The sequence below is a fragment of the Peromyscus eremicus genome, chromosome 23 (genome assembly GCF_949786415.1).
Source record: "Peromyscus eremicus chromosome 23, PerEre_H2_v1, whole genome shotgun sequence".
Lineage (NCBI taxonomy): Eukaryota > Metazoa > Chordata > Mammalia > Rodentia > Cricetidae > Peromyscus > Peromyscus eremicus.
Window position 1 is genome coordinate 3,959,561 of NC_081438.1, and position 60,948 is coordinate 4,020,508.

A 60,948-nucleotide genomic window follows, 5' to 3' on the forward strand; every position below is an offset into this window, starting at 1 on the left:
CACATTCACATACATTAAAAAAATAACACATTTTTTTATTATTATTATTATTTTTAAAAGAGTTCAAGTTCAGGCACATGCTGCCACACCACTGCAGGTGTTTCTGTAAGGGAGCTTGCTTTATTTCCTGAACAAAGTGAGGTCCAGGAACCCAAGCCAAAGCGGAAGAGGATAAGAAATGCCAGAAGCATTCATTGGAGCTCCACTGCCCAGTGTCTGCTTATCTTATCTCCTCTGCTCCTACGTCAGGTCAGCCATGCAGAGGAAGCAGGCTCCCAACTTCACGGATGAGCACCTTGCCTCCGGAAGATGAGGTCAAAGGCCAAAAACCACCCCAGTGGTAAGGGTCAGAGGCAGAATTTGAACCCAGCACTGCCTGACTCCAATGCCCCATTTTATCTCAGTTACTGAGGCCAGCAGACATGAGAGAAGGGTTCACTGAGGTGTCAGGTGCATACGCTATCACAAAGACAGGAAATGTCAGAGAGGAGAGATGATGGACAGAGCACACGGAGGCTGGAGACCTAACTCCGCAGCATCCTTTAGGGCCTTGAACGTCCTGGCCCTGTGGTCTTTTGCAGTTGTCTCCGAAGATGCTCATTTATCACGCTCTACTGGATAAGTTTGAGCCACATCGTGCTTATCCCACTCTGGGCTCTTCCTCACAAAGTCCCCCTCTTTCTGGAACATTCTGCACGGGCGTTGTGTTTCTGGATGGCTCCTACCTATGTCTGGAAGCTCTCCTTGATCTCATCGTCATCTAGAATCAGAATCCCTCCACAGTCCGAGAACACTGAAAACAGTTCTCATAGCTATGAGTGTGACACACTCAAATTCTGCCTCTTCTCCCAGGACAGGGCTGCACAATAGAACAGTGCAACCAGTGCAGCTCCAGAAATGGGCTAGACATACACGCACACAGTGGTATTCTCTAGCCACAGGTAGCTGTTGAAATGTGGTGAGCCTTTGAAGACGGGGCAGATTTTTGTTTATTTATTTATACTATGTATTTGTCCTGGTCAGCTTTAACTATCAACTGGACGCAGCCTGAGAGGAAGGCCAGGTCGGCCTGTGTGCCTCTCCATGGGCAACTGTTTTGGTTGTTATTTGACATAGGAAGGTCCAGCCCACTGTGGGTGGCACCAGTCCCTGGGCAGGTGGTTCTGAACTGTGTAAGAAAGCTAGCTGGGTATAAGCTGGTCAGTGAGTCAGCAAGCAGCGTCCTCTATGGTTCCTGCTGTACCTTGGTTGTGAAGTGACTTTCCCAATGGGAGGTAATGCTGCATGGAACAGCAAGCGTGCCTCTTCACGCTCCTGCCCTGGCTTCCCTCAGTGATGGACCATGATGAGGAACAGAGGCCAGATAAGCCCTCCCCTCCTCTATGATGCAGGGTGTCTTAGCCCAGCCGCAGAAATATAAGTAGAACAATATTATATTGCATAAATTATTTCACATGCAAATTATATAATTTATATTAACCACATGTGGCCAGTGGCTACTGTACTGTGGCTGTGGACTACAGCTCCTTCAACGTATGGACCATTTTATCTGAATCATCCATCCACTGCTTTGTACCAAGGATGGTTTCAAAGTTAAACTATTGAGTGGCCAGATGTGGTGGCGTACACCTTTAATCCCACTGCACTCAGGAAGCAGAGGCAGGCAGATCTTTGTGGGCTCTAGGACAGCCTGGTCTACACAGTGAATTCCAGGAAAAGACAGAGTCATCTGAGGGCTGGGGGTGTAGATCGGTGATGGAGTTCTTTCTTAGCATGAATGAGGCCCTGGGCTCCATCCCCATCACCAAAAAGAAAAATTATCCTGGAAAACAGAAATCTCACAAAGCCTGCCTTGCACAGGTACATGATAAGGAAGAGCAGGACACAAACTTTTGGCTGCCCCATACCCCCCCCACACATACACATGTCCCCTGCGGACAGCAGATAAACAATGTTTGTGGTCTTAACTGGGGCATCCAGAGCTGTGCAGCCTCCAGGTGCATCAGAGGACTGCTTTCTTAGACACCCTTGCCCTGCTCCCCTCCCCGTCCCTGCAATCTGCTTAGAGGCTTAGGGCCCAAGAACACCCAACCTCCCGCAGGGCCCAGTCTGTTCCAGAGTCCAGCACTGCCAGCACTCTGAATTTTTTTTTTTTAAACCATATTGCTCTCAGGAAATCTGCTGCCTGCAATCTGCGCATAATATATGCAGGGCACGGTCTGAGAAACATCTAAGTCGTGATGTGTAGCCCACTCAGATTCACATGGCTGCCAGTTTCTTTCTCTTTTAGCTTCCTCGTTCTTATCACGGAGGTCAGCACATTTACAGGCTAATGACTTCATTCAAGTTTATTTTGGAGCTTTCTTTTAAAAAAAGATTTTTGTTGCTGTTGTTTTTGTTTACCCGTATGGGTGCCTGTATGCCACACGTGAGGACAGAAGAGAGCATCAGATGTCCCGGAGCTGGAGTTACAGGTGTTTGTGAGAACTTGGGTGCTGGGAACCAAACTTGGTCCCCCGGAAGAGCAGCAAGTGTTCCTAACAGCCGAACGGTCTCTCCAGCCTCTGGGGTTTTCCGAGCAGCCATTTTGGGGAGTCCAGCAACACTAACCTACATAATTACCTTTTATAAATGTTTCAGCCGTAATGACCAGTAGATAGCTCCTGTCTAATGCTTTGTGTTGTCAAGCACTTAGCACCCATCGCATAGAACCTTCATAATAAACATATGAATCAAGTGTTATGACAACCATCTTTTCAGGGATTGAACCTGGGTGCTCACGTATGCGATCCACGCACTGTGCCCCTGTCCACTTATCCCCATCTGTCCCTGGCTCTTTATAGCTAGTGAAACTGAGTCTTAGAAAAGCTAATTGACCTGAGGTCAAGATTTGAACCCAAATTTGCCTGGCCGAGAGCCAGTATTCTCTGACAGTACACCATTTAACCTCTCCAATAGATAGTTCGTGTTCTTCTCTCTATAAAATATCAAGATGGGGAATTTAAAACCACCCTGAGGAACAGGATGGAGGCTTCTTATGCGATCTGCAAACTGTAATCACTGCATCTTGTTTGTGTGTATTGGACCGTTGTAATATATTTAAATTTGAAATAAAACTAATGACTATTATTAGTTGTAGTACTATCATTATTATATTTTTGAGACAGGATTGGGACTCAGGCTGGTCCAGAGTGTGTATTTCCTGAACTTAAGTCCCTCCCTCAATTGCTGGGATTCCAGGCCTGCATCTCTAGCCCCAGCTTCAGTTAATTACAGATATGAGTTTCCCTGCTCTCACTGGCTCTTTCTGTATAGTTAGTGCTGGGGGTGAAATCCATGGCCTTGTGCATGGTACACAAGTGCTCTGAATGAGCCGTGCCACGGTTCCTTGTCTTCACTCTTTTACAGTTATGGAAAGAATCAGTGTGTAATGTCATATCTCCATATTAGTAAGCTACAGGCACATATGTCTTTTGCCAAATTCACATGCTCTGACAGTGCTTGAAAATTCCTTCCACTAAAGCTGACATTCCAATACACATTCTTATTCTGAACACCCAGAATAAGGTGAAATTTTTGTTTCAGTTTGCGGATTATTTTTTTTTATTTGGGGTCATCGCTTGGCTCTGTGAACACGATTCTTGAGCTCAGTGAAAGTAGCATGGGTTCCTCGAGGGATCTGTACACTGACATTTATGTTTTTGTGTCTGGTACACGGACTTTGGTATATTAGAAGTGAGTGCCGTCATTAGTTGGGGGTGGGCATTTATGGACCTATTAACAAAAGCTGAAAAGTACAATTTCAATGAATGAATACTGTATAATCAAAATTAATTTTCCATGAACTGAGGAGTAAATATGACAACCCCCATGATCACTCAGAGCCACGTCAGACACTCCAAAAGTCACTTGGGAGAATTCTTCAGTAGCTTGAGGAGGGGAGGGGGGACCCCTACACCATTTTTAAAGTCAGTTGGGTCACACATGCTAACAATAATCAGTCCTCCCTCCCCAAGAGACCCAAATGGAATTGACTTCCAGCTGCCAGATGACTAGTGACTAAAGATAAAACAGGGACCCCTGGAAATATCCTTCTTAATGCCCCCGTTCAGACTCTTGGAATTTGCTTAACAAATCACTATTGCTTGTGGCAGGAAAAATACCTGAGAACCCCTCTGAAGGCCTCTGTCCTTTCCACTGCCTCTCCATGTTCCCCCAAGAGTCTTAGAGTGAACTGGTATCCCCCCCCCCCCCCCGCAATTCCCGACCTCAAAGGAATGCATTCCTAGTGTTTCCAACGCTGAGGCTTACTCCGGCTTGCTCGTCCCCAAACCCTTCATTCAGAAGGCAAGAGTCTCCAGCCAAGGCTCACAGCCCTCTCATTCACATGCTTCACAAACAACCGATTGCCCCAGCCTCTCCGCTAGGAAGGCATCCTTGCTATTTAGAAAGCAGTTTGCAACATCACGTAGTTCCTTTCCAAAAGACCTTGCAGGGGGAAAAAAAATCAGGAATTGCACAGTATGAGAGACAGGCTGGTAAGGACAGATATCAGCCCTCCTTAATTCAGCCCACATTTCCAAACGGCATCCACCACGTTCTCACAGCATAGACCTCAAAAACCCTTCAGGGTTGAGAGCGATTTTCAAGGGAAAACACAGAAACTAAGGATTCCCACAAGGTCCTGACAGATCCAGAAAAAAAAAAAAATCAGAAACAGAAGCTGGGCTAGGAAAATGGCTTTTCTCCTCCAGGCCCGGTTCATCCGTCTGTAACAGCATTTTCCAATTCAAGAGGCCGTGCGGGGATGCACCCCTGCAGGCTTTGCTCTTCGAAAGGACACCCCGCCTGCCTCCCTTCGCCCCCGCGGTACTCACGGCAACTGCCTGAGCTGGAACAGGTCCTCCTCCATGTCCGCGCTGCGCCAGGGCGAGCCTGGGCATGGCCCTTACATGGTGGAGCAGGGCCGGCGCGCCGGCTTTCAGCACCGGGATGCTGGACAGCTCCACCGCTTCCACCCTGGGCAGCAGCTGGGGGAGGGAGCCCTGCCCGGGAGACAAAGCCGCCGCCGCCGGGAGACCGACGGGAGTGGGCGGAGGACGAGGGGAGGGCTGCGCGGTAGAGGGGGCGGGGCGAGCCCTGCTGCTCCCAGGAGCCCACGGTCCGCTGATTGGGGGTGTCTGCGGGGCACCCCCGCCTGCCAGATGATGCCTCCCTCGTTGAATGTTTGTAGAGATGTTAGCGTTGTCAGTATGATGTTCTGGAAGCTTACGCTCTAGAATAGAGTATAGGTTTTGAAATGTGCTCCATGTATTACACTACTGTGTGCTGGGCACCTACTGGGTGCCAGGCACAGTAACAGGCTGTCGGCAGAACACTTTGAAAAGACTGTTATCACAGAGCTGAGGGCCTGATGAAAGGACCTAGGAAAGGAACACGTTGGGTGCTGAAGGCCAGAAGGAGGAAAGGTGGTAACTCGGTTATTCTTTACAGCCTGACTGACCAGAACTTCAACTGTTTGAATTTTCTTGGATGTATCCCAGGTGCCCAGAAGAGTGTGCCTGGCACACAGAGCATCCTCGGTAAACATCCGCCATGGTTGGGTGTGGTGGCCCAAGGGAGCGTGAAGCAGGAAGACCGTGAGTTCAAAGCCAGCCTGCATTACTAACAAGCTCAAGGGTAGATGGGTGCCTATCAAAAACATGTCTCAAAAGTTAAGCCGGGTATGGTGGCGCACAGCTTTGATCCCAGCACTTGGAGGCAGAGACAGGTGAATCTCTGTGAGTTCTTTTGCCTACAGAGTGAGATGCCATAAAGGGAGGGAGGCAGGGAGAGAGAGAGAGAGAGAGAGAGAGAGAGAGAGAGAGAGAGAGAGAGAGAGAGAGAGAGGAGAGAGAATATCACCAGTGAGTGATCCTCAATTCAAGTTGTCCATAATCACTTGACTCCATCCAAGGCTATTGAGCCTCCTGGGGGTGGGCCTGGTGCCTAGACATTTAAAGACGTCCTCAGAAGCCTAGAGTGGAAGCTCTGGTCCTAGTGTGAAGAAATGGAGAAAAGAGAAAAATATTCAGCTACTAAGATGGCAGCTCCCATGCTTCCTATGTACAAGAGCCATGATTGGATGGAAGATCCTAGAGACAGAAAAAAAGCAAGAAACAGTGTTTCTAATTTTTTATAAAGTATGTGTGTGCACATGTGCATGCGTGTGTGTGTGTGTGTGTGTGTGTGTGTGTGTGTGTGCCCCTAGAAGCCAGAAGAGGGTATTTGATTCCCTGGAACTTGAGTCTCAGGCCCCCAACACGGGCCCTCTGGAATCGATGAAGTGTTCTTCGTTGCTGAGCCAACTCTCCAGCCCCCACCACCTTTAAACATACAGTTTTTATTTTATGTGTATGGGTGCTTGCCTGCATGTGTGTATGTACACCACATGTATGCAGTGCTCACAGGCCATAAGAGGGCGTCAGTTCCCCCTGGAACTGGATTTACAAATGGTTATCAGCTACCATGTGGGTGCTGGGAACCAAACTCAGGTCCTCTGGAAGTGTTGTCAGTTCTCCCAACCATCTCTGTAGTCCTCTCCCCCAACCACTTTATTATTTTTCTTAATTTTTTAAAAATTTTATTGTTAACAAACTGGAAGAGGAATTGCTACAGGATGTGAGGACACCAGTCCACCAGTCTCAGAAGTGGAAGCCATCATCATCTAACACATCTTCAAGTCCCCGACAGACAGACAGGCAGACAGGCAGACAAGCAGACAACACATACTCAAGAAGAACCATGAGCCAGGTGTGGTAGTTCAGGCCTGTGGTCCTCATTCACCCTTGGCAGACTGAGGCAGGAAGTTAGCTATGAGTTGGAGGTCAGCAGAGTGAGACCTTGTTTCAAAAACATAAAAGCCAAGGGTTGGAGAGATGGCTCTGTGGTTAGAGCACTTGCTTCTCTTTCAGAAGACCTGAGTCCGGTTCCCAGCACCTACCTTGCATGGCTCACAACTGACTATAATAATTATAGTTCCAAGGGATCTGGTGCTCTACACAGTCACCTGCACACACACACACACACACACACACACACACACACACTACAAAATTAAACTAAATGGAAACAACAAAAACTAAAAATTAAACAATCAAACAAAAACCTTGAAAATCTAGAGCAGAGTGTTCCAAACACCCAGGGTGTTCTTTTTTTTTTTTTCAAGATGGTTTTTCTCTGTGTAGTATTGGCTGTCCTGGAACTCACTGTGTAGATCAGGCTGGCCTACAGAGATCTGCCTGCTTTCTGCACCTGCAGTGTTCTTAACATCCATTGTTTCCAAGATTCTTCACAAACATTCCCGTGAAACAGGTTATGCTCTATCCCCATGTGACATGAGGAAACAGGTCTCAGAACCGTAAATAATTTACACACAGCCAGGTAGGGGTTGAACTGATACTAAAGCTCAGTCTGCTTCTGAGGACTGCACCCTCAGGTTCCAGGCTTTCTTTGAGATTCTCAAACAAAACCATCCTTTGTGAGTGTAGTAGGAGATTCTCAGTTACTAAAACACTGGATCACTCAAATATATTCGAAACTGAGAAACCAAGTATAGTGTGGTAGCTTGCATTGCTGTGACAAAATACCTGTGATGAACACTTAAAAAGTGTGTCTATGTGTAGTGTGTGTATGTGTAGTGTATGTATAGTGTGTATATATGTGGTGTGTGTGTGTGTGTGTGTGTGTGTATAGAATGTATATATGTGGTGTATGTGTGTTTCTCAAATGTTCAGGGATGTCAATCCGTGCCCATTCAGCCTGGGAAGGGAAGACAACATCGTTGCAGAAAACGATGACAAAGAACAGCAGCTTGCTTTAAGGCAGCCAGGAGGCAGAGAGGAACCATCTGGAGTCCAAATGCAACCTTCAAAAGCATGATACAGGGGCTAGAGAAAGCAGAACCCCAGTTCCGTTCCCAGCACTTTGGGAACTGAAATAAAGCAAAACAAAACAAAACACCGTGAAAGCCATGGGCTAGAGCAATGGCTCCATGGTTAAGAGCGCTTGCTGCTCTTCGAGAGGACCGGAGTTTGATTCCCGGCACCGACAATGGGTGGCTCACAACTGCCTGTTAAGCCAGCTCCATGGGATCTGATGCCCTCTTCTGGCCTCCTCAAGTACTGCACACACACACCTACACACAATTTCAAACAATAAACACAAAAATGTAAAAAGCACACTCCTAGAAGCTAGTCCCCCCCACAAGGCCCCAACTCCTAACATTTTCCCTGCCTTCCAACATCAGGAGCCTCTGGGGGCCCATGCTTTGAGCACATGGGCCTTTGGGGGACATCACACTTCAACTAGCAAAATGACTTCTGAAACTCCAAACTATTACTCGTCAGCGTTTATTGACTGAGCGATATTTGTGCCTAACAGCCTGCAACCATCTCTATGAACTCACTCATAACCACGTTTCCTTCCGTGTGTGTGTGTGTTTGTGGTGTGTGTGTATGCTTGTGTTCACATCTGTGGGGTTGCACGTGTGTGTGCAGGTGCATGCACTTGTGTGTGTGCGCACAGGTGTGGAGGCACACAGTTGACATCCAGTGTCTCCCTTGATTCCAGAGCTAGTCACTTCAGTCAGTCTGTCTAGTCTGTTCTTGGGATACCCTGCATCCACCTCCTGTATGCCAGGACTTACTTCCGGCACACCTCCACTCCCACCTGGCACTTTATATGGGTTCTGGGGGATCCAAACTGTGGTCTTTATGGTTGCACAACAAGTACTTAACCCACTGAGCCAACTCCTACCCTCTCTTGGCTACTTTTTACCTCATCAGTTACCTGTTAGTTGCAGTTTGTCCCACCCATACTCATTTGTGACGTCGACCCCACTTCTGCGCTATACCGCATTGGGTAGCATGAGTCCTAGCCTCAGCTGAGTGGTCCACGAGGTAGACACTATCCTAAAGGTATCCCGTGCAGGGCTGGAGGTGCGGCTCTGCTGGTAGAGGCTTGCCTGGAATGCATGAAGTTCTGGGTTCCAACCCCAGCACTGAATAAAACTGGGTACGGTGGTGCAAGCCTGTAATCCCAGCACTTATGAAGAGCAGGAATCCAAGGTTGTCTTTGTCTACACATTGAGCTTAAGGCCCTCCTCCAAAAATTATATATATGACTGTGTGTGTGTGACATCATATAATGACATGCAATGCAAATGCTTGTCAGTAGTATCTTCTCAATGATAGATTCAAATGCTCTTGAGTCGATATGTGACCCCATGATAATTAGCTTTATCACCTGGACACAACCTAGAGTCACCTGGGAAGTGAGTCTCAACAGCAGCTGTCTACATTAGTGTGCCCTATGTGTCTTTATTTTAATTTTATTTTTATTATTATTCTTTTGGTTTTGAGAGACAGAGTTTCTCTGTGCAGTCCTGGCTCATCTAGGACTCGCTCTGTAGACTAGGCTGGACTCAAACTCAGATATCTGCCTGCCTCTGCCTCCTGAGGGCTGGGATTAAAGGCATGCACCACCACTGCCTGGCTACCGTTCTGCTCTTGGCTGTTGATGTGAAGAGACTCACTACCTCAAGTTCCCACCACGGTGGCTTCCCTACAACAGTAGACTGTAGCCTGGAACTGGGAGCTAGAAGAAACCCTTCATTTCCTAGGTTGCTTTTTGTCGGGATAGTTTATCACTGCGAAAGAAGTGAAACTAGAACAGACCCCTACTGGACTACCATCTCTATCTTCAATGTAAGCAAAAGCAAGAACTCCAGCAGATACTTGTGCATCCATGTTTAAAAGCAACACTATTCACTGAAGCCGAGAAGGGGAACCTGGGGTGTAGCTCAGTTGGGAGAGTGTTCAACTAGCATGCATGAAGCCCCGTGTTCAGTTCCTGACAGTGCACAAAAGTGGCCATGGTCGCCCTGCAAGACCAGCATTCAGGAGGTGGAGGCAGGACGATCAGCGTTTCCAGATCACCAAATGTGTGCTCACTGACAAAGAATGAAGTCTGATAGAAACTACACTTCGGATGCACCTTGAAAACATTATGCTAATTGAAAAAAAACAGGCATAAAAGGCCAGATAATTGAATTCACACAGCATGTAGAAATGACACACCCATACGGACAAAATATAAAGTAGATGCTGTGGAGAGAAAGGAATGGGAAATCACTGTTTAGTAGGTTCCTGACTGGGGAAATATAAAAGTTATATAGAAAATGTCAGTATATTCCTCCTATCACCGAACTAGCACACTTAGAAACTTGGAAGGAGAGAACAAAGTCCCTCAAGTTGTTTTCTGACAACAATGTATATGTGCATTTGCGTGTGTACGTGTACGTGTGTATGTGTGTGCGTGTGTATGTGTGCGTGTTGTGTGTGCACCACAGCACACGTACGGAATTCAGGACAACTTTGGTTCCCTTTTACCGTGTGGTCCCGGGGACTGAACTCAGGTTATGAGATTTGGTGGCAGGTGCCTTTAGCCATCTCGCCAGCCCACTTTTTTTTTTTTTCCCTAAATCAAAGATGGAACCTTTTTTTTTTTAAATTCTCAGTTTAATAACAGCTTTTCCACACGAAACACGACCCGAGCTCTGTCCCGAAGGCGGAGCGTCTGCGTTTCTGAATGAAGCCTGAGCTTCAGGAGTCCAGGGCCCCGGGAAGCCTCCCTTAGCAACGAATCAGGCCGCGGTTGCTAAGAGAAAAGGAAGCGGGGAGAGCTCGTCCGTCCACTATTGCTGTCCGGCGGCAGCAACTTCCGGTTCGTCGTTCTTCCTTTTCCCCCCGCCGAGGCGGGGTCGCTACGGCGGGTTCCGCCGCCTCGGGAACCTCGCGCACTGGGATCCTCATTCCGCTGCTGCGGGCGGGGGGCGGCGGCTGGCGGCGGCGACGGCGACGGCGGCCGTGATGCTGAGCTCCCGGGCACAGGCGGCGAGGACGGCGGCCGACAAGGCCCTCCAGCGCTTCCTGCGCACCGGGGCGGCCGTCAGGTGAGCGGGCGGAGAGTGGCGGGCCCGGGGCCTCCAGGCCTGCGTCAACCCGGCCGAGACAGAGGCCGCGGCCCAGCGCCGCCTTGTCGTCCCTGCAGTGGCCGCGGCCTGCGAGGCCCCGCAGCCCTTGGCGGTGGCCCCAGACCCGGACCCCCAGGCCCACAGTCTTCCCAGGCCTGCACGTCCTCTGCTGTTTGTTATATGCCAGTCTCCCCTCTGCTGGCAATTCTCCCTTCTGCGTCTCAGACCGCGCCGGTCTCCAAGCTGTCGGAGCCCCTCGGCTATGCGAGGCTGTCCAGTCTGTGCCAACTTAAGGCTCCTCGTTCCTGCTAGGACCCCTGCCTGCACCCCAGCCTGTCCGCGTCTATGTTCCCAAGACCTGGGGCCACACCCCCATTGCTCACCCTGACTGCTGGGACCTGTTGCTTGGAGTTGGCTTCCTGGGATACTGGGGCAGGTTAACAGCGCCTTGTCCTGCTTGGACGCCCCCAGTGTCCAACCTGTCCGGTGTTGGCATGCTAGCGGTGGGAGCTAAGCCTTGTGTAGGTCTTGCCTGTCGTCTAACAAGCTGACCTGAGAGCAGGGCCGGGCTCAGCTCCCAGGGTCTCCTAATCGCCTTATGATACCATTCTGTAGAGGAACCAGTCAGTGAACATTGTGTCCTTCAGTTTCTCCCGTTGAGTGTATGCCAGGCAGGTGTGCTGTGACCTCCTTCTCCAGCAGACTGGTTTTTTTTTAGCCAGGTTCTGTGCCATTCTATGTACTCATCCTGGAAGGACAAAAATTTATTTGAAATTCATGATTAGCTAGGTTCAGTCCCTGGTACTGAGGGGAAAATCCACTTCATACAGTCCAAACATTAGGGTAAGAATGTATTACATATGTGTGGGTACATGTTACACGTATGTGTGGTTTGCCTTAAAATTGTGTTTTGGATACTCCTGCAGTTTCCTTATCTGTAGTAAAGGAATGGTGTCCAGGTTCAAGTCAAGCCTGAAATAAAGGAATCTTTAATTTTGTGAATTTACAGAAGATCGCTGTTGCATTGTTTAGTATTCTCAAAGAGAAATCCATTTCTAAAGCCAGGTGTGGTGCACAGCTCCCTCATTCCAATTGCTCAGGAGGCTGAGGCGGAAGGACTCTGAGTTCAAAGCCAGCCTGGGCTGCAGAGTGAGTTAAAGGCTAGTTTGGGTGACTGAGGGAGACTCTGTCTGAAAAGATATGTAAATAAAGAGATAAATAGGGAGCGCCTGGGGAGGTGGTTCGGGCGTTCAAGAGCTTCCTGCACCAGCAGCAAGCGTGAGGACTGGAGTTCAGACACCCAGAAGCCATGTGAGCACCAGGTAGCCTGGCATGGTCCCTGCACTTGGCAGGAAGAGGCAAGGGAGCCTGGTTAGCTATGTCAGGGAGCTCTGGGTTCAAATGAGGCCCCGCCTGAATAAATAAGGTAGATAGTGTGATGATGAGGCCTCCCAGTGGCATCCCCACTCCCAACCCGCAATTTTGGATCTTAGTGCTTAAGCATCCTGATTTTCAAGACACAATCTCTTTTTTTGGTGTTTTCTCTGGCTGCCTTGGAACTCACTCTGTAGTCTAGGCTGGCCTCGAACTCACAGAGATCCACCTGCCTCTGCCTCCTGAGTGCTGGTATTAAAGGCTGGTGCCACCACTGCCCCGCTTCAAAACACAATCTGACTGGTGTATATTTAAAGCTTGTGGGTTGGGGGGTTATTTTGACACAATGTCCCTCTCCCTGTGTCTGTGTACCCACCTGCTGCTGTGAGACCAAATGACAGCACCGTCTTTTCCTTTTTAGATATAAAGTCATGAAGAACTGGGGAGTGATAGGCGGAATCGCCGCTGCTCTTGCAGCAGGAATATATGTTATCTGGGGTCCCATTACAGAAAGGAAGAAGCGGAGAAAAGGTAGGGCTGGGGCCCTGCATCGTGGTCTTTGACTTGACCCTTTTTTGTTTGAAAGCAGTAGAGGAGGCCAGGGGATTGGGTAGTTGGTCCTCTCATCTTGAAAGTGAGGGCTGTGGTCTATGAAGAGCATTGCAGAGCCCCGCTTTGGGAAGGCTCTGTTTTAGCACCTTCTTGCACTTGATTTTTTTTTTTTTTTTTTTTTGAGACAGGGTTTCTCTGTGTAGTTTTGGAGCCTGTCCTGGATCTCGCTCTGTAGACCAGGCTGGCCTCGAACCCACAGAGATCCACCTGCCTCTGCCTCCCGAGTGCTAGGATTAAAGGCATGTGCCACCACCGCCTGGCCTGCACTTGTTTTTAAGACATGCTTTGTGCTGGCCCGGTGGCTCATGCTTGTAATTCCAGTACTCAGGATGCTGGAGCAAGAGGATGCCTTGCCTTGAGTTCAAATCCAGCCTGTGCTCTAAAGCAAGTACCAGGCCAGGCAGAGTTACCTGGGGGAGGGGTCAGGTGGGGGGGGGGGAGAAACATGCTTTGTAATTATGTTTCAAATGGCTCAATTGTCTGAAGTTCTCATTAATGTGTAATTGTATTTTCAGTCCTGCAGCTGACCATTACATCACAGGAGTGGTTTTTCTGAGAGAGGAGGGCAGGAGAGAAGGGGGAGGAGGAAGCAAAGTCTGTTACAAAATCCGACCCTTGTTAAACAAGGGGTCGTTATGTGTTCTCACGGGTGTCTGAGAAGTTTCATATCCAGCAAGGCTTGATAGCGCACACAGTCAGCACCCAGGAGACGGAGGCACGAGGCTCCGAGGCTAAGGCCAGCCTGGGCTCTGTGTGCTGAGGTCTTGAGTTTTGGCAGAAGAGGGAAAGAGGGCATCCCGTCAGCTGGGGCTGCTGTCTTTGCAGACAGACTGACCAGAGTCAGTGTCTTCCTGGTCCCCGGCGAGAACAAAGCATTGTCCTGGGAGGCAGTTCAGTTGTAGCTGCTGTGAGGACACTGTTCTCTCACTACAGGGGAGCGTGAGGGTGAGGAGGAGGGGGTGAGGGTGAGGAGGAGGGCGTGGCTGCTGCTTTTGTCCATTCACTGTCTGTGCCAGGCACCTGGAAGGCTTTCAGAGGGGACACAGCACAGAGGGCTCTTCTGTGGTTCAGCGTTTACAGCAGAGAATGCCCGGTGCCCAGGCTTGCTCAGGTCGGATCTCAGTTGAGGGCTCCCCTGCAGACGCAGGGTCCCAGGTGTCGGCCCAGCGTGATGCACTGTTCTCCTCTTACCCTCCCGCTCCCTTAGGGCTCGTGCCTGGGCTCGTCAACTTAGGGAACACCTGCTTCATGAACTCGCTGCTGCAGGGCTTGTCTGCCTGCCCCGCCTTCGTCAGGTGGCTGGAAGAGTTCACCACCCAGTACTCCAGGGACCAGCAGGGGCCCCACACACACCAGTGCCTGTCCTTGACGCTGCTGAACCTCCTGAAAGGTAGAGTGGGCACTTGAGGGGTGTGCATCCTCAGTGACTAGATGACAGAGAAGGGCTTAGGAGCCACTTTGTAGAGAAAGACATGGCGGAGGGGGTGGGGGAGGGGGTGGGGTGGGGGAGGGGGGGGTGGCACTCAGAACCTAAGAGGTTTAGATGAAATCAGATTAAAATTTACTTTCTAACTGATTTTTATTAAGATCAATTCGATCCAAATTAAATCAGTCAGAAATGTTAAGAAGTTGTATTTTGTGTGTGTGTGTGTGTGTGTGTGTGTGTGTGTGACACAGCTTACATTGGACGGTGTGTGTGTGTGTGTGTGTGTGTGTGTGTGTGTGTGTGTGACACAGCTTACATTGGACGGTCTCTGTGTGTGTGTGTGTGTGTGTGTGTGTGTGTGTGACACAGCTCACACAGGACGGTCAGGACAGCTCTGGTTCTTTGCTGCTGTGTGGTCCTGGGGGCTGACCTCAGGTTGTGAGTTTGGTGGCAGGTGTCTTGACTTACAAAGCCTTCTCACCAATAAAATAAAATGGAACCATCTATTTAAAAAATAGTCAGTTTAGCTGGGGGTGGTGGCGCACACCATAATCCCAGCACTCGGAGGCAGAGGCAGGCGGATCTCTGTGAGTTCGAGGCCAGCCTGATCTACAGAGGTAGTTCCAGGACAACCAGGGCTACACAGGGAAACCCTGTCTCGGAAAACCAAAAATAAGTAAATAAATCCATACCACACAAGCAGTTCAACTATAAGAAGTTTTTTAAAAAGTGAGTGTTTTGGCCCAAGAAATAAGATCATTCACGAAAGAAATACAAATAAAGGCTCTTAGGATTTGTTTCTTTTTGCCTGTCAGAAAAGATTAAAAAGCAGATTGCGAATTCCAGAGCCTGGCAGCTGTTAGCCGGGGTGTGCACACACTGCGATGGGGTGGCGTTTGGTTTGACCTTTCTCGAATGTGCTGTAGAACGCCGTGGGAGCCCTGCACCATGGCCGGTGCCATCTGGCCTGAGCATCTCATGGCCAGAAGTCTTCTTGGTGGCTGCTGTGAGTGTCTGGGGAAAGATGTGAAGTGCTTTTTATTTGTGTGTCTGTGTGGGTGCCTGTGCTGGCCAGGAGAGAGCGTCGGGTCCCCTGGAGCTGGAGTTACTGGCAGTTCTGGGAACCGAACTTGAGTCCTCTGTAAGTGCAGCCAAGCTCTTGACTGTCCAGTCATCCCTTCAGCCCCTAGGGATTTGAAGTCTCCTGTCCAGCCTCATTATTTCTAAATCCACATGCAAAAAGGTTTACATTTGTTGATTTACCTGTGTGTGTGTGTTTGGGTACATACGCATGGCATGGCGTGTGTGGAGGTCAGAGGACAACACGTGGGAGTCTGTTCTCCTTCTGCCCCTTGGTTCCTGATCCAGTTCAGGGCATCAGACTTTGTGGCAAGCACCCTTGTCTGCCAAGCCATCTTACCAATCCCAAATTCAGTTTTGAGCAAAAGTTTTTTTCTTTTAAACTGTTGAACTGTCCTTGATGGCACTTGTTAAAATCTGGATATCACACTGTGCATGTGCAAGGGTCTCCGGCATGTTCGTAAGCACCCAGGGTTGTGGGTGCCCAACAGAAGGCTGAGGGGCCAGTGGCTTTTACCGCAGTTTGCTCTCTTTTAACTTGGGAGAGGGAATAATGTTAAGTTAAAGGAGCGGGAAGAAAATACAGTGTGGTTTCATTTCGGCGATGTAAGAGCTGATGGCTGCTTTCTAGGAAGAAGTCTCACACGGAGGTGATCTCGGTGCGGTGCTGCAGTTAGGGACAGTTTTAACGAACCACGCTGCTGTCCAGCTGCCGAAGCACTTGATGCTCTCACAGTCGGAGCAAGGGGCTGGGAAGGGTCCCCCGCAGAGCGCTCCCTGCTCGGGCGTGTGGACCCCCACCAAAGGCTGTGGTGGCGCGTGCTGCAATTGTAGGAATGTGAGGTAGACGGGCGAGGCCCCGAGGCCCACTGGCCAGCCAGTCTAGCCAATCAATGAGTTCCGGGATATCACTCAGTACATGCACACTGTCCTTGATGCTACTTGTTAAAATCTGGATATCACACAGATGAGTGAGTGTGTCAGTCTCAAAAAATACGGTGGAGAGTGGTAGAGGAAGAAGCTGGACATCTAGCTCTGTCCTCCATAGACACACACAGCTACATATATGTGTATGAGGTGCTGTGACGGCCAACTCTGGCCCCCATAGACACACACATCTACATACATGCACATGGGGTGGTGATTTTTTCTAGCATTGGCGTTTCTCTGGTGATAAGTGACCACAGCAGCTCTTCATCTGCCTGTCGGCCATTGTTTTAGGAGAAATGACTGCTCAAGGTTCTGCCTGTGTGTGAGTTGGGTTGTTTAGGGTTTTTGTTGTTAGTTTTTAGGAGTACTTTTCCATTAGAATTTTTTTCTTTTAAAAATTGATGTGTATGGGGGGGGCGGCACATGTATGTGGGTGTCCTGGAGGCCAGAAGAGGGCATTGGGTCCCCTGGAGCTGGACCTACAGATGGTGGTAGCGGCCTGGCGTGGGTGCTGGGAACTGAACTTGAGTCCTCTGGAGGAGCAGCAAGCACTCTGCCGCGCGGCCTCTGCGGCCCTGGTGCCTTGTGCATCCTCCTCCTTAACCTTTGCCCCTCCCTCATTCGCGGCTCAAGGTGTCTGTGACCCCTGCCGTTGAGCCTTGTTCCAGGCTGCAGCAAGCGTCTCTGCACACGGCCATTGGTGCACAGAAGTGTTTCTTCAGGTAGACTGAGGAGCTGTGCTGGAGGTGGCAGGTTATGAAACTGCCAGTGACCTTGCCAGATTGCCTCACGGTGTTCCAGGCAGTCGTTGACATTTTCCCAGGAGTGTGATTCCTTCTCGGCTCTGCGGCCTTTGTCCTGGAGGGTGAGGGCTGGGCCAAGGTGCTCACCTCATAGGTAGCTGCCTCCCGTGCCCTGGCCCTCAGGTTCTGGCCATGCCAGACAGCTCGGATGGGGCTGTGCTGGGGGCAGGAGGTCAGCAGTGTTCTCACCCCTGGAGTCAGAGCTCTGACTGCACACCAAGGGGTGGAAACGGTCTGCCCTATGTTATGTGTGGATCACAGGACCTGAGACCGCAGATCCTTCCCTTATCTCCCACTTGAGCAACATGGCCCCGCGCACTGTGCCTGGAAGCCTCTGGTCAGAATGAGAGTCAGCACTCTGTGGCCTGTGACCAGTCCAGGGCTCTCTGTCTTCTGTCATTGTTGATTGTGTGTGTGTTTGTGTGTGTGTGTGTGTGAGAGAGAGAGAGAGAGAGACAGACAGACAGACAGACAGACACTGTGTAGCCCTGGCTGTCCTGGAGTTCCCTATGTATCCCAGCTGGCCTCGAACTCACAGAGATCCACCTGCCTCTGCCTCCCGAGTGCTGGGATTAAAGGCGTGCGCCACTACACCCAGCTTCGATTTATTTTTTGTTGTTTATGTGTCTGTGTGCATCTGTGTGGGTATCCTTGGAGACCAGGAGAGGGCGCCAGATCCCTTAGCTGGAGAGCCACCGATGTTAGTGAGAGGCTCTGAACTCCAGGCCTCGTGATAGAGCTACAAGTGCCTTTAACCACTGCAGACCCCTCCAGCCCTGGGCTGTCTGTCTGTCAGTGCCCAGTCTCTGTGTGTCGTTTTCCTGCGGCTGCCTCTGTGCTTCACCCACGGAGCCGAGTAGTTGGACAGCCTTCTACCCGAGGGAGAAGAAGCCGACCCTAGGTGTAGATAGAGCCGTGAATCCCTACCCGACCCAACTCTATCTTTTCATAATTTACATTCTTCATTGCTATTATTTGGGATGGGTCCTTGTTCTGTTGCCAAGATTGGTCCCGAATTCCTGGGGTCAAGAAATCTTCCTACCTTACCAGTCCTCAGTAGCTGGGACTGTGGCCCATGCACTATGCTAGACAAACTTTTGGGTTTTTTTGAGGGTTTTATTGTACTTTTGGTTATGAAGTAATGCATTCGTCTGCCTTATGCATCCTAACACACTTGGTGCCTGGTGGTCAGAAGCACATGAACATGAGTGAAGGCGGAGAAGCCATGGCAGAGCCCTGGGGAGAAGTGACCCAGGGCTTGGCCTAGTAGTGAGGGTCCTTGAGAATTATGAGTTCAGATCACACTCAACTGACTTACAACACCTCTCCTTATCAGTGATGGTAATTTGTATCTTCCTGAAATCTTAAGGTTCATTCAACAGTGGCTGGAGGGATGGCTCAGCAGTTTGGAGCACTGACTGCTCTTCCAGAGGTCCTGAGTTCAACTCCCAGCAACCACATGGTGGCTCACAACCATCTCTAGTGGGATCTGATGCCCTCTTCTGGCATTAAGTTATACATGCAGATAAAGCACTCATATACATAAATAAATAATAAAATCTTTAAAAAAAAAAGATTCATTCAACAAACATGTTATGCCTCCTTGCTGACTCAGCAGCATGTAAGGCTTCAAAGAGGTGAGGGAAGAGGGGGCTGTGGTGTCACCTGGCGGGGTCGTCACTTTGCATGTGGTGTGCAGCATTCCTGGTTGGTTCTGCTCTGACCCAGTTGTCTTTCTTTCTTGTACCCAGCTTTGTCCTGCCAAGAAGTCACCGAGGATGAGGTCTTGGATGCAAGCTGCCTGCTGGATGTCCTGAGGATGTACAGGTGGCAGATTTCTTCCTTTGAAGAACAGGTGAGCACTCCAGACAACAGGCTGAGCTTGGAGAATCCCTTTCCCTAGGGACTGGGTGCGTGTGCGTGCCACTGGGGATCAGGCCCAAGGCCTTGAATATGCTTGAATATGCTAGGCAGGTGCTCTCCCACTGAGTTATATCCCTTGCTTTTCTGTGACATTTTAGTGGTGTGTGAGCAGAGCTCCAGTGTCTCATTGCTGCCCTGATTAGAGAGGACACGAAACTCTATGTCACTTTGGCACGGAAACCGTGGTCACAAGGGAGAGCTTCTGGCTTTCTCTGACTCTGCACTCTAGGTGGTGAGAGACCTTCTGGCCCATACCCTTGTTCTAAAAGATCCGTCTTCAGAGGGGGCTTAAAGTGTCCCCAGGCCCTGAGCAGGTGTCCCTCACGGCCACAGGACTGGGTTCAGGACGCTCTCCCTTCCTTTTGCCCCTTCACTGTGGTCTTTGGAATCTGGCATGCCTCCTCCTGACCACTGTTACCTAGAGCGACCCCGAGGCTGCGGCCAGCAGGACTGGCCCTAGGGTGACACCCTGTGCTTCCCCGGCACCCAGGCACAGCTTCAACAGCTGCATCTCCAAGTGGCCTAGTCCCACTTTGTGTATGGGAGGGGGGCAGCCCCTCAGAGACTCTTCCACCCTGGGGCTGGATGAGGGGCTGTGGAAACATGGGAAAGGGGTGAGTGGCCCCCACCCTTGATCTCACAGATTTATCTTGTTCCTCCCCGATCGGAAGCCATGTTTGTGCCGTGTTTCAAACACAGTGGGTGATGAGTGTGTGACAGTTTCTCTTGCTGGCTGCTTTGTATGCTAGAATGTGTTTCCATCTCCATTTGGAAATGACCTCAGCTGCTGGACTGACTCAGCGGTCCTTCCCTGTGTCCTAGCTGAGAGAGAGACTCAGGTCGGTCCCCAAGGACATTTTAAGTCCCACCCTTCTGTCAAGGACCTGCTCAAGCCAAGTCACCCTTGGGGCTGTTTCCCAAAGTCAGTGCACAGCAGTTGATGGGCCAGTACTGATGTAGCCACAGGGAGGAGAGAGCATCTTCAAAGCAGACAGAGCATCGGTCCTGCTGTTGGTCTTGCCCACATCTGCACCATCTTGCCATCTGGTTAGTCCAGAACCAGATCACACTGTTGGGCAGCCCATTTTGTGTCTAAACCAGGAGCTGTAGGAGATGCATGAGGCTCAGTCCTTCATGTGTGTTACCTAACTGCGTCCCTGTGCCGGCCCTGTAAGGAGTCAGGGTACAGTTGGGAACACAGGCTCAGAGGAGCAAAGTGACTTGCCCAGTCACCTGCTGTGTCAGTGGCAGAGCCGGGATTGGAAGGGTCTGGCACTGAGGTGCACACGCATCCCCTACCCTCTTCTGTAGTATTACCGCTTTCCTCACAGCCCGAGTAGCCTGCAGACCGGCTGGCACAGGCTGCTTGAGTACAGGAGGAGCCAGCTGTCGGCTGCTGCTCCTCCCTGACAGGGCTGGGCTCTGCTTGTGCTGTTGGCTAATGGCGGCCTCCACACCTGCCCCTGGGTGAGCTCTTGCAGCCTGGCAGGGTGAAAAGGGGAGCAGTGGGGATACTGTCTCCACATGAAAAGTTCAGAAAGGACTGGGATGGAGCTCAGTCAGATCCCATCCCCAGTACTGCAGATTACATTAAATAAAATAATAAAGTTTGGTTTTTCGAGACAGGGTTTCTTTGTGTAGCTTTGGAGCCTGTCCTGGATCTCTCTCTCTCTGTAGACCAGGATGGCCTTGAACTCACAGAGATCTGCCTGGCTCTGCCTCCCAGTGCTGGGACTAAAGGTGTGTGCCACCACTGCCTGGCTAAATTAGAAATTTAAAATTATGAACTAGTGCTCTGGTTTGCTGTGACTTCTGTTTGAAGAGTATCCTAGTTAGGGTAGTAACACCATGGCCAAAAGCAAGTTGAGGAGGAAAGGCTTACACTTCCACACCACAGTCCATCATTGAGGGAAGTCAGGACAGGAACTCAAGCAGGGCAGGAACCTGGAGGCAGGAGCTGATGCAGAGGCCATGGAGGGGTGCTACTTACTGGCTTGTTCCCCATAGCTGGCTCAGCTTGCTTTCTTATAGAACCCAGGGCCACCAGCCCAGGAACAGCACTGCCCACAATGAGGTGGGTCCTCTTACATCAATCGCTAATTAAGAAAATGCCCTACATAGGCTTGCCTATAGCCCAAACTTTTTTTTTTTTTAAGATGTATTTATTTATTATGCATACAGTATTTTGCCAGCATGTATGCCTGCACGACAGAAGAGGGCACCAGATGTCATTATAGATGGTTGTGAGCCACCATGTGGGTGCTGGGAATTGAACTCAGGACCTCTGGAAGAGCAAGCAGTGCTCTTAACCTCTGAGCCATCTCTCCAGCTGCAGCCTCCAGCCCAGTCTTACGGAGGCATTTTCTGAGTTGAGGTTCCCTTCTCTCTGATGACTCTAGCTTGTGTGGAGGTGACATTAAAGTAGCCAGCACAACAGGGAAGCATTGTCAGGGCATGATTGGCAGCTGAGGAAAGGTGGGAGGCTGCTGCTGGGACCCAGCCCAGAACAGCATAGCTCAGGTGCGGCCTAGGCAGGGCCTGAAGAGGTTTGGAGTTTGGGGTGTGTTTAGGAGCTGGGGTCTCGTTTCATGCTGGTTTGGCCTAGTGGATGGTGGGGAGGAGAGTATAGTGACTGGATTGTTGTCAGGGTGTCCCTTAGAGCAGGGGTGGGGGTAGGAGTCTGAAGGATGGAAAGGGGAGGGGGCAACACTGAAGGTCAGGACAAGCCTGACGTTGGAGTAAGCTTGGTGTGCTGTGAAAACACAGAAGAAGCCAGGGCTGGAGCCTGTCTCTGAGCGTAGGAGTTCTCAGGAGCGTGTGGGCCTCATTCTTCTCTAGAAGGCCCTGCATGCCGGTCAGGGGAGGCCTTTCTCTGTCAGAGCTCGCCATCACTGGCTGGATGTGGACCTTACAGAAGCTGGGTGAGCTCAGTGTCCAGTGTGCTGGCATGCATGTGACCCTGGTTTCCAAAGCCAACACCGCAAAGCCAAAAAGTGAATAAAAACTGAAAGATCTGATTACTATGGCCTGAAGCTGAGCTCAAGTATGGGATCTGCTCTTACCAGTGTAAAACCGTCACCTGCACCCGTGTGCAGTGAGACTCGGGGTGGCATCCACAGGCCTGCAGCCCAGAGCCTGTGCGGGGGAGAGAAGCCACGATCAGCGAGCAGGCTGCAGCAGCTTGGGAAGCAGGTCTTTGAGATTGCTCCTTAGAGGCATTTCCTGCTGTAGGACCCAGCAGTGGCACCTCCGGGCACGTTCCAAGAATTGTAAGCAGAGACTCACGCAGGTGTTTGTACATTTACATTCTTAGCAGAGTCCCTCACAGAAGCCAGCGGGCAGAGCACTGCAAGTGAAACGTTAATCTAATTAGTCTTTATCAATAAAAAATCAGGCTGGGCAGTGGTGGCGCGCGACTTTAATCCCAGCACTCGGGAGGCAGAGGCAGGCAGATCTCTGTGAGTTCAAGGCCAGCCTGGTCTACAGAGCGAGATCCAGGACAGGCACCAAAACTACACAGAGAAACCTTGTCTCGAAAAACCAAAAAGAAAAAAAAAGCTCCCCCCCCCTGGAGTGGGGTACAGGTCTCCTTCAGTGAGTGGGACCCTGAGTAAGGGTCGGGTCTGCCGCACATGGCGTGGGTAATGAGCCTGGCCTTGCCTCAGGAGCCTCTCTCAAGGATGCTTTGTCCTTTGACAGGATGCTCACGAGTTATTCCATGTCATCACCTCCTCACTGGAAGACGAGCGGGACCGCCAGCCTCGAGTCACACATCTGTTTGACGTTCATTCCCTGGAGGTAATTCAGTGAGCGCAGGACACACGGTCTTTGTAAGGCCTAGACGCGAGCGTGAGACCCAGTGACCGGGAGTGCAAGGCCGGCAGGCTCCTTAAGAGGCCTGTTGCTGCAGCTTGGGTTGTGCTGGAGGAGAGATGGGCTTGTTTTCTCTGTTAGAGGGGCAAGGGCCACGGGGTTCCCTGAGTGAGTGCTCGTCTCCTGTCACAGTGTAGAGTTGATGGTAAGGGGAAGGATCCCAGTGAAAAGAGACATGTTTTTGCGCCCACCGCAAAGGAACTCGTCAGAAACCAACCAGAGGGCGGGTGGTGCCACCTCAGAAAGTGGGCTGTGGACAACGTTGGTTTTGATGTTAGAGGTGTCTCGGGGACTCGTAAGGCTCCTGGTGGTAAGGGCAGTTAAAAGGGTTGCAGTTGAGTTTTTGTCTCTCTTTTCTCCCTACAGCAGCAGTCAGAAATGACTCCCAGACAAGTCACCTGCCACACGAGAGGTAGTCATTTTCCATTGATCAAATGTGTATTTCTGAGGAAACAGAGAGCAACTGTGTGCCTTTTAGATAGGACAGCACTGTGTGTGTGTCTCTTGCTGCCTGCGTCCAGCTGGGGCTGCGCTGGACCTCCATGCACCTGCTGAGGGCTTGGAGTGTTCTGGAAACAGCTTTGAATGAGGAGCTGAGTCCTCCAGCCCCAGCCTGACTCGGCTCCTCCCTCCACTTCCTCTTACTGAGGCCCCTCCCCTGAAGTTTTAGGTCCCGGGGAAAAAATTCAGTAAACAGAATCTGTCCTTCAGCTTTCACCACAGAGAATCCTAGGTCTCTTGAGAAATCTTTGTTTTCTCAAGAGTTGAAATCAGTACAGCCTCTGGGTCAGTAGCAGTCGGGCTGGCGGTCAGTCCCGGGCAGCCCCAGGCAGTGCGGCCTCTCATCAGAGGCCACAGCGGATACAGGGGACAGTGACCATCTCCATCAAATGAAATTTACAGGAGCCAAGGGTGGGCTCACATCTGTAACTCCCACATATGCAAGGCTGAGGCAGGAGGATTTACTGTGTCTTTAAGGCTAGCCTGGGCTCTCTAGTGAGTTTCAGGTCAGCCCGGGTTATAGCATAAGACCATATTTCTGTGTCTCAAAAAGAGAGATTGAGAAGAGAGATGAAGTAATTTTCCAGGTCACATGACTAATAAGCAGACTCAAGACCTCACTGAGGACTGCCTGATTCTAGAGAGAGAGTTTCTCACAAGCGTTTTGTCCACTAACCCCCATCCTAATCAAGGAGCAGCCTGGTTCTGTACAAGTTGTTTATTCTGAGCTTCCCTTGCTGTATGGGATGCCTGTGCCTCCTGCTCCCTCTCCACATGCGTGTGCATCTGCAGATCTCATTAGCATCCTCCCCTCCTCCTGCCCTCTCCACATGCGTGTGCATCTGCAGATCTCATAACATCCTCCCCTCCTCCTGCCCTCTCCACATGCGTGTGCATCTGCAGATCTCATAACATCCTCCCCTCCTCCTCCCTCTCCACATGCGTGTGCATCTGCAGATCTCATAACATCCTCCTCTCCTCCTCCTGCCCTCTCCACATGCGTGTGCATCTGCAGATCTCATTAGCATCCTTTTCGGTGTCTGCTCCATGGTCCACAGCCTTACACACGAGCCTTAAGGCTCTTCTGTGAGGATGAGACTGCAGGTCAGCAAGGAAGACTCACTGTGCTTCATAGGAAGTTTGCTACGGGAGGAATGTCTGCTCTGTGCTGAGGAGGGTGGAGTCTGATGGGGTCTTGGGTGATGTGCCATATCAAAATGTGCTTTGCTCCCAGGGTCTCCTCACCCCACGTCTAATCACTGGAAGTCTCAACACCCTTTCCACGGAAGACTAACTAGTAACATGGTGTGCAAACACTGTGAGCACCAGGTAAGCCCCATGACATCCCCTGGGAGACTGCACTTAAGTCAAGCTGCAGCAGAGGGCCCAGAGAGTGCAGGCTGGCCTCGGGGCAGCCTTGGTGATTGTCTGTACTCGGTCACCTGGGTCAGTGCCGGTGTCACTGGACCCTCAGGTGACATCTGCCCTGGGAGCAGCAGGTGTGGCATGCTGTCGATTGCAAGATTTCAGGTCCTAAGCTTGCGAGTCTGCCTGCTCATGATGCGCACAGCAGATCTGAGGAGTGGGGGGGCTTTAGCTTTGCATTTGAGGATTCAAACCTTTCTTTATGGAAAAGCTCCAACACAATACAAGGAGAGAATTTTACAGCTGTTACATCAGTTTTAGAACATTTTTAACACACTGCCCTGTCCCCTGTAAAAAAAAAAAAAAAAAAAAAAAATACCCCAAAACCTTACACATGATCATTCTCTCCTGAACTCCTCACAACCACTGATGTACCTCTGTCTGGTGGGGGACAAAGTCTAGACTTCCCAGGCAGAGTCCTGCCGTAGGCAGCCTCTTTCGCTTAGCTCACTTGCATGCAGGGTCTTCTCTTTTGTGGTATGTACATGAGCATGTCCTGCTGTTAGAACCTAGTGACAGCTCTGTCACTTGGCCTTGACGTGTGTGCGTGTCTTGTCCACACTCAGTTGAGGGGCCAGCACTGTCCTGTCTGACTCGCGGAATCCAGCCTTCGCTGCGGTCACAGAGTCGTCCCCGCTCCAGGATTCCGCTTGCTTCCCTGGCCGTCCAGCCAGCCCATCTGGAGTCCTGACCTTAGTGTGGGGGTGGTGAGGGCTCTCTCACGGCCCCTGTCAGCGAGTTTCGAGAATACTTTAACGGTCATCACCGTGCTGTGTGCACGCCCCTGAGGTCTGTGCCAGCGTCTCCCCGTCCTGCCTTCCACCTCCACAGTCACCGGGCTGCTGTCTGTGTTTGTCTGCAGGCGACGTCATGTGGCGATGCCCTCCAGGTGGCTTTGTGAGGTGCTGAGCTCATCTCCTTCCAGTACCCACCCCAGAGAGATTGAATCCATCATTCAGTGATGCTCTTGGTGGCTTGGTTGACTTGAGCCAGAGTGTGGCTATGGTAGCCCAGGCTGGCCTGGAACTCTTATCCTCCTTCCTTCCGTGTCTGGAGGGTGGGATCACAGGTGTGCACAGACATGTCTGGCTGATGGTAACTTTTTGAAGGCTCTCCCTTTTGTTTTCCACGGTGGCAGCCTCAGTTTGGGCTCCTGCCACAGTGTAACAGGAGTTTCTGTTCCACCCTTTTGCCAACATGTCTTGTCTTTGTGGGCGTCTGTGCCTGTCTGAGTGGACACCACTTGTGAGCCTTGTGTCTCTTGAGACATGGCCTCTCGTGCTCTATAATTTGCCACATCGGCTTGGCTGGCCAACCAGTGAGCCTGTCTCCTCCTTTCTGGTTCTGGGATGGTTTTTTTTTTTTTTTTGTTAATGTAGGTTCCGGGGTTTGAACTCGGGTCCCTCATGCTTGCAGGGCCGGCTCCTGACCACTGAGCCATCCTGACAGCCACCCTCTTGTCTTTCACAGCAGCCCTTTAAGTAGAGATGCATCCCTGGGGTGTGATAGGGCGTTTCCTGACAGCTGGAGTTTTCCATGTTCCTGTCGCCATGCTGGGTCTCCTTGGAAAATGGTTTTTTGTTTTGTTTTGTTTTGGAGGGGTCATTTGTCAACCTCCCTTCCTTCTGTTCTGGCTGCCTTCTCCCTCCCTCCCTCTCTCCCTCCCTCCCCCTCTCCCTTCCTCCCCCTCTCCCTCCCTCCCTCCCTCTCTCCCTCCCTCCCTCCCTCTCTCCCTCCCTCCTTTCTTCCCCCTCTCCCTCCCTCCCTCTCTCCCTCCCTCCCTCCCTCCCTCCTTCCCTCTCTCCCTCCCTCCTTCTCTCTCTTTCTTCCCTTCCTTTTCTTTTTTGTTGTTGTTTTTGGAGCAGGGTCTCGTGTAGCCCAGGCTAGCCTCTCACTGATCCTCCTACCTCTGCCTCCCGAGTTGGAGTATTACAGGCATTGCTACCACACTTGGTTGCTTATCTTTAAGAATTTTGTTTGTTTTAGGGTTTTTGGGGGGATGCTGCTGATTTATGAGTCCTTTGTATACTTGGACCTCACCCTCCTCAGGGGTGTGGTTACAGATGCTTCTTACTCGGTAGTTGCCTTTTGGCGAGTGTTTTCCTTGTTTTGATTGACATCACCTGTGACTAACATGTTACCTTTTTTAAAATAAGGTTTGTATGTTTTAATTTCTTGATGTGTGTTGCCCATTCATCTCTGACTTTTCCTTTCCTTTATCTATATTTTGAAGCTGTTGCAAGTGGAATTAGGAATGTTTTATGTTCTAGGTCACCAGCACATAGAACTGCAGCTGTTTGTTGAGCCATTTTGTGTCTTGAGATCTTACAAAATTTGATTATTTATTTTATTTTTCACAGTTATGGGGACTTGACTCCCACAAACACTCTGTCCGGTGCATGCATACCCTGTACATAGGTGCACTAGTGTGCACACACTCACAGACAGACACACACACACACAGGCACACACACAAGCACACACACACACATACACATGCATACACAGTGTAAAGTTTCCTTTTCCTTCTTTGCAGTAAGTTCTCTGCTGAGATTCTCTGTCTGTCCGTTGGCGGTGTTGTTTCCCTCTGCCCTGGAGCGTGTTCACACCACATCTGTGGCACAGTGTGCCGGTGTCACCCCGGGCTCACTTCTCATTGGCTGCTGCCTCCCCTTCCCTGCGTTGCCAGGTGTTTTTACTGCGTATTCAGTGCAGTGGAGACCCTGGGTTCTGCTGTCCCTGGAGGACATGGGTTTTGTAGGCAGGTGTGCACACCTGTAATCCCAGCTATAAAGAGAGGGAGCCTGGAGGGCCAGGAGGCCAAGGCCAACCCCAGCTACATAGTGAATTCAAGGCCAGCCTGGGCTACATGAGACCCATGAAAACCCCCACAAGTACACACACACACACACACACACACACACACACACACAAAGAAAATGGATTTGTTTTGACAGGTAGTTTCTTTGGCTCACATCCCAAACCCTGTCTCCTTCCTTAGATAACAAATGCCCTATTCTGTATTTACTTCTGGATGTTATGTCTGCGGAGACTCTCAAGGTCCCCCTGCAGCTGTGTGGCTCTGTGGGCAGCTGTGGAACAGACAGGAGTACACAGAGTTCAGGGCTCCCCCTCTCTGTGACCACCCTGGATTGTCCTCCACCATCGCAGTCCTGAACAGTGCTACTTTTCTCTAGTGCTGTGCAAAGTACGCGGGAGACCTCACCGGGGGCCACTTCTGTCCAAATGGTCCTGCTTCCAGGGATTGCAGGTCCAAGCTACCCCGTCACCTCCCACAGGGACGCTTCTTCATAAGGCAGCGTGGCCATCTGTGCAGGAACGCACGTGCTCCACTGCGTTACTGTTCCTACAGCCTCACTCTGTGGACATCTGCAGTTGTCTGATAACTCCCGAGGCTTCAACTATTCCTGTCTGTGATGCTGTCCAGGGCACTGATGGAAATCCTGCTAGTTCATACCAGTTCCGTGTGTGTGTGTGTGTGTGTGTGTGTGTGTGTGTGTCCAAGCTGCTGGGTTGAGTGCATGCTCTAGAACTGTCTTCATTCTGCTGTTTCCAGTTGTGGTGCATTGTATTCCACTGTGTTAGTTTAACAGCTGAATACTAACCTGTCCATCTGTCGACTCTAAGCTCTTTGGATTTTCTGCAATGTTCGTTTCAGAGTCCTGTTCGATTTGATACCTTTGACAGCCTTTCCCTCAGTATTCCAGCTGCCACTTGGGTACGTATTGATCTGTGGCTTGAGGCATTTCATGTGGCCCAGGCACTAAGTGTCACAGACATGTGGCCCATGTACTAAGTGTCACAGACATGTGGCTGCCTAAGCCGTTCTGGCTCTGATGTCAGGGCCTGACTGTGGGAGAGAGAAGGTGACACTTCACCTCACTGAAGACATATTGTGCTTTGTGCACACACCTCAAACTCTAATAAGACTGTAGCTCTGTGTGCAGGTGCAGAGTCTCTAAATCTCCACCCCTCACCCCTCCCCCAGGCCTGTGCAGGTGCACAGTCTCTAAATCTCCGCCCCTCCCCCGGCCTGTGCAGGTGCACAGTCTCTAAAGCTCCCCCCTCCCCCGGGTCTGTGCAGGTGCAGTCTCTAAAGCTCCACCCCCACCCCCAGCCTGTGCAGGTGCACAGTCCCCACAGCTCTGCCCCTCCTGAGTCGGCCAGCAGTAGCAGCGTAGGGGTTGAAGGACGCTGGGGTGTGTTTGTGGAGCTCTAGCCTGTGTACTGCAAATGCAGCTCTGGGAGGCGGCCTGCGGCCTGCTGGGTTCAGCACAGCTCTCATGTGAGCTGTGCTAACCGCCCACTCCCGCTCTAGGGGCACCCGCTGACGCTGGACCACTGCCTTCATCATTTCATCTCATCCGAGTCGGTGCGAGACGTCGTGTGCGACAACTGTACAAAGGTACACATCCCAGTGCCGCCGCCCAGCTGGCACCAGGTGCTTCTGGGGCACCTCATGCCACCCCGAGCGTCCACTGCCCGTGTCCAGGGCATCTTTCAGCTGCTGCCATTCTCCTGCCTCCTTTGCAGATGGCTGCCTTGTTTGTTTCCCAGCTGAGTTCTGTTTCTTCCACGGTGTTTACAGAAAAAATCTTAAGACACACCCACTCCGGTTTGTAGCTTCTCCATTCCTATCATCTGTGTCCAACTTCTCAGTTGTGCCAGATTTCCTTCTGAATCCAGAGGAAATACATAGACTTTGGGGGGCTGACGGGGTGAGTCCACACAGCTGCATATCACACACACACACACCAGCATGGATGATGATTCCTGACATGAGTCCACACAGCTGCATATCACACACACACACACACACACACACACACACACACACACACACACACACACACACACACACCAGCATGGATGATGATTCCTGAGAGCTGCATTCCTCATCTTCCTGCTCAACTGCAGGCAGCTTCACTGAAGTCCCCTCTTTCCCAGCAACCTCTCCATTTATGTCCTCCCCTGGGGTGGGTGTAGGGGCTCCTGAGTCTTGGAAGTTCCGGTGACCTTCCTGAGCCTTGCATGTCCTTGTGAATTCCCAGGCCCTCCTAAGCTTCCCTGTACACTCCAGAAGAGGAAGCCTTAGTTTGGAGGAAGTGGAACCTGGGGTGATGCTGGGTAGCAGCCAGGCGGGAGTGCTCATGGGCGCCCTCTGGTGTCCATGTGGAGATCTGACTGCTGCTCCACCTCCAGGGTCTCTGCTTTGGGCAGGGCCACAGGAGCTGAAGTCCACTTCCTGCCCCAGTCCCACGATCAGCAGAGTGATTCTGAGGCTCTGAGGCAGGGAGCTCCAAGGCATCTAGCATTGTCCCCAGAAGCCACTCATGTGAGACTTCTGAGCCAAGGGTGCAGGGTTGGGTGTCACCCAGACTTCTTAAGCCTCCTGCTGTGATTGGGGAGGAGAGGGTGAGGGGAGGAGAGGGGCCAGGGAACCCACTCAGGATTTGTGTTGTAGAGTTATTTATGTATGTGAGTGCTTTGTCTGCATGTATGTCCGTACACCATGTGAGTGTGGGTGTCCGAGCAAGTCAGAAGAGGGCATTGGATCCCCTGGAACTGGAGTGACAGATGGTTGTGAGCCGCCATGTGGGTGCTGGGAACCAAACCTGGGGCCTCTGGAAGAGCAGCCAGTGCTCTGAACTGCTGAGACAGCTCTCTGTAGCCCTCTCTCCGTAGACTCTGTGAAGACACAGTTTAAGCTGTTGACGCTTTGGTTTCCGCTCTGTCTCCCGTCCATGGCTCCTGTCATTTAGTGACTAAGGAATCTGAGGTCAGCCTGCAGCTCCGCTAGGTGTCTGCTCCTGCCATCCTCAGACGTGTGCTGTTGCTTTATTGCAGATTGAAGCAAAAGGAACGTTGAATGGGGAGAAGGTGGAACACCAGAGGACCACTTTCGTTAAACAGTTGAAACTAGGGAAGGTGAGCCCGCCTGTGCATGAGGTCAGCCATGTTTGAGGGGCTCTGTCGGCTCCTGACACCCCTCAGCTCCGCACTCTCCTCTCTGCCCACAGCTGCCCCAGTGCCTCTGCATCCACCTCCAGCGGCTCAGCTGGTCCAGCCATGGCACGCCCCTGAAGCGGCATGAGCATGTGCAGTTTAACGAGTTCCTGATGATGGACTTCTACAAGTACCGCCTCCTGGGACACAAACCCAGTCAGCATGGCCCCAAAGCCAGTGAGAACCTGGGGTCCGCCCTGGAACTACAGGACACACAAGCGTCCCCGAAGCCAGGTGTGTGCTGTGGGACGCTGCACAGGGAGGGTTGGGGTCCCCACCTTTGACTCTTGGGGAACTCACACTGGCTGTGCAGTGGTTGGCTGACTTCGTAAAGGCAGGATTGGGGGCGGAAGGGGAAGGGCTTGGTGTTTCATCTCTGCAGCACTGAAGTCGGAACCCAGCATCTCACTTCCGCTAGGCAAGCGCTCCCCCTGAGCTACAGCCAGCCAACATTTCCTAAAGAGCTCAGATTACCCAGTAATGAGACATGTGGTTCCGAAACTGTTGGGAACTTGTCAAGTAGGCCAGGGTGGCCAGTGAGCCAAGTTTCCGCATCTCTACCCCCACCCCCCATGGCAAGGGCATGCACCTCCATGAATGGCTTTTTTTTTTTTTGACAGGGTCATAATGTAGACCAGGCTGGCCTCATACTTGCCTCTGCCTCCCAAATGTTGGGATTAAAGGCATGTGCCAGGGGCTAGAGCAGAGGTTCTCAACCTTCCTGATGCTGCAGCCCTTTAGTACAGTTCCTCGTGTTGTGGTGACTCCCACCACAAAACTATTTTCGTTATAATAGTGCAACAAAATTGTATATATTTTGTACTGTTATGAATCCTAATGTGAATATCTGATATGCAGGATATCTGATATGTGACCCCTGTGAAAGGGTCATTTGACACCCTCCCCCCTCACTGATCTTGAGCGATGGCTCAGTGGTTAAGAATACTCACTATCTGCTCTTCCAGAGGACCTGGGTTTGATTCCTAGCACCCACAAGGCAGCTCACAACTGCCTGTAACTCCAGTTCCAGGGATCTAGTGTTATCCTCTGACCTTCATGGACACCAGGCACTCAGATGCTCCGCAGACACACATACACATGAAATAAAACTTAAAAATTAAAAAAAGGTCTAACGCTACACCCAGCTTCTGGCTTTTTTAAAAAGTATAGGTTTGGAGACTCAAACTCAGCTACCCGTGTTTGTAAGACAAATGCTGACTGACCAAAGCCATCTCCCAATCCTCCTCCTCCCCTCCTCTCCCCTCCCCTCCTCCCCCCTCCTCTCCCCTCCTCTCCCCTCCTCCCCCCTCCTCTCCCCTTCCCTCCTCTCCTCTCCCCTTCCTCCCCTCTCTCCCCTCACTTTACCTCTCCCCTCCTTTCCCCTCCTTTCCCCTCATCTCCCCTCCCTCCCCTCCTCTCAATTCACCTCTCCCCTCCCCTCCCCTCTCCTCCCCCCCTCCTCCCCTCCCCTCTCCTCTCCCCTCCATCCCCTCACTTCACCCCTCCTCCCCTCCCCTCTCCTCTCCCCTCCATCCCCTCACTTCACCCCTCCTCACTACAGTTGCATGGCCTGACAAGATGTCACATCAGGGAGACTGCGGTTTGCTCTCACTAGCTCTCTGGGTGTGGTGGTCTGAATGGCCCCCAAAGGGAGGACCTTGTTGGAGTAGGTGTGGTCTTGTTGGAGGAAGTGTGTCACTGTGGGGGGGAGGGGCTTTGAGGTCTCTTTCTTAAGCTTCCCTCAGTGTGACAGTCGACTTCCTGTTGCCTTCTGATCAAGACGTAGCCAGCACCATGTTGCCTGCACGCTGCCATGCTCCCCGTCATTATGATAATGGTCTGAAACTAAGCCACCACCTCAATTCAATGTTTTCTTTGTAAGAGCTGCCGTGGTCATGGTGTCTCTTCACAGCAATAAAAACCCTAAGACCTTGGATAGACGTGGGGAACAGCCTAGGCAGGGAGAGCCTTGGCCCCTGGCTCCTGTCCATGCTAAGGATCTCCTCTGCTTTCTCTCCCAGGCTGCAGGGTGGTCCCTAATGTTCAGAGCATGGTGGGCGTGACCACAGAGGGCAACAGTGAGCTCCTTAGTGTGTGCAGCCCCACATGTATGACATCTGGACTGCTGTGCACACTCAGAGCAGGCGTCCCAAGTTGACAGAGCTAACGAGAAGGCTTGTAGTACCCTGAAGCAGTAAGAGACACTTCTGGTGGTTACTGCTCGGGGGGGGGGGGAAGCTCCTGGCCTCAGGAGAGTGGAGGCTGGAGCACCCCAGTCTCTGAGCTCCCTCAGGCACAGAACTGCCCACCTCACTGGGGTTTGCTGCTGTTGTTTGGTTGGGTTTTCCATGACAGTTTCTTTGACAGCCTTAGCTGTCCCAGAACTCGCTCTGTAGACCAGGCCGGCCTCAGAGATCCGCCTGCCTCTGCCTTCTGAGTGCTGAGATTAAAGGTGTGCGCCACCACAGCACAGCTTCACCTCAGTGTTGACAGTGCACAGTGAGAGCCTTGATTTACATCAGAACAGGGCAGCTGGTGCTCAGCAGACACATGTCATTGGCAGGTTCAGGGTCCCCAAGCAGGGCAGCTGCTGTCCCACAGACACTGAACAATGTGGGAGAATTCACCCATCAGTCCAGTGTGAGTAGTGCTGTGGAGTGCATCTTCAGGATGATCGGATGCAGGTGATTGCTGTGGAGTGCATCTTCAGGGTGATCGGATGCAGGTGATGGCGTGTGCTGTTTGCCCATACCTGCACCAAGGAGGCATTTTAAAACCAGCTTGGGCTGCACTGCATGACCCTGTCTGCAGCCAAACAGAAACCACAACCTGTTGTTTGCACAGATCAGTTGCCCATCTTTGTGACTGTCTCTTACAGGTCTGAGTCAGCCGGGGGCCCCCAAGACCCAGATTTTCATGAATGGCGCCTGCTCCCCGTCTTTGTTGCCAGCCCTGCACTCCCCGATGGCCTTCTCTCTGCCGGTGGTTCCTGACTACAGGTGAGGAGGGGGGCTGAGGAGCCCTCTGTCCGCTCACTGCTTCTGCTGTTCCCAGTGTCCGAAACAAGCTTTTCACCAAAACAAATGAAAATACAGAGTAATTTTCTCTTTCATTTCAAGGTAGAATAACATTGTTACTCCATGTAAAGTAAAAATTATGGAAGTATATGAAATCTGCATCTGTGCGTGCATGTGTGTAAAGTGTGAGGAGATCTGGTCCCTGGGATTCCAGCTCGGCAGCCTGTGCAGCCCTTAGCCCTGTTGGAAGCGTGTTGCATGCTATGTCCATGGTAGCAGAGTGCATGCTGCCGTGCCACAGGCGGAGAGCTGCATCGAAGAGTGTGCATCTGCACCGTTGCGCTCGGCTCCCGTAGTGCAGCACACAGCGTTGGTGTTTGGCTTTGCCTACACGGCCTGGCTCCGTCATAACAACTGCATTTCTCCCGCCCGTCAGCTCCTCCACGTACCTGTTCCGCTTGATGGCAGTTGTCGTCCACCATGGGGACATGCACTCTGGACACTTCGTCACTTACCGACGGTCCCCACCTTCGGCCAAGAACCCTCTGTCAACCAGCAACCAGTGGCTGTGGATTTCCGATGACACCGTCCGCAAGGCCAGCCTGCAGGAGGTCCTGTCCTCTAGCGCCTACCTGCTGTTCTACGAGCGAGTTCTGTCCAGGGTACAGCAGCAGGGGCGGGAGTACAGGGCTGAGGAGTGACGGGCAGCCCGGAGCCAGGGCCCGTGGTGAGGGCCACGTCCAGGATAACAGAAGGCATGCCACGTGTACGCGTGCAAGCAGCCCCGCTAGAGCCCCTCAGCCCTGTGTGTATTGTGAGAGCAGGCTCCACACGGGGGCCTGTCTACGCAGCGCTGCCAGGGTGTACTGGAAGGTGTCCTCACGTGAGGACAGCCTCCATCGTGTCTGGAACATCTTCCTCATCTGACACAGGTCATTAAAAGACACAGACTCCAGCGGCCACCCTTTCTGTACTGTAACATGCTAGGTGTTCTCAGAGGACACTGCCTTTGTCTGGTCCTCTGACATTCCAGCATAGATCTTTATTTTTAATAAGAAGGCCCTAAATATTACGACAAGAATTAGTGAAATTATTATTTTTTTTTTTGAATTAGTGAAATTATTAAAGGCAACAATTCAGAAGAAAAAGTGCCTTTCCCTTCTGGTTGTACTGGGAACAGGCATGTCCTAAGAGTCACAGGCACAATGTTGGGAAAGCCCTCGTCCTTCCAAGTTACTTAGAGGTCAAAAGAACATCTAAGGATGCCTAAACAGCATGGTAGCTCATGCCTGGAATCCCAGCACTCAGAGGCTGGGCAGGAGGATCACTGCAAGTTCCGGGCCAGCCTGGGCTACATAATAAAACCTAGTCTCCTCCCCAAAAGCCTGGAGAACACCTCCCTACCTTTGGGTATGCCTTTTGTAATCTTCAGTTCTCTATATGTAGTCAAGGTCACCGGCCAGTCCCACCCCGAGCCTTTTCCAAAACTGTGCTGTCTACACTGTCTGCTGATCCTGCTTCTTGAGACAGCTTGCTTTGTGTTATTAGTTCCCATAATGGGGTCTGCAGGCAAGAGCCTGGGCAGGGTGGCCTGAGAGCTGAGCTGGGCGGAAGAGTGCACGGGCCCAGGGCTGCAGGCTCTCTGGCCTTGTAGAGACCACAGTGAGGAAGACAGCGTGATGTTTGAACAGAACTGCAGCCAACATCCTGCCTGTATGCTCTAGGACCACGTTCTAAGAGTGTGTCTCCACTGACCTTGTAAGCACAGGGTGCGCTGGGCATTTCTTCTGTTTTCAGAGAAGTTTCACGAATAGCCCAGGGATGGAGGAATCTCGAGGGCACAATAGCACCTCTGTTTCAGCTAAGTTTGTGATTTAAAAACAAAAACCAAATTCAGACGGACTCTTCCAATGTAAGATTTGGAACTAGACCTATCCAGAGGTCACTGAGGGTAAGGCCAAGGACGTGTTTTCTCTGCAGGAGCTGGCAGACATTCCAGATGTGCCTAGGCATCGACTATGAGATCAGGTCTCACTGTGCATCCTGAGGACTTGAGACTCTGAGACTGTGCCGTGCTGGACCTCCAAGCCACAGCCCCACAAAAGGAGCGGCTGAACCATTTGGTGTGGCCCAGGGGCCCTGCAGACCTGGCTTTCGGGTTGAGGTGAACGCACAGGCGCTCGGTCACGTGTGATCTTAGCGCACTTTGCAGAGTCCTGCTACTCGTTCTGAGGTCAGCCAGGGAGAGATGACCAAAAGGACATGTGTGGTCAGAGCCTGGGTTTGAGCCAAGGCTGTAAATGTGTTAACCTGACCGAGTGCTAATGTACTTCCTCATTTTGTAAATTATTAGACATTAGATAGCAACCAATGATGATTTCTAGTTTTAAGTTATTCACAGTAGGTAGCTTCTTCCTGGAAAACCTAAGTTAAGCTAGTACTTACGCCGTAGGCTGCTGAGTGTGGATCTGCTAAAGGCACTTTTGTATCTGCTGTGTACTATAGCAATAAAGACGGTTTTGTTAGGAAACACTCGAGTGTGGGTTTACGTACAGCAAGTTACCTGTGAACTTTCAAAGATCTGCCTGCCTCGGCCTCCTGAGGGCTGGCATTAAAGATGCGCCGCCATGCCAGGCCTGAGTGGTGGTATTTTATTGTGGATGTTACATAGCATCCTCCTGAACTGGGTGCTGTGTGCTGGGCCCTAGGTTTTTAATAAACCTCCTGAGTTCTCTGTGGGTAAAGAAAACACCAACCCTCTCTTCAAGCAAAGAGAAAACGAAGTGCTGATTATTAGAACGGGGTTTTAGGAACACTTGCTGTTCTTGCAGAGGATCTGTGTCAAACAGCTCACAACCACCTGTAACTCCAGCACCAGGAGATCTTACACCCTCTCCTGGCCTCCCTGGGCACCTGCACATATGTGGCGCACACACAAAAATAATAAAAACGTTTTATTTTTTACTAGGTAAAATTTTCCGAAAAGTCAGATTGACCCGAGGAGCCAGGACCTTCTTGCGGATAGGGAGACTGTGGTACCAGTGGGTGTTAGTGGGGTGGTTCATCATCAGTAGGCTCCCGTGGGCCAGCTGCAGCCTGACGACCTCCACTGTCCGCCGGGGCCTCTTCCCTCGAGAGTCTTTGTGCCGGAAGAGGAAGTCTCTGCAAGCCCCGAAGGAGACAGACGCGATGGGACTCCCGGGGGCCAGCTCTCGTTCATCATCCCTGTGCTCTCCGATGTGGTCGCTGCCATCTTTGTACCTGTCGTGGGAAAACAATCCCAATGCCAAAGAAACCCTCTCCGTCCTGGCGGAGGCTGCAGGCGCCTCATCCACTTGTAGCCTAAAGCGGCGTGCTGCTTCTGCACAGCCCTAGCCTGGGAGGCCAGTGAGCCCAGCCTGGATGTCTTCAAGTGCGGTGGTTTGAATGAGAAAGGCCCCCAGAGGCCCATAGGTCTGCATGCTTGGCTCCCAGTCAGTGGAACTCTGGGGCCGATCAGGAGGTGTGGCCTTGTTGGCGGAGGTGTGTCATTGTGGTTGGGCTTTGAAGTTTCAAAAGCTCACACCAAGCCCAGTGTCTGTCCCTCTCTGCCTGCTGCCTGTAGATCAGAGCGTAAAGCTCCCGGCTACTGCTCCAGTGCCACGCCTGTCTGCTGCCCACCACGATGAGCATGGACTAACTCTCTAAAGCAGTGAGCAAGCCTCAAGGAGATGCTTTCTTTTATAGCATTGCTTTGGGCATGGTGTCTCCTCACAGCAACAGGACACTGACTAGGACACTTAGTTACTTGTGATGCCCGCGGACCTCACACATCACATCAACTAGCCACGCCTTCCAGTCACCGGGTTCACGTATGGAAAGCCTGCCCTGTTCCTCCTGCACACACACCAACCGTCACCCAGTGCAGTCCGGCCCCGCTCTCCATACTCTTCTCTCCCCAGTTCCTGATCCCCAGCCGCACCAAAGGGATGTCCACTCCATAGACACCATGCGCTCCCTCGGCTCAACTCCAGACGTTGGTGTCTCCAGCTCTAGGTAGTTCCAAGTCAAATGTCACTGCCTTGAGGGGCCCCCTCTCTAACCACCCCATGCCAAATGGCTTTCCCTTTAGCCCAGGCCTCGCAGCCTGGCTGTTCCGTCCTCAGAACACACAGTCGGTTGTAATCACGGAAGCAGGGTGCTCCGGGCACCTCCAGGTGGAGGCCAGGGCTGTGCTGAGTGTCCTCGTGCACAGGTCAACCCCACACAGAAAGGTACTTCCTGATGCCAAATGTCAGCAGTGGTGTACCCATCCTAAGTCCCTGCCCCAAACCCAGCCCCGTCCTCAGCCCCATCCATCAGTTTAACTTTCCCAATAACCTCCCCCAACCCCTCACTGCCTCCTACATGTGAGCTCCATGGAAACGCCTACCTTTAAAAAAGATTCATAACTTTAGCCGGGCGGTGGTGGCACACGCCTTTAATCCCAGCACTCGGGAGGCAGAGCCAGGCGGATCTCTGAGTTCCAGGCCAGCCTGGGCTACAGAGTGAGATCCAGGACAGACTCCAAAATTACACAGAGAAACCCTGTCTCAAAAAACCAAATAAAAAAAAAAATTCCTAATTCTGTGTATGGTTCCATGCATGGGAGTTCAAATACTCAGGGAGGCTAGAGGATGGATCTGCTGGAGCTGAATTTGGGTTCTCTGCAAGAGCAGCAGCCCCATCTCTCCGGTCCCGGAAAGCCCTCAGCCCTCATCCAGTACAGAAGGGTTGTCACGAGTGAACAACGCACGATGGAGTCCTGAACTCTTCCCCGTGGAGGAAATGTTACCTGTTGATGAGCACAAAGTTAAAGGTCTGTCCTGTCACCCTGCAGATTCGCTCTCGAACACTCTCTAGAACTGGGATCCAGGGCTTCGGTGTCAGCGTGAGACCGGAAAACGTGTATGTCAGCCCAGCATCTCCGTAGGTCGCCTGCTTCCTGGGAACGCTGTGCCACTTTCCAAACACCTGGACCTTGGCCAGGGCACCTGTGCAGATGAAATGTCAGCTCCATCCCGACCCTCACGGGATGTGGGCAGACGAGTCCTATACACACATTTGCTGGGTCTTCAAAAGGGAGGACACTGTGAAATGGCATTCCTCTGTTCCTCATGTTGTATCATGAATGCCCTGTTGGGGACCTCTTCCCCTATGCCACGGTGGCTTGTTCTCATTTTCATGAAAGGGTATGATGACGCACCCCTGTAATCTCATCACTCTGGTGCTGAAGTGGGCAGACACAAGTTCAAGGCTAGTGTGTCTCAAAAAACCAAGGTGGTGGTGGTGCACGCCTTTAATCCCAGCACTCGGGAGGCAGAGCCAGGCGGATCTCTGTGAGTTCGAGGCCAGCCTGGGCTACCAAGTGAGTTCCAGGAAAGGAGCAAAGCTACACAGAGAAACCCTGACTCGAAAAACCGGGGGGGAAAAAAAAAAAAAAAAAAAAAACCAAAGGGGTGGAGAGGTGGATCAGCCGGCGAAATGCCCGTCACTTCAGATCCCACTGCTGAGGACTCCCTGACCAGCTGGTCTAGCTGGAGCTGCAAGTTCCAGACCCTGCAAGAGACCCTATCTCAAACAATGAGGGGGTCCCCAGCTGGGCATTATACAACACGGGGTGGTGGTGGTGGGACAGAAGGAATCCAAATGAATGTACTGAGGACACATTGGGCAGGGCTCCCTGGCTTCGTCATGTGCACAGACATACAAAACATATAGACACACATGCCACAAAGCCAAAATGACATGAAAGCATGTCAGGGGCTTGGGAAGAAGGGTTCTGTGGTAGTGGGGCTGAAAGAATGGGTAGCGTGTCAAAATAACCAAAATGTCATATACACACATGAAACTGAAGAACTAAAAAAACAGAAACCAACTAACCACAGATGACTTTGTCTATGAGCAGCTGAGGCCCATCTTTCTCCTCTTTCCTTGCTTTTTAAAAATACTGTTTTATGTAGTGGGGTGGTGGTGGCGCATGCCTTTAATCCCAGCACGTGGGAGACAGATGCAGGCAGATCTCTGTGAGTTCAAGGCCAGCCTGGTCTACAGGGTGAGTTCTTGCACAGCCAGGGCTACACAGTGAGATCCTGTCTCAAAACAAAACAAAAAACTTTTATGTATTTTATTTTATTTTGCCCGCATGTAATGAATGTCTGTGCACCCTGTATATGTCTGGTCCCTCTAAGGCTGGAAGTGCCTAGGACTGGAGTTACCCAGGGTTGTGAGCTGCCGTGTGGGTGCTGTGAATCCAACCTGGGTCCTCTGGGAGAGCAGCTAGTGGTCTTAACTGCCGAGTCATCTTTCAACTCCTCATATATTTATTTATTTATGGCCTTTAAAGGCAGGGTCTCATGCAGCCCAGGCTGGCCTTGAACTCTCCATTTAGCTGAGGATGGCCTTGAACTGGCTCCTCCTACCTCCACCTCCCAAGTTCTGAAATTACAGGTACACGCCACCATACCCTGGCTCCAGTTTTTAAAACTGTATGTCCATTGCCTTAACTGAAGTCGGAGCATAAAGAGGCAGCTCTGAGCATGGTGAGGTGGAGTCCTGGCTGGATGGTTTTGTGTGGGCACTAAGGGCAGCTGAGGCTGGTACAGACCCTGTGTGCTCATCACAGCGTCTCAATATGTGGTCTCCAGGCAACAGCATCAGCACCACCTGCAAACTCTCCAGACACGGGACTGCAAGGGTCAGGGAGCCATCAGAGTTCTGAGCGGCAGCAGGCATCCGGCTAAAACCACCCACCCTTCGGTGAGAAACTTGGCTGCACATGAGTGTGTTTGTTCGTTTTGATAGTGCTGGGGTCTAACCTGGGTTTTTGTGCATGCTACAGAAACACTCTACCACTGGCCTGGAAGACAGCTGTACCTCCAGCCATTCTGACTCGGTATCACAGAGAACCCAGAATGGTTTGGGGTTTGTTTTTTGCTTTTTGTTTTTGTTTTTAACTTCCCAGGCAATTCCAATCAGTAGCCAGGTAATTTCGCTCTAGACCCTGTCACAGCCTGAGTTCACGCTTCTCCTAACAGAGGCGCATTCTTTCACCACCGAAGCCTAACACCTAAAGTTCTCCGCTTACCGGTAAAATACTCCACTTGTTGCTCCAACTCTCGGAAGATCTCGTCTGCCTCGGCTTTGCCAAACAGGACAGTGTAATCACAATCCAGACCTTGCCCGCGAAGGTGCCGCCAGTTGGGGCTCGGCTGGCCGCCCGAGGCTCCTCCCGACGGGGCTGGCTCCTCCCTTTCCCCTCGGAGGTCGTCCTGATCAGGCTTCACCAGGAACCTGTCCATCCCGCCGCCACTTCACGGTTGTGAAGGTGAATGGCTAGGCGAGGGGGAGCCGGGCTCAGTCCTCCACCCGCGTGCCACAGACACGTCTACGAGGAAACTGGGCATTAAAACTAGGAACTGCCTGGCAGTCCTTAACCAGGTGGTGAGCTTGCAAATCCCACAGACCTGCTCTTTAGTTTACGTTTTCGTAGCACAAGCCGACCTCAACCACACAATCCTCCTGCCTCCACCGCCCAAGTGCTGGGAAGGCCGGCGCGCAGCCCCAGGCCCCACCCCTTCGGAATTCGCTTGCTCCGGCTGCAAACACTACAGATGGGAAGACGCACGCGCAGAGAGGCACGGGGTTCGCCCAAAGTCATCCAGAAAAGCAGGGTGTCTCCGTCCCTGCGCCCTGCGGGGAAGGGACTGACTGACACGGGAGAGTAGCCGTGCTCCACCGGAGAGACGCAGGGTACCGTGCCCCGCTTGGCCAGGGCTCTGCACCAACAAGCAGCTCACACCCGCCCACACCCGCCTCCCGCGCTGGCGCGGGACTTCCGGCCCAGCGCCCCCTGCCGGCCGCTCTGCGCACCGCAGGATGCTGCCTTGCCTGGATGGTTCTGCAGTGTTGGGGCCGGTGGACTGGTTCTGGGGTTGCCCCACTGGGGGCCCAAGAGCCTAGTGTCGTACAGGATACTGTCTCATGTGTGTGTGGGGAACAATGTATAAACCTGCACATCTGACGAAGCCACAGCACCGTCTGACCACCACAGTCAAGATGGAGAGCAATTTCACTATCCCAGAAAGTCCTCCTCTAGGCACCAACATAACGCCCTACCTGCCTGCTCTGTCTACTCTTCCTGGTTGCTTATCCCAGAATTCCAAATAAGTGGAATTATATGCTGTGTAGTCTTTTCTGTCTGGCTTCTCTTTGTAAGCACAATGTGTAGTTGAAGTTTTTTTTTAACTTGGGCTGCGCGGACCGGGTGGGACACACATAAAAAACTTTCAGTTACAACAATGCCTTTGTCTCTAGCATCCAATACGGACATTATGTGTCTATATTATATATAACCATATATGCCATTTGCACCATCCCCCCCCCCTTTCATTGCTGGTTAGTATTCTGGTGTTTGGATGAAGGACACTATAAAGACCATGTGGCAGTCATTTCTGGCTCTAGGTGACACAGCAAAATCTATAAATATGCATGCTCAAACTTTCTCCGTGAAGGATTTTACTTCACTTGAGGAAACGCCTAGGAGGGTGGTTGTGGGGTCGCGTGGCCAGAGGGAAAGTGTATGTCTCTATGATCTGCTGCTCTTGGAGAACATGCTGCTCCGTGATGGCGGCTCACTTCCTAAAAGCACTTCCTGTCCCTAAAAGCACTTCCTGTCCTGGACTCTTGCACCCTCCAGCAAGACACAGGTCTTGCCTCACCCACACTGTAATTTGGAGATGGGAACAGAAAAAAGGACAATGTAAGAAATCAGATTACTTTGTACAGGTATGGAAGTTATGAGTAGGGGGTGACAGGCTGGGGGTGGGGCAGAAGACCTCCCGGGGGAGGGTCCCAAACCAGGACAGAAGCTTTCCAGAGACAGGACAAAGTGTATAAGGTGTGAAGATCTCAGAGGGAGATCCTGGAGAGCAGCCTGGAGAACTGATTAGATGTTGGGAGTCTAGTCGGTCAATATTGGGAAGCTGGAGCTCAGGCTGGCCTCTAACAGACCTCTGTATCCAAGATGGGCATTGAGATTCTGATCCTCCTGCCTGGGCCTCCCAGATGCTGGGGTGACAGGGTGCACCGGAGGGTTTTCCTGGGCACTAGTCAAGGTCTTTTTTGTTTTTGTTTTGTTTGTTTGTTTGTTTGTTTTTGGGGGGAGGGGGCGTTGGAGACAAGGTTTCTCTGTGTAGTTTTGGAGCTTGTCCTGGATCTCGCTCTGTAGACCAGGCTGAACTCGAACTCACAGAGATCCGCCTGGCTCTGCCTCCCGAGTGCTGGGATTAAAGGCGTGCACCACCACCGCCCGGCTGCTTTAATCTACACGCTCAAAAGATCACTCAGTAGAAAAGAACAAGTCTAGACTTGAGGTTGTACTGGTGGTGGTGGGGGTGCGGAGATAACTGAAGGATGCTAAAGGGCTGAATGTGGGGGTTAAGTGCATGAGATGAAGCACAAGAAGGTGTACAGCTCGGTGGTCAAGGGGCCGCCCAGCATGCATCAAGGCCCAGAGTTCAATCCCCAAGGCTGAGAGGGAGGAAGGAGGGGAGGTGTATCTGGGCAGGAGCAACCACCTCCAAGGCCTTTCTTAAGTCTCCAGGCTTTCCCGTGAGCTGTGACGTCCGCGAGACCCGGAGAGAGACCTGTGCAGCAGCGAGGACTAGCCTCGCAAGCCCCACCTCGCCAGGGGCGGTGCCGCAGCCCCTCCCACACATGCGCCCTGGGCCCCCCGCCCCCCGCCCTGCCAGCCTCCCCGCCCCCACTTGGAACTGGCGCGGGCTGGCTGAGCGCCAGCTGTGAGCAGCGCCCGCGAGCACCGCTGCAAGCGTCCCGGAGCTCGGTCCTCGGTGCAGGCATGATCGGCCAGAAGACCCTCTACTCTTTCTTCTCCCCGACCCCCACCGGGAAGCGGAGCACGCGCAGCCCCGAGCCGGCCCCGGGGGGCGGCGTGGCGGCCGAGGACAGCGGCGATACGGTGAGGCGTGCAGGGCAGTGCGGGACTGGGGGGGAGGAGGGGAGCGGCGGGGTTCCGGTCGGGAGCACCGCGCACGCCGCTGCTCAGCCCGACCGGGGCCGCCTTACGGGTTCAAAACAGCCGCGCGCGTCGGCGGCCGCCATGCCGAGACGCCAGCCAATGGGGACGGGGCCCGGCCGCCGCCGAGCCAATCGGTGTGCAGCGTTCCCGCCCCTCCCTCCGTGGGGTCCAATCACAGGCGGCAGGGGGCGGGAGCAGTTTTGCCGCGAAAAGGCCGCGTGCGCCTGGGGCGCGGAGGCGGGCGGAGGGCGGCGGCTCGGGCTCCGGCTCCGGCTCGGCCCCGGTCGGCTCGGCCATGGGCATCTTCGGGCCGCGGCCTTTGGGGTTGGCGCGGAGCCTGCGCGCGCCGCGGGGGGCCAGGCGGCGGAGTCTTACCCGCGACCCCGACTCCCGGCAGGCCAGCCCCGCCAAGAAGGCCCGGGTCGGGCAGGACGAGCAGGCCACGCCGCCCTCCTCGCCGCTCAGCGCCGAGCAGCTCGTCCGCATCCAGAGGAACAAGGCCGCCGCCCTGCTCAGGCTCGCCGCCCGCAACGTGCCCGCCGGCTTCGGCGAGAGCTGGAAGCAGCAGCTGTGCGGAGAGTTCGGGAAGCCGTACTTCATTAAGGTCGGTGGGCGAGCCCCTTGCAGGGGGGGCGGGGGGAGGGCTTGCGCTGCATCGCGCGGGTGCAGCCTGCGCTTGTGGGCGGTTGTAGTTTCAGCCTCCTAGGTTTTCCCTCCCCTTCCCATGCAGAACTTAACGCCGCGGTCTTTGGGTTAAAGTTAGGACTGGAAGATGGTTTCCTGGCTTATTATTATTGATCGGAGAGAGAGTATGCAGGACAACTCGGGGTGGGGGGGGGGTGTCTCCCGCTCACGTGGGTCGGGGCTGGAACTCTGGTTGGCGCGCTCGGCGCCCGCCACTTGGTTGGCTCGCCGGGTAACCCTGGCGTAGTAGACCATTAACCAGACTGAATGAAGTGATCTTTGGCCTTTTTTAAATCAGGGAAAGACGACGGAGGCCCCGGGCTATAATCCGAGTCCTTGAGAGCTGTAGCCTGGAGGGTCAGGAGCTGAGACACGGGGTGGGGGCGGTGCAGACTCTGATCTACTAAAAACACGGTCTTAAAAAAAAAAAATAGGAAGAGAGGCGGGGCCACTGAAATGAAAGTAGCTTGGCAAATCAGCCTTGATCCGGCCCAGAGCAAATTGGATGGAGCTGCTTCAGAGGGGGGCAGGTGCTGACTTGGGGTGTTTAAAAAAGTTTGGGTTTAGCCGGGCGGTGGTGGTGCACGCATTTAATCCCAGCAGAGGCAGGCGGATCTGTGAGTTCTGTAGATCCTGGTCTGCAGAGCGGAGATCCAGGACAGGCATCAAAACTACACAGAGAAACCCTGTCTAAAACCCCCCACCCACCCACCCCACCCACCCCCCACCCCCACCAAAAAAAAAAAAGTTTGGGTTTAAATCATACAAAGACCTAAACAAGACTTCAAACACCTTTTCTAAAAAGGTTTTTAAACCTAATTCTTATGGTTTCCTGTGGGAATCTGCTTTTAAGCTCCGTGTATCTTTGTAATCAGCTCATGGGATTTGTTGCTGAAGAAAGAAAACATCACAAGGTCTATCCACCCCCGGAGCAGGTGTTCACGTGGACCCAGATGTGTGACATCCGAGATGTAAGTGAAGCTGGGGTTTGGGTAGGGAAGAATCAAATCGTGTTTCCTAATTACCAACAGGCAATGGTTTGGTAGTAAAGAACCCTGAAATTGTGAGGTTCGGGAGCTGTGCGGGGCTAAGCCACTCAGCCCCAACCCTTGCACTACTGTGTTTCTCCAGCTGTTTATTCTTTTAATCATAACTGCTATTTCCATAACAAAAGGAAAAGTACACATGCGCGTTTGCTTGCATGCTCATTTTTTTTTCTTTTAAATTGTTCCTTTGTTAATATTGTAACCCCAAAGTTATTTCAGTCTCTCTTTTTTTTTTTGTTTTGTTTTGTTTTGTTTTGTTTTGTTTTTTCAAGACAGGGTTTCTCTGTGTAGTTTTGCTCCTTTCTTGGAACTCACTTTGTAGACCAGGCTGGCCTTGAACTCACAGAAGTCGTCCTGCCTCTGCCTCCCAAGTGCTGGGATTAAAGGCGTGCGCCACTACTGCCCGGCCTATTTCGGTCTCTTGATCGTAGGCAGTGGGACTGGAGAAGTGAGGGTCTTTCTGTTCGTATAATGTGGGGGAAATCAAAGAGAAGCTTTGTGCCAACACATACTCAGCATGTGGGTTGGAGGCCAGCCTGGGCTACTTGAGATCCTGATGGAACAAAACAAAAAGTTGAGAACAAGTGCTGTTATACCTTAGACATAGGAAGGGTAGCCTGGGGTACTTGATTCAGGTAGCCTGCCTAGCCGATCCCTTCCAAACCTTCACCTAAGTCTCACAAACCCTGCCCAGGTGCAGACTCCCCTGTTAAGCCTGGATCCTGAAGCCACAGCTTGCTAAACTCTTGGGCCAGTGGATTTGGGTAGAGACTACATTGCCTCGGGCTTTGAGGGCCACACCACTCGGTGACTCTAGTATTGTCTGTCATGGCCTTTGTTGTTAGCTGTGCCAGGACCTCCAGTGCTCACCACTGAGCTGTCCCCTTTTTGTTTTGACCAGATCTAAGTCGCCCAGGCTGGCTTTGAACATACTCTGTAATTCAGGCAGACCTTCAATTTCTGCTTTAATTTTGTTTTTCTGTTGTGTTTGGTTTTTGCCGTGCTGGGGAATCGAACTCATGGTCTCGGTTATTGTGCTTTACCATTGTGCCACAGTCTTACATTTTTCATGCGCTGCCTCGGCCTCTCGGGTAGCTGGATCATAGCCTGAGTGTGGCTGGTCCTGGCTCAGCTCGGCGTTTTGCAGGTTGAGTCTTTCCCTTGTACTGTCTTGTTCTCAGGAGCCTCGGTATACGGCGTCCTTCCTTTCTCTCTTCTTAAATTTTTGAGACAGGGTTTCTCTGTGTATCTTTGGTGCCTGTCCTGGAACTCACTCTGTAGACCAGGCTGGCCTGGAACTCACAGAGATCCACCTGCCTCTGCCTCCCCAGTGCTGGGATTAAAGGCGTGCACCACCACCACTGCCCGGCAATAATTTCTATTTTATGCACAGTGGTGTTTTCCTTGCATGTATGTCTGTGTGAGGGAGTCAGATCCCTGGAACTGGAGTTGCAGACAATTGTGAGCTGCCATGTGGGTGCTGGGAACTGAGCCTGGGTCCTTTGGAAGAATAGTCAGTGCTCTTACCTGCCGGGCCATCTCTCCAGCCCTCCTTTCTCTTTTGTAAGTACATCTTTTTTTCATTTATCTTTGTCTATTTGTAGGAGTGTGCACCACACTTGTGTAGTCAGAGGATAACTTAGAGGAGTTGGCTCCTTCCCTACACCACTGGTTCTGGGATTGAACTCAGGTCGTTGGGCTTAGAGCCAAGTAGCTTTACCCATGGAACCTTTTCAACCCCACACTTTTTACTTTTAATGAACACAACTGACTGTACATGCTCTACAGGTATGGTGACATTGCAGTACGTTTGACATGTGTGTTAGTTCAGACATTTATTTTTACTTTGTTTTCCTTTTTCTAATAAAGACTTTAAATTTTCCGAGCATTTTTGACTGCATGTGTGTTGTGTCTGTGGCACATGGATGCAGTGCCTTTGGCGGCCAGCAGAGGGCCGTGTGGGTGCTGGGAACGATCCCCGGTCTTCTGCAAGAGCAGCCGGTGCTCTTAACTGCTGCACCATCTCCAGCCCTTATCTTCGCTTTGTGTTGGACACATTCCAGTCCTTGCTCCTACTTTGAAGTGTTTGTGTAATTGTTGTCGACTGCGGTTACTACAGTGTGCTGTGGAGCATTAGAAGTTGCTCCTCCTTGCCAGGTGGTGAGAGTGTGCGCCTTTAATCCCATCGCTTGGAGGCAGAGGTAGGCGGATCTCTGATCTTGAGACCAGCCTGGTTTAGAATGAGTTCCAGGACAGTCAGAGCTGCATGGAGAAACCCTGTCTCAAAAAAAAGAAAGAAAAACCAGAAAGAAAAGGCGTTGCTCCTGCTGCTACAAGTGGACCTGCTCTGTTTCGGTCGGTCAGGAGGCCTGGGTGCCCCTCGTGGGCTCTCTCCGCTTGCCTGTCTGTCTCCATCAGCTCTTGCTGTCTGTCTAGGCTGTGTGAACCAGGAAAGTGCAGCACACAGGTGCTCTCTGAGCAGGGGTGTCCACACCCCGGCCCGCCTCCGCCTTCCGTGGTCTTGAGGAGTCAATGAATGGCATACTCCAGTGGCTGTAAAGTCGATGAGGAAGCCGCCATGCTGCAGCCTGACCCTGAGCAAATCCCACAGCTTGTGCCTCAGGAAATGGAACATGGGGCTCCTCATTCTTGGGTTCTTAGACACCTGGGTCCTCTCAGCGTCTGCTGGGGACTTCTGGGGGCAGCACACAGGTTCAGGAAGACCAAGTACTCTGTCCACAGTTGTCCTTACCCCACCCCCGGAGTCCTAGAGCAGGAAAGCAAAGTTCTGTGTGCCCGGTTCTTCACCATGGAGGATGTGCCAACTGCCTGGAACCAAGATAGGAACAGAGCTGCTCAGTGGGAATAAAAGTCTGCAGCTGAGTTCTAAGGGGACCGAGGGTGTGAGCCGTAGAGGAAGTGCTCGAAAGGACGGGAAGCAGAAGCGTGAAGACAGAGCAGGAACTGTGTCCAGAGATCAGCCTTGCCACACCCGAGAAAGACACCAGTCTTCATGACTTGCCAGCTGCTCCCACACTTGTGACCTGGCCGTGTTCTCTCAGTGTTGCCCATCAGTCCTGCAGGGCATCAGCTGTGGGGGTGTCTGGGCGCAGGGCTGGGAAAGCTGTGTTTTCCCACAGTGAGAGCCAGGCTGACTGCCTAGAAAGGCCGACCCAGTAAGTGGTAGCAGGCCCGGGAGTGTCTAGCCTTTTGACATTGTTGTCAGCAAAGGTGGTCCGTGTGCTGTAGGGACTCGTGCATAGGTACTGAGAAGTGACTAGCTTGCAGTGGCCACCTCCCCCACCCCATTGTGGCACTAGCTTGGGATGGGGTAGGATGGTCCCCCCTCAGTATGTTTCTGAGTGGTTCCATGTATTCCTTTGTGTGAGGATCGAACAAGAGAAACACCAAACTGTCCTAAGTGGCTGGGCCATGGCATCGAGGCCCCTGCCTGAAGGATGGGTTGTTAATGTGCCTGCTAGGGTGTGGTGGGCTGCTCCTTTTGGGTTCCATGTGTCCACCACGTGTCCCTCTGAACTGAACACGCTGTTTGATCTTCCCACTCACAGGTGAAAGTTGTCATTCTGGGACAGGATCCCTATCACGGACCTAATCAAGCTCACGGGCTCTGCTTCAGTGTCCAAAGACCAGTTCCACCTCCGCCCAGGTACATCCACGGCTTCAGTCCAGAGGCGTCAAGATCAGGTGGCATTGTCGCGTGGACTGGGCCACGAGGCTCGGCACTGCTCGGGGGGTTGTACATAAACATAGAAAGAGAAGGTGGCTTGTGGCCTCGCCACGGTGAGGTCTGTGGCGGATGGCCGGTCACGGCTGTGGGTGGCTGTCTCTCCATGCCACAGTTACTGTGCCCTCCCACCCTGGCTTTGTGTTTCTTACCTTTTCACGCCCGCCTTTGTTGAGTTTAGAAACTGCTGGAGATTCTGGTTGATTGTGCTTTTCTTTGCCTTGTTTTCAGTTTGGAAAACATTTTTAAGGAGCTGTCCACAGACATCGATGGTTTTGTTCATCCTGGCCACGGGGATTTATCGGGGTGGGCCAGACAAGGTAACCAAGCCTAGCTAGGCGTATTTGGATCAATGGTGGCATCCTGTTCTCTCTCTGCCTCTTGTTGGTTTGCTTTTGTCTGTCTGTCTGTCCTTCCTCCCTTCCCTCCCTTGCTCCTTGTATACCTATGTATGTAGGATTGTGTGTGTGTGTGTGTACACATGTACTTGAGTGCTGGTGTTGGTGGAGGGCAGAGGCAATAAATTCCCTGGAGCTGGAGTTATAGGCAGGTGTAAGCTGCCCAACATGGGTCCTAGGCGTTAAACTCAGGTCCTCTGAGTTGGTATGCTCTTAACTGCTAGCCATCTCCAGTCCCATCGCTATATTTTTCAAAGTTGGCCATTCTGTATGTGGTAGGGGCCTCTGATAAGGTCCTGGAGGCTTGTTACACCTGTGCTGTCCTCAGCCACTTCTGTTTTTTTGTATATGCATTGGTGTTTTGCCATGGGTGTTGAGTCCCCTGGGACTAGGATTACAGACAGTTGTGAGCTGCCATATGGGTGTTGGGAATTGAATCCGGGTCGTCTGGAAGATCATTCAGTGCGTTTAACCACTGAGCCATCTGTCCAGCCCCTCCTCAGCCACTCTTCTTTTTTTTTTATATATATATTTATTTATTATGTATACAGTGTTCTGGCTGCATGTATACCTGCAGGCCAGAAGAGGCATCAGATCTCAATACAGATGGTTGTGAGCCACCATGTGGTTGCTGGGAATTGAACTCAGGACCTCTGGAAGAACAGCCAGTGCTCTTAACCTCTGAGCCATCTCTCCAGCCCCTCCTCAGCCACTCTTAACCATGGTAGTTAGCTTCAACATGCTTGCTCTTGGCTTCTAACAGTTTGACTTTGTTGCCGTCAACTGTTTTGGGCTCCTTTTCTTTCTGATTCTTTAGTATCACTTAGGATATGTGTTTTGTTTGTTTTGTTTTGTTTGTTTGTTTTTGAACACTTGGGTTTTTTTGTTTCCTACCCAAAACTCCCAAAGATGCCAAGAGGGCAGATAGGAAACAGAACGTCCTGAATCTAGCTCAGATGTCCTGCTGGCCATGTTGTAACTCTTTATGGCCCAATTTCACTTCTGCCCTGGGTCTGCTGTAAGCAGTTTGGCCACATGTAACCTGCTGTTGGAATTTGATTGTGCTGCCTCCTGACCTTTGCCCCCGCTGTGTTCACAGGTGTCCTGCTCCTCAATGCTGTCCTCACCGTCCGCGCCCACCAAGCCAATTCCCATAAGGAGCGGGGTTGGGAACAGTTCACGGATGCAGTTGTGTCATGGCTAAATCAGAACCTGACTGGCCTTGTCTTCCTGCTGTGGGGCTCTTACGCCCAGAAGAAGGGCAGTGCCATTGATAGGGTGCGTGGGAACCTCGGGGTCCCTGCTGCCTGTGTGCATGGCCGTAGAAGGTCTACTTGTGGCTCATGTGGCCCCAGTACCTAGGAGGCTGAGGTGGGAAGGGTGCTGTGAGTTGTGGGCCAGCCTGGGCTATGGAATAAGAGTGTAAAATCCATTAGAAGTGGAGTCAGGTTCTCCTTGACAGCTGGACAAGGTCAGACATAGTGGGATGCTCATGTGCCTCATTGCAGTTAGTAATCTAATAGACGCATTAACCTGCCCTGTAGAAGGACACCATGGTCCCTGGCACCCTTTGTACGTCTGATGCAATGCTTGATGAATAAGGCAAGTGTCCTGCTTCCGAGAAACTTGGGACCATACAGAAAACAGGCATTCCGCTGAATCAGATATGATTTACTCAGATGCCGTGAGCAGTGAGCACTTCAGCTGGAGCACTGTGAATGCCCAGCAGGACCGGAGCACTTTGAATTTCTCCTCCCTGTCTCTGCTTCAAGACTGGGCACTTGCCTGTCACCACATCACTGGGACAGAAACCTGAGCCAGCATCTCCTTGAACCCTCTTACCCTTCTTGCCGTTAAATCCTGTCTTACCCGTGAATCCAGTCACCTATGTCCCTGAAATGTCCCAACACTGCTTCACATTGCTTCTGTCTTCACTCCTGGGCTGGATGCCAGTATTTCTCTAGTGATGGCTGCAGGTGGATGTAAACAGTGGGGCAGAGGTGGGGAGAGGGAAGGCTTACCAGGGGGATCTCCAGGGGGCAGGCGCATCAGAACTGCCGCGGGACTGAACCGGGTGGGGGTGGGGGTGTGTGTAATCTCAGAGGGGCTATTGAGGGTGGGGACACAGTCACCCGTGCTATGGGGCTAGACAGCCTCAGATGGAGAGAGGGCTCAGGTCAGCACTTAACTACTCTTAGAGAGGACCGAGGTTCTGTGCCAGCACGGCTGCATATGTTGCTGTTGAGCTCCTCTGTAGCTCGTGCCTCAGGCACCCGTCAGCAAACTGACGTGAGTACAGTCAGAGCGGTAGTAACTGGGTGAGAAGGTGTGGCCGCTATCGTTGCAGACGGTGCCCTGTGCCTCAGAGCCCGGCAAACAAACGTGAGCTTCAGGTTTTGTGAGTGCAGGGGTGAATACACTTGAGAAAGTGGGCAGGGCCGAGCGTGCACAGCTGTCTGTGCACAGTGGCCGTGGTTAGGTTGAGAAGGTGCCAGCTGAACTCTGTTCTTTTTCAGAAGCGTCACCACGTCCTGCAAACGGCCCATCCCTCCCCGTTGTCTGTGTACAGGGGGTTCTTTGGATGCAGACATTTTTCTAAAGCCAATGAACTGCTCCAGAAGTCAGGCAAGAGGCCCATCAACTGGAAGGAGCTGTGATCTTGCAGTGCAGGCCGCCTGTCTTCAGCAGAGCTGAGAGGCCGCTGAAGCGTTGGCCGTAGAAGTCACTGAAAATGCCCTGTTCCTAAGTTCCCGTGTGAGTGAAGAAAATGGAGATCTTTGTTAAGCGCTCACGAGCCAGCCGGGCCGCAGAGACCACAGCTTCGGCAGGCAGCCAGACCTCTTTTGACTGGCACTAGGCTTGAAGTCTGGGCCAGGCAAGGTGGCCTGGCCGAACACGCCCACTTCTCCCAGACCGGTGGTCACGTCCTTGTCCTCTGTGAGCTGTGTTGGGTTGGGGAGAGATGGTTTTGATGAGCCAAGTTTGGTGTCTGCTGCTCTTTGCTTTTGCCTTTAGACGTAGTGGTTACGAGGTGTCCAGGTGTGTTCTTCAAAGGGCCTGTCTCCAGGAGCCGCTGGGTGTTTTCCAGTCTTGAGGATCTGTTTCCTGTTACAGAGGGAGCGAGTGTGTTTCCCTGGCTCAGAGGAATGCGATCCATCCTGCTGCTCGTCCAGGCCTCTGCCTTGAGCACGTGTAAGGTTGAGCAGAGCAGAGGGGAGCGTTTGTGTTTGTTTTAAATGAGGGTGGGGGGTTTTCTTGTAGTGCCTGTGGAGTTGGGCTTCCCACAGCAGACTGCCAGGTGTTGGTTTGTGTGTGTGACGCTGGGGACCAACCCCAGGGTGCTGCTTTTTTTTTATGGGCTGAATTCACACAGATTGTATTTCTCTGCAACGCTGGAGAATGTTGTGTCTTTTACAAGGTAGGCAGATACATTATTTTTTCGGTCCTTTCTTTGAGAGACAATCTACTGAGTTCATAGCTCAACCTGGATCCAGTGGATCCTGCTGGTTAGAGAAGTGATCCTGCCTGAGCGGGATAATAAAGATCGTTGGAGTTTGGCTTTGTACCGACTGTTGTTCAACATTTATTTGCAGGTGCCAGGGCTTCTGTTGTCACCATGGCAACCACTGATTACAAGGAGGGCAGCCCTTTGTCCTTGTGCCCTGTTTGTAGTTCTCCACGGGGCCACCCACTGCCAGCCTGGTCCACTGCTGCTAAGGGCAGGTTGGCCAAGGTAGGGTTCTGCTGGGACCCTGAAGACAGTTTCCTGGGGGGAAAGTCAAGCCTCTGGAGATCTTGGCTTGCCCGTCCTGGCTGAGTTCCATCCTAACTGGCCCAAGCAGCTGTCTAGATAAAGGTGTGATTCACTGGTGTTTGGTGAGGAAATGCATCAAGGGACAGGGATTGCTTGGTGCGGGTGGGTGCACACCGCAGTCCCCAAGGTGCAGAGTAGCTGCATGCACAGTTGGGGAAAAGTGCTTCCTTCCTTGTCTATAGAAGGTGGCTTTAAGGTTCCATGTTTGGGGTCATAAATAAGCTCCTTGAGTGTAGGAGACCAGCTCTGACCTTTCAGAGGGTTCTTGGGGGAGGAGTGAGGAATGAGGAAGTATTAGAAATACAGACACACAACAAAGACACAGGATAGCTTCAGGAGGGCCCTGGGTCAGTACCCAGTCACCAGAGTTTAATCACTGTGGGCTTTTTATACATCGACCTTTTAAGGTCGAGGTGTAAAGTACCAAGTGTAGACCCTTCCAAACACCTGGCAACTGTGCCCTTGGCTAAATCCTCCCATTATGTAGCCCTGCTGGGTGAAGCAAGCTCAGACTTTCTGACCTTGAGTAAGGCCTTATCAGAGGACTTCAGGGGTCCTCCCAGAAGCTTGTGCAGTGAGCTCCCTTGCTCAAAGGCAGTGAGATGCTCCATCTCTGCCTGCTAGGGTGACACCTCCCTGGGCAGGGCTGTAAGAGGAGAGCTACCTTCAAAGAGGCAAGGAGCAGCTGTTGATGAGTTTTAATAAACTAAAGAGCTGGCCCAGCAGTGGTGCCACCACCTTGGGCTGGCAGAAGCAGGTGGATCTGGGTCCCAGGACAGCCAGGGTTACATAGAGAAACCCTTTCTTAACAGGGCCTGGAAAGATGTCTCAGGTTGCCCCTGCAGAAAGGAGGACCTGGGTTATAAAACTCCAGTTCCAGGCCATACACGTGTAGATAAAACACTCATTTTCTGTGCTGTGATAAAATGCCAAAGGCAACCTGGGGAAGAAAAGGTTTGTTTCATCTCACACTCGGGGAAGTCAGAGAAGAGTGGACGCGGGAACTGGTGGAGAGGGCATGCTGCTTAATCACTTGCTCAGCTGGCATGAGATAGCACGTGGGACCACCAGCCCAGGGCTGGCACCACAGTGGGCTGAGCTGGGCCTCCCACAGTAGTCATTAAGAAAATGCACAAGTCAGACAGTAACTCGGGAGTCAGGTGGATGGATCTCTGACTTCAGGGCCAGCCTGGTCTACAAAGCAAGTTCCAGGATAGCCAGATCTACTTAAAAGTATTAAAAACCACTAGCCAGCACACACCCCCACACACACTGAGCTGGAGAGAGGTGGCTCAGTGGTTTAGAAGCATTTGATCTTACAGGAGACCTGGACTGAGTCCCCAGCACTCGTACTCACAGCCCTCTAACACCTGAACTCCATGAATCGGACACCTGGACACCTGTGCCCAAGTGCACATACCCACTGGAAGGCCTACACACCTAGACATAATTAAAAGTAACATCATTTAGAAATTAAAAACTGAAGGGCTGGTGAGGTGGATGTGTCAGTGGATGCTGCTGCCAAGCTTGAGGACCTGAACCGGTCCCTGAATCTACATGAGAGGAGCAGAGCTCATGTGCCACTCCAGCTCCAGGGGATTCGACACAGCTCTGGACATGGGCACCTGTCCTGTGGGGCACAAGTACCTGCCACGTAACTTAGGATCATTTTTTTAATTAAATGGATTTGTCAGGATGTGACCGTGAGTACAGGTGACAGGAAAAATTGACACTGGACTGGAGACGGCCAGGTGGGGTGAGCACCTTCTGCCAGGCCTGACTTGAGTTTGATATCTTGGACCCATAAGGTAGGTAGAAGGACAAGTAAGTCCTGCAGACGGTCCTCAGACCTCCGTGTGTGCAGAGGAGTGGGCACACAAATGGTGTACATTTATCTGGGCTTGGTGACAGGCACATTTAATCCCACCACTAGGGAGGCGTCCAAGGCCAGCCTCCTCTACAGATGCAGTTACAGGGCAGCCAGGGCTATATGGACCCTGGTAAAACAACCACGTTGAAGCTGCTATGGCACGTGCCTGTGATCCCAGCACCTCTTAGGCCAGCGGTTCTCAATGTGCAGGTCGTGATCCCTTTAGGGGTCAAACCTTTCACAGGGGGCGCGTATCAGTATTCGTTTACTTATTTATTTATTTTGGTTTTTCGGAACAGGGTTTCTCTGTGTAGCTTTGCACCTTCCCTGGAACTCACTTTGTAGACTAGGCCGGCCTCGACCTCACAGAGATCTGCCTGCCTCTGCCTCCCAAGTGCTGGGGTGTGCCACCACCGCCTGGCAGTTATAATTTATAACAGTAGCAACAAACACAATTTTGTGGTTGAGAGTCACCACAGCATGAGGAACTGTATTGAAGGGTCAAAGCATTAGGAAGGTTGAGAACCACTGGCTTAGGCTAAGGCAGGAAGATCTGGAGTTTGAGACCAGCCTAGGCTTCATAGCAGGACCATCTCAACAGTAAAGATGAATAATGTGAAGCCCAGGTGGTGGTGGCACACGCCTTTGATCCCAGCACTCAGGAAGCAGAGGCAGGCAGATCTCTGTGACTTTGAGGCCAGCCTGGTCTATAGAGCAAGTTCCAGGACAGGCTCCAAAGCTACACAGAGCAACTCTGTCTCAAAAAAAAAAAAAAAAAAAAAAAACAAGAATGGTAAATAGGTGTGGAAACATAATGCTCCATAGAACATCATTCTGGAAGGTGAACTGGCTGAGAGTTTTCTCTATACCCCACACTGGCCTTAGACTCATGCCAATCCTCCTGCCTCAGCTTCCCAAGCTCAGGAGTTACAGGTGTGGGCTACCATGCCTGACTGAGCATCTTAAAGGATGTATGGCCCTCCCCACTCCACCCCCTGAAAAGACACAAGTTCATCATTAATTTCCATATAACAACAAAAGCCTCATTTTACGAGGTATGTGGCAGTAGTATTTGGGGGGATTCCACATTGCAGGTTTGTTCCTCGGTACTGTACAAAAATGAACAAAATGGGGTGGGCCAGGGAGATTTCAGTGCTTGTGGTTTGCAGCCATCCAGTCTGGGAACTGCTGGAGTCTTGAGAGAGCATAAGGGAGCGGGTGATGCTGTGTAGATGGTGATGTGTATTTAACCTGATTTCCATGTGGCCCAGTAGCGTCCCCCACCCCGACGTGATAAATGTAGACACTGCCTGCCTGGGACAGCTTGCTGACCCCCGTCTGCTCTGCTGATGGGGTGGGAATGAAATGCCCAGGGGAAATGACCCCTAATTCTGGTCAAGCTGGGGATAGAAGGAAGGTTTCCAGGCCAGCCAGGAAGAACAATTTTACACATGTACGTTGGTGGTCTATACCGCCAGGTAGCAGAGGCCCCTTTCTGTGTGCAGATCTGAAGGCTCTGTGTGGCACAGTGTGGGAGGCCTGGGAAGACCTGCCTGGAAAAAGCAGTTCCTGTCACTTCCCCCTGGGGTGAGGAAGTCAGTTATACAAATGTCATTCTGGGAACCCCAAGTTATACACTAATTGTGTGGAAGTCCCTGGTTCTGACCCGAGCCCAGCAGGGCAAAATCGGATGTGGGTTCTATTGGTGAGTTCTCCGTTCTCTGAATCCCCTGCTCTCTCCACTCCTCTCCTGGGATAAAGTCTCGGGTTCCAGTGGAGAATCAGAACTTGGGGGTGGGGTATGTGGTACCAGTGACTTTTCAGCCTTGCCAAAACTTCATGATGGACGGGGGCAGCGGAGAGACACGAGTTGGCCCAAGTCAACTTGAGGACCCCCCAGCTCAAGCTGAGCAGAGATGGGAAGCTTCGCTGAAGATGTCTCTGTAGAGTCCTGCCTTTCAATTCGGGTCTCAGAACTTAAGGTATCTAGTTCCCTGTGCCACCTAGCCTTCACGACTGTTTGGATTGCGTGTCTCTGAATCTAAGAGACTTAGATTTCATTGTGATATTTTCAGTGTGTATAGTTGTGTGTGGGGGGGGGTGGCTGAGGTGGTTGTTGGATGTGTCTAGTGCTTTTTACTGGGTATGTGGTGTATATATATGCATGCATGTTTATATGTGTGGAGGTGCTTATGTGCACATGTGTGGAGGTTCAAGGTTGGCATCGGGAGCCCTCCTGGATAGCACTTCACCATATTCACTATGGCAAAGTGTCAGCTGCCATATCCAGAGCTCACTGGTAGCCCAGCCCGCTCTACCGATAGGTGCCACTGCTTTCTGAGTGTTAGGATTATAGGAAGACCACCAGAGCCGCCACCCAGTTTAAATCAGAACTTTTGTCTTCATGCTCGCATGTTTTATCCGCTGGGCTATCTCTAGCCCTCCACCTTTTTTTATTGAGTCAGGGTCTGCTGTTGAACCTAAAACTCATTGATTGGCTACATTGGCCAGCCATTGAGCTCTGAAAATCCACTGCATCCACACAGTCTGCTCCCTCTGAAAATCCACTGTGTCCACGCAGTCCGCTCCCTTTGGGTTTCCCCACCCGACCCGCCTTCCCTAGCCATGCCCAGCACAGGGTTTTTTGGGGTTTTTGTTTGTTTGTTTGTTTTTGAGACAGGGTTTCTCCGTGTAGTTTTGGAGCCTGTCCTGGATCTCACTCTGTAGACTAGGCTGGCCTCGAACTCACAGAGATCCATGTGCCTCTGCCCCCCCCCCCACCCGAGTGCTGGGATTAAAGATGTGCACCACCACCGCCCAGCGTCTGTTGGTTTTTTTTTTGTTTTGTTTTGGTTTTTTTTTTTTTTTTTTTGAGACAGGGTTTCTCTGTGTAGCTTTGCGCCTTTTCCTGGATCTTGCTCTGTAGACCAGGCTGGCCTCGAACTCACAAAGATCCACCTGTTTCTGCCTCCCGAGTGCTGGGATTAAAGGCGTGCACCACCACTGACCGGCTTGTTGGTTGTTTTTTTGAGACAAGGTCTCATGAGGTAGTTCTGGCTGTCCTGGAACCCGATGTGTAGACCCGGGATTTGCCTGAAACTTCAACACTCCGGCCTCTGTATGGGATCACAGGAGTGAGGCACCATCCCTGACAGGAAGTGGTGCTCTTCATTAGAAGGATCAGCCAAGTGGGGCTCACATCTGTCATCCAGCACCACAGAGGTTGAGGAAGAGGATTTCCACAGGTTCCAGGACAGCCTGGGCCGTGTGAGTTACACTCAGCGTGGGCTACAGTCTCAACTCTGTCCCTATAAAGCACACCAGAGACAACGGGGGTGGGGTGGGGGGTGACAAGCAAACCATTTTGCTGGGATCCTAGCGTTATCATCTTTTCTTCAACCACATGGTGAAATGGCAGGTGAGAACACACAACCTCAGAGTCATGAATAACTGAGCAAGGATTGAACTCACATCAGCCTGATGACAGAGCTCAGTGATCTTGTCACTGTCAACCCCCTGCCTAGATCATAACTATAAAGGTCACTGGGAAGGAAGGGAGGAGGGCAGAGAGAGTACCCAGGGCCCTGGAAACACTAAGCAAGAGCTGTGTTGCTAGCTGCATCCTCAGCCTGAGAAGGAATGTGTTTGAGGAGGTTATCTGAAATGCCTTCAGTCACACGCGGCTTTCCAGGAGATGCACTTTCCAAGGAACCTCTTTTGGGAGCGTGTGAGCTCCTTTAACAGCTTAGGAACGAGGCTAGGCTACTGCAGTGTCAGGTGTACTTAGCCCTGACTGCGTTCTCCATTCCCAGCTGTGTGCTTGTGGCACAGGTCTATGGCCAGTGACACTGCAGCTTGAAGAGGACCAGATAATGGCTCAAAGTCCACTTCCTGCTCCCAAGTCCGTTGGAGAACCCCACCACCTGCAAGAAACCCAGTCTTCGTTGATTTTTCCTAACTGGAAAGTAAGCCCACAAGTGAAGTAGCGCAGGTGGGGTAACAGGTGTCCCAAGAGTAGCCAGAACCCTCCTGTGCTGACTCCGTGCTCCCCACAGGCTTTGCAGCATAGCAGAGCCTCCTGAACCTTCCTGTACTGACTCCGTGCTCCCCACGGGCTTTATAACATAGCAGAGCCTCCTGAACCCTCCTGTACTGACTCTGTGCTCCCCACGGGCTTTGCAGCATAGCAGAGCCATGGGATCAGAATTCAGGACCACTCTACTATTGTCCACTCTTGGCCTGAGCACAGTGTTGGCACGTGGCTTCCGATTCCTTGGCTACTGCCAGTTCTGGTTGGGACCTGGAGGTGACCCTTGGCCCACATGTCTCAGAACACTCCGTGACTGCAGCATGGGCTGGCTTCCTCTGTTGTGCTCAGCTCTATCCCGAGCTAGCTAATCCCAAATAAGGCAGCCTTGTTTTTTAATCCCCAAGTCCCAGGAAATATTAGAAATATTTTATGAACAGGGCATGGTTGCAGAGGGCCTCCTGAAACCTTGTTGGGGAGGGGTGCCAGACCATCTTTGGAGGCCCTCCCCTCTCGCTGGGGGCTCTCTTCTCTAATGACCAGCAAAATGTCACAGGCCAGAGTGACCTTTCTCCTATTGCTTATGACACCCCGGGCTTCCGATGGCTCCTGTTTAAGTCTCTGGGAATTCTGAAATAATAAAGTGAGCTGTGGGGTTGAGGGTGGAACAGTTCCCCGGGAGTTGGGTGCAGCCCGGGTGCCCGGCTGAAGGATCATTTTCCACCCTGCCTGGGTCACTGTTGCCGGTCAGGGCCGTGAAGGTTAAATGCTCTGGGGGATATTTTTAAACAGCAGGGGCTGGTTAATCTAAAAGTGACATTTACAGACACAGCCGTGAGCTGCCAGCAGCTCAGATCCGGGCCTCAGCCACCAAGGAGCCTGAAAAATGTCACCGTGAGTACACAGCTGGGAAGCTATGGGAAGAGGAAGGCCAAGGTGCTAACACAGTGAGTGAGCCCACCCCTGCCCAGGGTCATGGGTATGTGTGTGTGTGTGTGTGTGTGTGTGTGTGTAAAGTGTAGTGTCGGCCCCAGACAAATGCAGCCACTTGAGAGCTTTAGGGGACGCCGAGGGAGCTGCTGAACACTTAGTTATAAAAGCCAGTCTTGATTCTGGACTCTCACATAGTACATGCCTCTTTCCCATGTCATCGCCTTACTATTCTTTTAAAATATAAATGGGCTTCCACGGAGGCGGGTGGCCATCTCAGCTCGTCCAGGACAGGGTAGTTCCTGAGACTCGGAATTATCTTTTATTGTGTCTTTGGCTAGTGTTTGTTGGTCCGGGATGTCCTGGAACTTG

General features: G+C 51.9%; 3 protein-coding genes across 4 annotated transcripts; 2 read left to right on the plus strand and 1 right to left on the minus strand.

Moving 5' to 3' along the window:
- The first annotated feature begins 10,888 nt into the window (after positions 1–10,888).
- On the plus strand, positions 10,889–35,077 carry Usp30 (ubiquitin specific peptidase 30). Of its 2 annotated transcripts, none has more exons than XM_059248780.1 (13): positions 10,889–10,993; positions 12,810–12,919; positions 14,208–14,390; positions 18,991–19,094; positions 22,862–22,960; positions 23,402–23,447; positions 24,771–24,865; positions 28,641–28,700; positions 29,301–29,387; positions 30,830–30,910; positions 31,003–31,222; positions 33,867–33,987; positions 34,442–35,077. In XM_059248780.1, the coding sequence occupies exons 1-13, from the start codon at positions 10,911–10,913 to the stop codon at positions 34,704–34,706; spliced, it is 1,554 nt and encodes a 517-aa protein (XP_059104763.1). In that variant the 5' UTR covers positions 10,889–10,910; the 3' UTR covers positions 34,707–35,077. The 2 variants fall into 2 exon arrangements, with proteins under 2 accessions (XP_059104763.1, XP_059104764.1); XM_059248781.1 differs by having other exon boundaries at positions 23,405–23,447.
- A 1,882-nt stretch (positions 35,078–36,959) lies between these two features.
- On the minus strand, positions 36,960–41,783 carry Alkbh2 (alkB homolog 2, alpha-ketoglutarate dependent dioxygenase). The gene is made up of 4 exons (XM_059249071.1): positions 41,490–41,783; positions 41,111–41,410; positions 38,819–39,017; positions 36,960–37,266 (listed from the first exon to the last, which is right to left on the minus strand). The coding sequence occupies exons 2-4, from the start codon at positions 41,322–41,324 to the stop codon at positions 36,960–36,962; spliced, it is 720 nt and encodes a 239-aa protein (XP_059105054.1). The 5' UTR covers positions 41,325–41,410; positions 41,490–41,783.
- A 2,022-nt stretch (positions 41,784–43,805) lies between these two features.
- Ung (uracil DNA glycosylase) lies at positions 43,806–53,500 on the plus strand. The gene is made up of 7 exons (XM_059248935.1): positions 43,806–44,002; positions 44,460–44,666; positions 45,622–45,717; positions 49,362–49,459; positions 49,769–49,857; positions 51,035–51,213; positions 52,452–53,500. Exons 1-7 carry the CDS (start codon positions 43,883–43,885, stop codon positions 52,590–52,592), a joined length of 930 nt encoding a protein of 309 aa, XP_059104918.1. The 5' UTR covers positions 43,806–43,882; the 3' UTR covers positions 52,593–53,500.
- Positions 53,501–60,948: the final 7,448 nt, after the last annotated feature.

Bases quoted from the DNA above. Each gene is read 5' to 3' on its own strand.
- Alkbh2 (XM_059249071.1), bottom strand. From the start codon at position 41,324: ATGGACAGGTTCCTGGTGAAGCCTGATCAGGACGACCTCCGAGGGGAA. The intron at 39,018-41,110 runs GTAAGCGGAGAA...TCATCTGCACAG, and splicing joins ACAAGTGGAGTATTTTACCG to GTGCCCTGGCCAAGGTCCAG. The intron at 37,267-38,818 runs GTAACATTTCCT...TTCCCACGACAG, and splicing joins AACTTTGTGCTCATCAACAG to GTACAAAGATGGCAGCGACC.
- Usp30 (XM_059248780.1), top strand. From the start codon at position 10,911: ATGCTGAGCTCCCGGGCACAGGCGGCGAGGACGGCGGCCGACAAGGCC. The intron at 14,391-18,990 runs GTAGAGTGGGCA...TCTTGTACCCAG, and splicing joins GCTGCTGAACCTCCTGAAAG to CTTTGTCCTGCCAAGAAGTC. The intron at 29,388-30,829 runs GTACACATCCCA...GCTTTATTGCAG, and splicing joins TGTGCGACAACTGTACAAAG to ATTGAAGCAAAAGGAACGTT.
- Ung (XM_059248935.1), top strand. From the start codon at position 43,883: ATGATCGGCCAGAAGACCCTCTACTCTTTCTTCTCCCCGACCCCCACC. The intron at 44,003-44,459 runs GTGAGGCGTGCA...GACTCCCGGCAG, and splicing joins CCGAGGACAGCGGCGATACG to GCCAGCCCCGCCAAGAAGGC. The intron at 51,214-52,451 runs GTGCGTGGGAAC...GTTCTTTTTCAG, and splicing joins AGGGCAGTGCCATTGATAGG to AAGCGTCACCACGTCCTGCA.